This window comes from Hippopotamus amphibius, chromosome 12, assembly GCF_030028045.1.
Source record: "Hippopotamus amphibius kiboko isolate mHipAmp2 chromosome 12, mHipAmp2.hap2, whole genome shotgun sequence".
NCBI lineage: Eukaryota > Metazoa > Chordata > Mammalia > Artiodactyla > Hippopotamidae > Hippopotamus > Hippopotamus amphibius.
The window spans coordinates 69902299-69972547 of record NC_080197.1 but is presented as its reverse complement, the minus strand read 5'-3'; the positions used below and the strand labels follow the sequence as shown (position 1 = coordinate 69972547).

Below are 70249 nucleotides of genomic sequence, written 5' to 3'. Positions count from 1 at the left end.
CTGAGGATTACAGAAGCAATTCCTACTCAGTGGGGATTAGATTTGCAGACCTCTGAGATCCTTTCCAACACTGAGATCCAACGCTATTAAAAGACACAAACACACACACTCAAATCCCCTTCAGCCGGGCTGACACTGGACACAGGGGTGGGAGGGACATGGGGTGGCTCTGTTGCCATGGAGAAACTGCTCGCGGATGGGGTGGCAGGGTTGGGGGGACCTCAGGAAATATTTCTAGCTGGGCCTCATCAAAATAAACAGTTTGATTTAAAATATACTGCAGGGACTTCCCTGGTGGCGAAATGGTTAAGAATTCGCTTGCCAATGCAGGGAACACAGGTTCGAGCCCTGGTCTGGGAAGATCCCACATGCGGCGGAGCAACTAAGACTGTGCACCACAACTACTGAGTTTGTGCTCTAGAGCCCATGTGCCACAACTACTGAAGCCCGTGCGCCCGTGCTCCACAACAAGAGAAGCCACTGCAATGAGAAGCCCGCACACCACAACGAAGAGTAGCCCCCACTCACACAACTAGAGAAAGCCTGAGAGCAGCAACAAAGACTCAATGCAATTAAAAATAGATAAATAAATAAATTTATTTAAAAATATATATATATAGCAAAACTTGTGGGCATGTGGGTGAAGGCCACTTGGCCTGAATGGCCCCCGTGCTGGACGGGACTTAGAGCACTTCCATGAAGACACTTCAAAGCCTGAGGTGCCCTGAAGCACAAGGCCCCCAACAGAAGTCCCCTTTGCCCCTGTGTGAAGGCTGTATTGTCCTTCAGTCTGAAATTGCCATTCTGGATTTACACAGAAGACATGAAATTAAAGTTGGTCAATGAGCAGCATCTGAGACAAATACATTGAGTGTGATTAAGATTCAAGAAGATTTTTTGTTTATTTTTCCATTTTAAACTAAATTTTTTCCTTTAAATTAAAACTTAAGAACATGTAGTTTACCATGTACTGGAAACTGAAAGAGATGATGTATCATCGATCAGATCAATATTTTAAAACCTGTATAATGATGTAATAGAAGATAGATTGAAAATTAAATGGTTATTCCACTTGGAAAGAATTATATAATATAAAGCTGAAGGGTAATGAAATGAAATTCTTTAGCGTCTAATATTTCTAGCTCTAGTTTCAAGGTGAAAGAGAAAAGATGCACACAAATTTTCTCAGTAACAGAACTCAATCATTAGGTATTAAAGACTGAGGAAAAAAGAAATCTGTATTCTGAAAGAACAAGTTAACATTGTGTGAAATGTCCTGTATCAGAAATCTACTTGCCTTAAAAGATTTTACTGCTGAAGGAGAGAGTACTTACATGTAAATAAAAATATCTGCAATAAGACAACAGAGTTTCACAACTTTGAGGCCAAGGTATTAAAGAGAAACATAAAAAATAAGCATTTTTCACAGGAATGAGAAAGTGTACAAGAATGAAATCTTACCTCTGAGGGTGGCAGAATGAAAAGGAAGTCTGTTTGATGGTAATAAGAAAATAGCTTCGTGTAAATCTCCCTAAGAATCCTACTGATAGTCTTTAAAGCTATTGATAAGGCAAAAACAACAATGATAAACCCCGAGGTCTTTAACTCTAAGGAGAAAGAAAGAATGAAGAAGAAATATGTCTAATGTAATGGACGAGTAACCCCATGCCATGTCATCTCTCTAAAAAATCCTGCTCAGTTTTATTTTTAACCTCTTCCCAAATTAGGACAAATATCCTTTCTCAGCTCAACTGTACCTCGATGTTTTTGATCTTTTTTTTCTTTTTTTTTTGGCTGCATTTGATCTTTGTTGCTGCATGCGGTGCATGGGCTTAGTTGCTCCATAGCATGTGGGATCTTCCTGGCCCAGGGATCGAACCTGTGTCCCCTGCCTTGGCAGGTGGATTCTTAACCACTGCGCCACCGGGGAGGTCCCGATGCTGTTGATCTTGAGATGCAAATTTCCGACCCTAAGAGCCAGAGGCCGTCAGAAGATTTCCCATTATCTTTGTGACCTTTGTGGCTCCTGTCATCTGCCTGAGGATGTCTTCCTTAAAGTTCCCTGTAGTCCTTCACCCAGACTCAGTGTATCTCTGACCCTCAGGACATGGATGAGAAAGGGCAAATGAGTGTCTGCTGGCATGACCTCATGACATTTCCAAGGAGTTAAATTGTTTTTCACTCCATGTGTTACTCTGCTCAGAGCAGATTCTGTGGGTTCATGGAGATATCCCATCATATCCTCTACGTCATTTGGGTCACCTAGGGGCAAGTTTATTCCTGTCCTTCTAGAAACAAGAAAACACACAAACATGGTTTTTCCATATAGAGTGGCTTTTACTGGTGAAGTTGTAAAGAATCCTTATGCTTGTGTCAAATGTTCAGCCTGGGATGAGTTTTATGAACCTTGTGGTACCTTGTTTAAGAACAGTAATTAGGAATGGCCTGTGAATCCCATCTGCTTCCCATGAGAAGAAAGAATCACTATATGGCTGGATTAGGGTCCCTGGCTTCACACTGAGGCTTCACACCCTCCTACAGTGGGTGTTAAAAGCTGGACTAGAGAAGAAGAAAGTAGCTTGGGGGAGAATCTTTCTAAGACAGGGCAGGAGGAAGAGAAGATAATATCGAGGAAACCTACTACATGTAAGAGAACAAAACTTCACATCTATCAACCAGAGATACAAAAGAAGAATATTTGAGATTGTTGAAGGTTTTGGGGGCCATTAAGTTAATACCCATCTTCCCTGCATAGCTCCGATTGAATGGAGAGTAAACAAAAGAGACGGGCAGATGGAGATAAAAATATCAGCTTCGCTATCAAAAGAAAGCTAGACTGAATGACGGGGCTGAGATCTGTGGCCAAAAGGGCTTGCAGATTCTATCTTTGAATTAGAGAGGCTTACTCAATCTGGCATAGCAGGAAAACTGCAAGCTCCTTAAACCACAGAAGGGAGTAGACCAAAATACACGCTCTGAAAGCATGCAAATCACTCCTAGTCTTTCCTTCCTTGATCTCTCTGCCGCATTTAAACAATTGATTCAACACCACCCCCCACTGCCAAACACTTTTTTCTCTTGGTTTCCTGGACACCAAATTCCCCTGGTCATCCTTTGACCTCACTGGCTGCTCCTGCTGGTTTCCTCGCTGATTCTGCCTCTTCTCCACAAACTGTGAATGCTGAAATGCTGCAGGGCTCACTTTCCACTCACCTCTCCTCCCCTCCCCTCATCCACCCCTCCTCTCCTCTTTCACACTTACTCTTTCAGTGACCTCATTCAAATATGGGCTGTACGTCTCCCCTAGGACTTCTCCCTAAACTCCAGGTTCTTATACACAGCTGCCTAGTCCCCATTTCCACTTGCAAGTCCGACTGGATGTCCAGTTTAGCACATCCCAACCCAAACCCCTGACCTCTCCTTTCCAGCCTGCTTCTCCTCCGACTCCTCTTTTCCAGTTTTCCAGGTGCTCAGGCCAAAGCCTCAAAGCCTCCTTGGTTCTTCTTTCTCTCATACCTCATATTCAATTCATCAGCAACTCCTCTAGGGTCTACCTTCAAAATAAATTAAGAATCTTACTACTTCCCCCCACCTCCAGGGCCACCATCCTGGTCTGAGCCACCATCAGTTCTCGGTTGGGTTATTGCCGTGGCCAAAAGCTATTCATCACCCCTTACCATCTTCACAGTCTATTCTCAGAACAGTGAACTGATCCAAAGAGACCCCTTTAAAATCTAAATCTTTTAATATCAACACTTCTGTGCCCCCACACTTGTAAAGTCTTCCTATTCCACATAGACCCAAAGCCAAAGCTTTTACTTACACCTGCAAAGTCTACCTACCCTGTTTCTGCTCTGGCCGTATCTGAGCTCATCTTTTGCTAAGTTCCCCGTACAACCATCCTTTCCAGCCACATTCTTGCTGGTTCTCAAACAGTCCAGGCATGCTTCTGCCTGAGAGGCTTTTCACTTGCTATTCATGTTGCCTCCATGAATCTTTGTTCAAGGGTCACCCTCTTACTGAGGCCTTCTCTAGCCACCAGATTTAAAATTGAAACCCCTCCCCCACTGCCAGCAACTTTCACACTTGATTTCCCCTTCCCTATTCTATTTTTTTCCATGATATTTATCACCATCTCATACACTATATATTTTATTTATTTATCTGTCTTCTCCCCTACCTGGCTCGACTATTTTGTTTGATCTTATATCCCAGAATCTAGAACAGAGCCTAGAAAGTAGCAGTCACTCAAATATTTCTTGAATGGATAATTTAAAAAGTGAATGAATGAATGAATGGGTCCCAAAGAGAAAGCAGCTATGTTAACATGCCCTCCTCCTTCCTTTTTCTAATCTCACCAATCAGAAAATTCACTTCTTCCATGGTGCTCTAATAGAAATGCCTCTATGTGGAAATCTGGGACTGGGAAACAAGTGTTCCCCCAAGAAGTGATAGCGGAAAATGTAAAAACCTACTACAAAATATCTCCTCAAATAAGACCAGTGCTGGCTTTTAAGACTGGAGAAGTAGAGGAAAGATTAGCCTCATGCAAAATCTTCCAAGTGAAGAACAAAACTCAGGTTTTTAAGATTAACTCAGACAAAAAAATAAAACGAGACAGGGACTTCCCTGGTGGTCCAGTAGGACTTTGCCTTCCAATGCAGGAAGTGAGGGTTTGATTCCTGGTCGGGGAACTAAGATTCCCACATGCCGCGTGGCCAAAAAATCAAAACATAAAACAGAAGCAATATTGTAACAAATTCAATAAAGACTTTAAAAATGGTCCGCATCAAAAAAAAAATCTTAAAAAAAAAAAAAAAAAGGAAACAACATGAGACAGTGGTGTGGGGAAGGAGGAAATGCTTTACCACAAAATCTCATCTCTACCACAGTGCCCACCTGTGGTCTTTAAGATTGGGGTAAGGGAATAAAAAAGTAATTACTTAGACAAAGGAATAAAATTTACAGGTCTTGATGACTAAAATAAAAAAGAATATTTATGATAAGAAAGACGTAAAAGAAACGAATGAGATTTGAGGAACTGGATAAAAAGAAGGCAGCTTTATATACACAGTTGCTGGAAACTTTTCTCAGAGCCTTTAGTTCTTTAAGGACAAATGCTTGGAAGGAAAACAAAGTAAAAGAAGAAAGAATGAATGAAAATATTTGTGGTGACGAAGGTAGAGTAGATTTTACTTGTCTCACAACCTCTGCACAGTCTATGGCTACATACATCCTCTCAGCTCTGCCATTGCTCCTCTCAGAACCTCAGATAACATCCTGGTGAAGAGCTAAGCATCCCATCAAGTACTGTGTCATGCTAAACCCCAGGCTGATGAACCAAGCTTGCTGTCAGACCCAGAAGAATGGCCAGAAGTACATGGTGATCAGGTTTTATTAGATTATCTTAGGGGCAATATTATCATAAAAATATTTAAGAAATAATTATATGATGGAAAGTATTTATGCAATAATTTTTAGTTCAAATATTTGAGAAATAATTTGTAGGTTTAGTGTAACTCAAAAGTTCCATTATTATAATGTGCTTCAAATAAGGAAAGCTGAAAGTATTTATTGTATAGGAACGCAAATAATGGCTATTATTTAATATAAGCGTGTGTTAGGGAGAACTTACTTTTTATATAGTATATCTCATATGATGGCCATATACCTTCCCCTCGTGGTAGATTCATATAGAGGGAAAGAGTTTATTTCCATACGTTGTGTGTTGGGCTGCCATCTAAGGCGATAGTTCCACATAGCCCAGGGCATCACTCAGGGCAGAGCCATCCAGGGAGCCACGGTGTGTGTGTGTGTGTGATTTGGTCCAGTTCTCTGAGGGATAAGAGACTGTGACTGCAGGGGGCCTGGCAGCCAGAGCCGCAGGTAGGCGTCAGGCCGGGGGTAGGTAACTGTCCCATCTACAGCCAGGCTCCCAGGAGAAGGAATGTGAGTTCTGTGAGCTTCCATAGGTTGTATAATGAGAGGAAGATAAACAGCACCCATATTTTCTTTCTTGCCAGAGCAGGAAAGCAGGTGAAAAGTCAGAATTCGCCCAGAAACTGTGTGTGAGAGGCAAAGCATGAGTAACTTAATCCACTATGACCTCTTGTAGCTGGCCTCCCTGCCTCCACATTTGGTTTCCTCCAGTTTATTCTCCACAAAGCAGCCAACTAGATTGCATCACTTTTTGATTAAAGCCTTTCAAGGTCAAGGCCTTGAGGTCACTTGCAGGATCTGGCTTGCTGTTACCTCTTGCTTCTCACCACCAGCTCTGTGCACAGCTGTCCTCCAGGCCCACTGGCTTCCTCCACAGAAGCAAGCTCTTTTCTGACCTGGGCCTTCATACAGCCACATTCTGCCCATTCTCCAGGCCTCAGGTTCTCCAAGAGCCAGGTCCTCACCCCCACCCCCCACCTAAGCTATGTTCTCCTTGTAATTGACTCTTGTGGCACTGGCTTCCTCTCAGTCACAGTGCTTGTCAACATTCGTAATGATACACTATCTATAACTTGCTTAATGTCCGTCTCCCCCACTAGATTGCAAGGTCTTTGAAGGCAAGAATCTGGTTGGGTGTGTTCACTATTTTATACGCAGCTCTGTGGAAAGAATTGGCCAGGAACAGCCCTTGAGAAGGATATAACCAGTGGGCTCCAGGGCCCTCACTATCAAGTGTCAGTATTTCTTGTTCTGTATTATGATGCCTTATGGAGACACAGAGATGAGGTGGCCAGAGGTAATTATTTGAAGAGCTGAGTCCACCTAACCGGAGGGCCAAGTGGAAACCAGGAGGCGTGTGTGGAGTGCGTTAGCATTTCTGAGGGATAAACATGCAAAGGGACTGGCTTTCTTGAAGTCAGGCAGCCTGGGTTCTTGGACCGTGGCACTGGTATGAAGAGGCGCAGTGAAAGAACTTGAGAATGTTTGGATTACAGGAAGCTAGGAATGTGAACTTAGAAAAAAAGTTTTATTAAAAATGCCCCCCACTGTTTCAAAAACTCATTTTCTAAATTGATTTGATTCTTATCTCATAACGATAGTTATTCATGTATGAGTTCAAGTTTATCCAGCAAACATCTGGGGCAATGTGCTTTGCATTGTACAGGGCTAGAAAAAGATACGAATCTCTCTCTCTCTCTCTTTTTTTTGGCCAAGCCTTGTGGCTTGTGGGATCTTAGTTCCCGACCATGGCAGTGAAAGTGCCAAGTCCTAACCACTGGACCACCAGGGAACTCCCTCACTTCTGTTCTTAAAGAACTCAACATTTAGTGTGGGACTTTTAATATGGCACACATATATTCAAATCATTACAACACACAGGTGCCTATGATAAATCCTCTAAGAAAGGCAGAAAAATGAGGTGTTCTGGTATGTCTGTTATACAATCAGCTGTACTCTAATTTGTTGACTTTCAGGTCATTACTTAGGGCTTCCAGGGAACTAGGAGTGCAGAACTAAAAAGACTCAATCAGTGGTGTACTCTAAAAATTAACAAATCAGTACATATCCTGACCAATCAGAACATGTCTGACTAATCAGCTAGGACTCCCAACCAATTAGAACAAACGTTGCTCGACATTGAACACCTATCATGAATCAAGTACTGTCTTGAAGGGGTTTTTAGTCTGGTTAGTATGCTATAAGTGAAGCAGGGATTACAAATAGTTTTAAAAATTTTAGGCTGAATCAAATTGATAGGTAGTGGCTTCCTGGGAAGCTGGGTTAAGGATTCTAAAGTTGTGTGTAGGCTCACGTGCAGGAATGTGTGATTGACAGGTGCCATGTGTGAGGAAAGGATAAACTGTAGCACACGTGCCATGAATTTGATGCTCTTTCTTATGATTAAACACACAAAGCTGCGTTCAAATCCCCCTTCAAGTGCTTCGCAACTCTGTGCCTTTGAACAAGTGGCTTACTCTATCCATGCTTCCACATCCTCATTGTAAGTATCAGGTAGTAATACCTACCTCGGAGGACAGTTGTGAGAATGAACCAACATTGTGTGAGAATTCCCGTGTACAAAGTGACAGCTTCCACGAACAGATTCTGCCCGCTCTGGGATGGGGGTGAGATTCCAGCCTCCTAGGGAGGCTAAAGGCAGCAGGAGGCAGGAGAGGGAAGAGGGGAAAGCCGAAAAGTGGGACAGACCCAAGAGGGTCCTAGTGGAGGAAGACACAGTGATGGAGCCGGAACAGAGACCTGGGAGAAGACACATGCCTAACAGATTTTTTTTGGTGAAATGCTTTGTGACCTATGACCCCTTCTCTTCCCCCTTGAATCTTCAGAAAAACTACACAAGTCACAATATGCTTGGTCCACTGGATTGTTTTTTGGAAGCTGGTGAAGGGCTGGGTTTTGGATCAAAGGTGGCAAGGGTCCCAAACAGTGTCTTCTCCTGTAGGTGATAAGTGCTCAGTAAATGGAAGACATAGGAACAAGCTATGATGAGGGCCTAGAGGAAGGAGGGCTACAGTGGCCTGGGTGAGTCTGTCTTTAATTACACTGTCATTCATTCTTAAATATACGTTCCAGCCAGAGACTTGTTAAGACTTTGTTTCAATTTCAGGGCCCAGAAAGCATTTTATAGTCTAAGCTAGACTAGTCTAGAAAGTTCTATAGACTGGAAGTCTGTATGAGGCTAAGCTGAATGAGCCCTTGTGTTTTATTAGAGGATGCTCTGGGAACATAAACCTGTTTGTCTTTGTGACAAGCCATGCAACTCCTGGTCGTAGAGTCAGGTTCTCTGTGATGAGAAGTGAATATGCCCCTACTTGCCCTTTTTGAACTTCCCGATCCAAATGCAAGGCTCGAGTCATAGGATCCTTGACATTTGCATCTCACCCCCAAATCTTTGCTGAGCACCTCTTTTGCTTTTCTCCATCTTCCTGCTGTCATTGCTGTTTGCTACAGTATTTTCTTTTTGCTTTTTTGATCTCATAGCTGTTGCTCCCTGATTCTTTCTCCTTGGCACCCCTGTGGTAGAGGGTACACTACTCTGAGCCTGAGGTGGGTCTGCCAGTGAGTTCAGACTTGTCCAGGCCCTCCTGATGGATGTAGGAATGGCCACCTGTGGAGGGGCTGAGAGCCTCCCAGGGGAGATTAACCTTACATGCAGTGGCAAGTTCTAACTCAGAACAACAAGCTCAGCTCAGGAGCAAAGCTTTAGTTGCTAGAAGAGAAGGGCAGTTCTAAGCAGAGCAGAGCCTGAAGCCCCTCCCCGCCACAAAGAAATTAGGCCTGTATCCTATAAAGATGTGGGGTGACTAGGGTAGCAGAGTCTGGCTTGATGCCCACCAAACTGTTTCCTTTCCTTCCTGGGCCCATACCTCCTTGGCACACATATTTTGTGTCTAAGTTCTGGCTAAATAAATGTGGGCAGAAGTCACATATACCACCTCCAGGCCTGGCCCATAAAACTTCTGCAAGATCCGGCGATCCAGTGGGAAACTCCAATGCCCTAGGGATGAAGATGCACCAGGCAGAAGCAGCTGGGTCCCTAAACGACCTGTAGGAGTATCAGGGCTGTGTATCCCCACCCTCACCTTGACTGTGACATGAGCAGAAGTGAACCCTTATTCTTTAAAACCACTGAACTTTTTTTTTTTTTTTTTTGGGGGGGTACATCAGGTTCAATCATCTGTTTTTATACACATATCCCCGTATTTCCTCCCTTCCTTGAAAAACCACTGAACTTTTGAGGTTGTTGATAACAGCAATAACCTTGCCCCAACCGACTCGCTGAGTAAAAATAAATATCTCTGTTTAATGAAAATACTGCATCTGACCTTGAAGAACAGGCAGCAAAACATTTATTTTTCTAATCAAATGTAGCATAAAAGGAAGAGAGAGAGTCTTCCCCAGTTGCCACTGCACCGAACAGCTTTGACCTTTCAACAGCACTCAAATATGAAATGGCAGTGACCGATGGGAGATACTGGAAGAAGTAACAATTTTTGCAAGGAGGCAGAAATGCCCATGAGGCTTGTTTCAGGGGTGCCAAGAGGGAGGGGTGGCAGCTGCTGTGGGCACGGTGGTAGTCGTTCTAAGAGGAAGTGGTAAAAACGAGTGGGACGGTCAGGACCAGCAGAAGGGGCCATGGTGTCTAGGGAATGGGAAGTACCAGACGATCAGATTTGCTCATGAGCCCACGTAGGACACTTGCAGGTTTTTGAGCAATACTTGGGCAAAAACGCAAAGGTCACAAAACCCAGCGAATATGGGTCCCCACCACAAAGTGCTGGAAGCTTGGAAGGTCGGGGAAGAACAATTCCACTGCAGATCCTCGTAGGGAGGAGAGAAGAGGCTCTCCAGCTTCAGCTGTGATCTTCAGATACAGTTTCTTCTCTTCGTACAGGCACGGCAGTCAGGCAGGGTGGGCTGTCCACAGGCTTGCCCCCTTAGCCCCCTGATTTCACTTCTCTGGGAGGTAAGCCAGGTCGGGACGTCAGGAAGCCCCGGCGGCGCATGCACTTCCCAGGGTGCCCTCAGCGGGTGTCTGCGCAGCAAGGCACTCATTCCGTCAGATGACTAGCGGGGATCTCACAGATTTTCTTTAGGTAAAAGGCAGAGATCCCTATTCATCTGGTGGCTGCTTTGAATTTTTTCCTTTAATTGAAGAAAAGTACTTTGCAAGTGAGAATCGCTCTTCTAAGCTGTGGTTCCTGTATTAAAATGGAAAAAACAAAAAACAAAACAAAACTGTGGAGGGGATGGGAGAGATTTCCAGAGGGGGCAAGAGAGTCAAAGAGGAGGAAAGGTCAGGCAGCCAGGAGGGAAGGATTCCTCAGCATCTGTGTCCCCATCAACATCATTCGGGCAAAGCTGGGGCGATGATACAGGGGGAGCGGAAATGCCAAAAAGATTAGGCATGAAAAGGGGCTAGAGATACCCCATCTAGGGGATGCATATCCACCTACACACGTTTGCATGCACGTGTGTGTGTGTGTGTGTGTGTGTGTGTGTGTGTACCCACATGGATGCTTTGGGTGATGTTACAGCCTTAAGCAAAGTTTTAATCAAACTTTGTACAATTTTATTTAAAAATTAAAAAAAAATTTTTTTTTTTTGCCACATTGTGCAGCTTGTGAGATCTTAGTTCCCCGACCAGGGATCGAACATGGGTCCATGGCAGCTTAAGCCCGAGTCTTAACCACTGGACTGCCAGGGAATTCCCCTGTACAATTTTATTTTACTTTCATCACATAAGAAGGGACTTTCACTAAGAAAAGTGGGCAGATTTTCTCTTTCCTTCTCTCCTGTGTAATCTGGCTGTTTCAGTCCATTGGAACTGTCTCCTAGAAACCCAAGTTCCTGTCCTACAGCAAAAACTGATCTTACTCACCTTAAAGATTATTTTTCTCAGGCTTCACATCTCAAGAATGTGTTCCAGTTAGCTAATCTGATATCAAGCAAGCCTCTACTGGTTTATTGTAACCTGTAATGGTGTTTCTCTTAGGTGACCCACATAGATGTAAAATGAGGTTTTTAATCCTACCTCCAGAGAAGTGCCAAACAGTAGAAATTTCAGGTATTGTAGTATGCAGAAAGAATAAACAAATTACTAACCCATTAAAGTGTTATTAAATTCATCATTAAGTGATTAAATTGTCAAAAATAATAAATTATTAATAAAAAGAAGAGCTAACATTTATAAAACATGAGGTGCCACACACTGTTCTAAGTGCTCTGCATGTGTCTATTTAATTCTCAAGACTACTCTGTGGAATAGGAACTATTTCCATCCCCAATTTGCAGATGAGGAAATCGAGGCTGAGAGAGACTAAGTAACTAGCCCTAGATCTGGCAGCTAGGAAATCGTGGAGTCCGGATTTGAATTCATGATGCTTGGCTCCAGAATCTGCGCTCTGTCGGAGTGAGTGGCATTTTTGTGAGGGGAAAAGGATAGTGGGGATGGCTGTTAGAATCTCTGGGACTACATCCACAGGACAGTCCTAGGACAGTTTGTCACTGGAATGAAGGGGTCCAAGTGAGACGTATCTTAGAACTTTTGTTTGACACTAGAAGTCACATCACCTTTATAGATCTCAGTTTCCTCGTCAGTAAAACAAGGCGCCTCGAAGGTCTGTTTCAGTTCTAAGATAAATCACATCTTCAGCATTCCTGGACTAAAATGCCGATTTCCTGGGTGCCTGTGGGGAAGAAGCAGGTCTGTGCTTGCTTCCTTAGACCCTTCAGGCTAGAAGCTGCGGGGTAGGGTGCCGAGTGGATACCTGGAAAGAACTGGTAACCAGAGATGAGGCTTAGAGCTCCAGGAAACCTCGACTCTTACCTAAGACACACAGAGAAACACATTTGCTAGGTGCTTACTGTGTGCTGCGTGTTTTAAACAGATTATATAATGTCATCCTCAGCACAGGCTCATGAAATAGGTGGTACTGTCTTCATTTAAAATGTGAAGCTGAGGCTTAGTCATGCCAAGTGACTTGCCCAAGACGGCCCAGCGAGTGAGGGAGGCAGGCAGGCAGGCTTCAAATCCCGTCTGACTCCATCGCCCACAAGCATTTCACAACCCGCGCCTCCCTTACTATCTATGATCTCATTCCAGCCTATGGGGTGTATTATTTCCCCATTTCACGGAGGAGCAGAGCGAGGCTCCGAGTGGTTAAGGGACCTGCCCAGGAAGGGGTCTGCCCCCGAGGGGGCGGAGTGGAGCGGCAGGAGGGCTCACGTGGGCGCCGAGGCCGCAGCCCGGCACTTCCTCGGGCACCTCCTCGCGGCCCCGCCTTGCCGCCCGGCTCCCACCTTTCTAGGTCCCGGCCCCGCGCGCCCCGACTGCGAACTACGCTACCCGGCAGGACGCGAGCGCGCGCACGCGCACCCGGGCGTCCGCCATGGCGACCGTGCTGTCCAGGGCGCTCAAGCTCCCGGGTGAGAAACCGCAGCCCCGCGACCACCCCGCCCTCGCCGGGCCTGGGGAGCCAGGGAGGCGAGACTCCCGGGGCGAAGCGGATCGGGGCCCGGCTCTGACCCGAGCGGCGCTGCAGGCGCGCGGAGGCGAGGCGGTGCAGCCCCCGCGGGCTGGGGTCCGCGCGCCGCCAGGGGGCAGATGAAGCGCTCGGCGGGTTGGGGGTCGCGGGCGCGGGGCGAGCCTGGGAGACTCGGAGGCAGGGACGCTGGGGGCGCGCGGGGACGGTGACCCGGCAACGCGGCGGCGACGGCGGCGGCGAATGTCACGGCGCGCGTCGCCGCTGTCTCCAGGGCAGGGCGCTGAGGTTAGCATCCTTTCCCGAGCGCCGCGGAGGAGGAACCGCAGGGCAGGGTCTCCAACTCCTTCGTCTTGGGCTGGACGTGGGCGGGGGCGGGGGGGGGAGGGGGCGGCAGGATGGCGATTGACCCCTTGGAGAAGCCTCTCCGCTTAAGGACGACATTGATGCTGCCGTGAGGTAGGTGGGACAGGCATCTCCCCTCCTAAAAAAATGAGTTATTTGGCAGATTGACTTGTCCAGGCTCGCAAAAACAGCATTGGAAAAGCCCGGACTTGAACATGGGCGGGGGCGGGGGGGAGCTCCTCTGACTCTAGATCCTGGGCTTTTGGTTCCACTTGTTCAGCCTTTGGCTCTCGAGCCTGAGCATTTATGAGGGAAATTATCTGGCACCCGCAAGTTGCAGATAATAGATGGAATATTCTTTAAGGAGCCACTAGCGGTTATGTCAACTTCCAGAGCTAATTCAGTACTTTGGGCAGCAGCTCCAGGTTTTTTTGTTTTTGTTTTTGCTCTGAAACCTCCAGCATGGGTTTGTGCTGCCAAAAACTTGCTATTTTAATAAAAGCATATTTATTCTGCCCAAGTAAATTTTAGACTTTAAGGCTTTAGAACAATTTATGGTTTTACTTGAATGAGTTTTAAACATTAAGCTATAAGCATTTGTTTGATGATAACTTAAGGTGTTAGTGGGAAAAGCAGTTGCTTTCATAGTATAGGTAGAAAGGCCTAGTTGGATATCTGTTGAATATCCAGCAGAAGGCTGCAGGGAGATTACAGGGTCCTTGTTTTCAAGGAGTTTCCAGTCTGCTACATTGTGCCGGGGATAACACTGGATTGGATATTAATTTGATATGAATTTGCATTTCTGTCCCCAGATTTTATGACCTTACTTTTTTTTTTTTTAACATGGGCTCATCAGAACATCAGAAGGAACATTGCTAATATCTCTCTTGGAATCAGTATGTAACATTGGAATGGAATGGGGGACATGTCCCTTCACCTGCAGGATTAGCTTTGAAGAGAGTAGCCTTGTGTATCCTGAGTGTAGGCTGATATCTTCCCAAAGGATAAAGGGATGTCAGATGTATGTAGCTTCATTTCTTGTTTTCTTTTAGATTCCTTTTCTCCCTTCGCACCTCCAGCATAGGTAGTTATCATTCTCAAAGGCTGGGAATACAAAAAAAAAAAAAAAAAATCTTGCTTTGGAAACTCTTGAGCTCTTTTGCGTGCGAGGGCTTTGGCATCATGACTCCTGTAGTATTCAGTTGCAGTAATTTGGTCAGCCGACAGGGTAGGGGAAGCACAGTCTGGTCTTGGGCCTGTGTTTGGATGGCAGCAGGGCCCTGAGCATTCAGGTGTGTTTGATACTTTTAGGCCCAGGTACAAAGGCCATATGATCTTTAATGTGATGTGGGTTTTTTGTTTTTTTGCTTGTGCTTGTGCTTTTCTCCCTTTTGCCCTTTTATCCCCTTCACCCCAATTTTTAACTTTTACATTAGGTAGAAGTTGCTTTCTTATAGCTCTTTTTGGATACCCTTGTAGTTGGGTCTGTGAAGCTGCTTTCTTGTTTGGACTAGTGTATCATGTTACCTTAGTTAACGTGCTCACTATTTTTTCTTAATTGAAGTCTAATTGACATATAACATTATATTAGTTTCAGGTGTACAACTTCATGATTTGATATTTGTAGATATTGCAAAACGATCTGCACAACGACATCCTCACTATTTTCGTGTGGAGAGAAGCAGAGTAGAATGGTGGTGAAGAGCATGCGACAGACTTGGGCTGAATCCACTCTTCATCAGATTAGTTACTTATTCTCTTTAAGCTTTAGTTTCTTTATATGTAATGATAATATTACTATGGAACATTTACTATATGCCACATAGTAGGGTTATTTGGCACAGTAAGAGATGGATGTACTTAAGAAGTTTGTTGCCCTTTGACACGTGTTAATTATTCAGTAAGTGTTAGCCACTGTTATCTTCATCATTAGCACCGTGATCTTTACAAATGTGGTACCTGGAGGCAGGCCTGTTGAAATGTGCTCGTGACAGATGTCCACCCACCTGGTGAAGAAAGAACAGTTGCTGGGGATGTGTTTCAGTCTCATACCCTTCCACCAAGCTCAAGATGGAAAGATGTTTGGCCCACATACATACAATGAGGTTAATCGGTAACAGAAGGACAAGGTGACAGTCATAAAGTGGCCGGTCGGGCAACTTATCTCTTAAGAATATATATTTTTAGTGCATTTAAAAGTTTAAAGGTCAAACACTGAAGGGAATACAAGAGCATAATGTTATTGTAATGGTTTTTTTTTATTATGTGTAACTTGGAAAGTTTCTGTGCCCCTGGATAAATTAATTCATGATGGGAATGATTTACCTTTAGTTGCAGTAGAGTGTATAGGATAGTCTATGTAAAGTATAGTGCATGTCATAGAATAGTATATATTATAGTATGTTTTTCTGAGACCACTTGGGAATGGTGCAGTTGCGTGTCTTTCCTATTGATGTTTTCCTCTATCCCGTTTTGGGAATGCTGTTTACCCAGCATCCCCAGTATTCCTAAGAGGAAAAGTGACAGCCACGGAAAGCTCATTTATATTGATGTATTTGGAAATCAGTGTCCTCTCTTTGTTCTTTGAAAACCTTTCATTGACTAAAAATGTGAGTGGTGGCTGAAATCAGCAGAGAAGAGGGTAGTAAAGTTCCCTGAGCTTTGAAGCATGAATTTGGTGTCTACCCCTCAGCCTGAATATAACTTTAGGCAAGTCAGCGTACTGTACTCTTTCTCTGTGAATAAACAGAAAAAAAAAATTTACTTAGGACTTCTCTAATTAGAACTTGGCGGTCTGTAATACTTAAGCTGAGGTTTGTCTCTGTACTTTCTGGAAAAATATATATTAATAGTGTAAAAGTCAATATTTATCTTCCTGTATAATTTGGGCAAGAACTGGTCGTAATTTTCTGTGGTCCCTTAAACTTTAGGGCTTAAAGAAAGCCTCTGCATTCTTGCATGCTTGCCTGTGTACTTCAGAAATGTCAGTTCTTGGACTTTGCATCCCCTGTTCTTTCCCTGAGTATCTTTCCGGATTGCCGCATTGTCGTTTAGAAACGTTACTGTGGAGAAGGCAGCTTGATTTTTGTTTGCATTCTTTTTCCTGTGGCCTGGCTGATTCTTTCTTTGTCCTTGAAGTTCAGTGCCTTTACTGGGATATGTTTCAGCATTGATGGTTCTGTATCAGTTTTTCTTGGGACTCAGTGGACCCTTTATTCTGCACTTTTAGGTCTTGCTCTACTGCAGGAACTTTTTTGGTGTATCTTTTAAATGTCATTTTGGTTCCATTTTCTTTTCTGTTCTCTTCTTCAGTTACACATATATTGGGTCAGTTTTGTTTTCTACATTTATCCCTTTCTTTCTAGTCCTTTTAAAAGCCTTGATCTTTTCCATGGGAAGCACAGAGATAGTCAGTACAGGCTTCAAGCCAGACTGCCTGGCTTTGAATCCTTGTACTATCACTCACTTGTTATTTAACTGTGGCCCAGTTACTTAAACTTCCAAACATCAGTTTCTTCATCTTTAAAATGGAGATAGTATTGTGTCTACCTCTAAGAGTTGCTATGAAGATTTACTGAGCTAAGATAGTAAAAGGCTTGGAAGAGAGCATAGTAAGTGCTCAAAACTGCCAGCCATTGCTGTTATTTCCACTTCATCCTGTTTGAGTTTCACAGTCTATCCTTCTTTATTATTTATTTATTTATTTACTTACTTACTTACTGGCTGCACGCAGGCTTTCTCTCTAGTTGCAGCGAGTGGGGGCTACTCTTCATTGTGGTGCTTGGGCTTCTCATTGCAGTGGCCTCTCCCATTGGGGAGCACGGGCTCCAGGTGCACGGGCCTCAGTAGTTGTGGCATGCAGGCTCAGCATTTGTGGCTCTCGGGCTCCAGAGTGCAGGCTCAGTAATTGTGGCATACGGGCTTAGCTGCTCCATGGCATGTGGGATCTTGCCCAACCAGGACTCGAATCCGTGTCCGCGACCAGGGCTTGAACCCATGTCCACTTCATTGGCAGGTGGACTCCCAACCGCTGTGCCACTGGGGAAATCCTCACAGTCTATCCTTTACATCTGTGACACTGTTTTCAGCCATATGGGTTCTTTTTGCTGATCCCAATAAGGATATCCTTTCTAAAATTGTTTTATTATTTTCTTCCATTGTTTTCCTGAGCCCTCCTTGTTTACTTTTCATCTTCTCTGTTGGACTGTCATTTCTTCTTAGAAATATTACATTTTTCCCATGAGCCCGTATTTCAGAGAAGACTATTTCTTGAATTACTTGGATCCTAGGGGGAAGTATCTATTCATTATTTCTTCCGTTTCATGGTATAATTTGCCCAGCATTTGTTCTGTAGCTGGTTTTGTTTACTAGGTTTTTTTGTAACTTCTTTCATGAGTATCTGTAGAACTTTGCAGTAGCTTATGGACTGAGTACTAATGATGGCTCCTTTCTGATTTCTCTTCATATTTAAATGAGTGGCTGTTTTACAGCCAGCGATTGGCTGACCTGTGGGCAGAGGCTGAGTGAGCTGGGGCGGCTGGGAGGCTGGAATCTAATTTAGGCTGTCAACTCCAATCCCTTTCCCACCAGTGCTCTTCCTTTGTGGATGTCTCTCTCCTGGCTGGCGTTTGTCACAGGGCCTTAGAGTGCTGATTTAGCGTTTACTTCTCTTTGTTTTTCATGCTTGTTACCAATTTATTGCCCCTGAGCTCCACATCCACTTTTGTTGCCTGTTCTGTGAAAGTGGATCTGGACCCTTTAAATACCGGGTTTGTCCTTCCTGGGATACAGCCTCCCCATCCTAGGATGCCTTTTGGATTCCTCTTCCCAGATTTATATTTACTCTCCTGTCACTGTTTAATAATTCTTTATATTAAACTATCCTCTTTGAATTACTGTCTGGTTTCTCTCTCCTAATTGGACCCACGCGGTCCAAAAAAATCAGTCTCTGGAGAACTGACAGTGCTGCAGTATTTCTTCTAACCCGCTGTGCTGCCAGCCTGCTGCTTGTAAAGAGAGAAGCTTGTGCTTTTTCTCCTTCAGTCTTACCTTGCCTTTGACTCTGGTGTTGAATGGGGCTCCTTGGTGCTTCTGGGACCCCAAACTTTGTCTTTCCGAGCAAGAGATTATTTGGTTTGGCTTTATATCCATGGAACAAGGGAGGCAGCATAACCGATTGGTTAGGACTGTGGACTCTAATCAAGTTGCCTGAGGTTGAATCCTGGCTTTTCTTGTTAATTCTGTGATCTTAGGTAACTTAGCTCTCTAGATGTTCATCTTCTTGGTTATAAAATGGGAATAAGAATGGTACCTCCCTCCTAGGGTTGTTGTGGGGATTAAATGAGTTTATCCATGTAAGTGCTTGGACCAGCGCCTGGCAGAGCAGCCCTCGGTACATTTCCAGTTGTTATCCACGTCATCACCATTATTAATTCTGTGAACTCTGCTTATTGCTGGAGACCTGAGACGTGTGTCCCTATTCTTACTGTACTTCCTCTATTGGATACAAGTTTCACTGCCTTTGGCAACGGTTTCTCATAAATTCTCGTTTGGAAATGTGGCTGCGCCCACCCTACCCCCTGCCCTGCCCCACCCCGCCCCTGCTTTTTTCCCCTTATTTTTATTTCTTTTTCTCCCCCCACTGGTTTTAGGAAGAGACTGACAGAAAGGCCTTCCTTCGCCATCATTAACTAGAAGCTCATAACCTTATTAGAGGGACCAGTTCAACAGCGGCTTTGTTTTTCAAAGAATCCATCTTTATAGATTTATTAAAGAATTTACAAGTTTCTGCAGCATATGCAGTCAAGTTTTCTTCCTGCCTGTGATAGTATATCATATAATGAAAATGCATTTCCTTTAAACCGTTTTGTTCGCCAGTATTTCAGTCGTGATTTCACGTTGGCAAAGGTGATGTTTTAGGCTGTGTTTGTTGCAAGGTGGAAACTGACTAGCAAGATTGAATTCAGTAAGTGTCGATGCTAAATTTTTCACTTGTTGCTAAAAATTGTACTGTTATGAGACGGCTTGAGCGTGTGTAGAAGTGCTTGGGAGTTTTAGTTGAATCAGTCGTGTGATGGGGTTACCAAGAAAGCTGGCCTGATCCTAGGTTACAGGAACTGAATCGTCATGTCCTCTCTGCCCTCCCCTCCCCTGGTCAGACTGCACCCCTGGGACTGTATTCAGGCCTGGGAACCATCCTTTAAAGAGCGCGGACACATCACATTGTGTCCGGAGGAGAGGGACCAGGATGTTATGGACACCTGAAACAGTGGGTCTTCAAGTAATGGGTTGAAAGAGGTAGAGATATTCAACCTGGGGTTGAGGAGGTTGGGTGAGGGCAGTGGGGAGATAGAATGCCAGCAGTAATAACAAGCTGAAATTTATTGAGTGTGACTGAGAACCATGCATATGTTATCTTATTTAATCCTCATAACAGTCATATGAGGTAGGAACAATAATTATCCCACTTCACAAATAGGGAAATTGAGGTAACTGAAGTTAAGAAATTTAATTGAGGTCACACAGTTAATGAGACATGGAGTGAAGATTTGACTTTAGGTTGCTTATTGTAAAGATTTGAACTTGTAAATATTGTATCTTAGGTTTCTTATGATTGGTATCTTCAAGTATGTAAAGATGTGCATGGGGAAGTGGGGTCCCAGAAATTAAAACTAGGACAGATAGTTGGCAAATGCCCAGAAGTAGATTCTTGAATCAGTGTGAGGCACTGCTTTCTAGGTGGGAGGGTAGTGAGTTCCCTGATACAGCTTCCGGCAAGGTGTGTGCTGAGGGACTGCCTGCTGGGCATTGGTAAGGAGGTGCAGGTTTGGAATAGAGGTGGAGGTGGATTATGTGACCTTCAAAGTCACTTTCATCCCAGAGATTTGGGGCTGCCGTGTATGTTTTCCTCTTTGTCAGGTGTATTCTTTTTTCCTTAATTTAAATTTAAAAAGTTGTGCTAAAATACACACAATAAAATTTGGCATCTTAGCCATTTTTAGGTGTACAGATCAGTCTTATTAAGAATATGCACATTGTTGTACAAGCGAGCTCCAGAACTTTTTCATCTTGCACAGCTGAAATTCTATACCCATTAAACAGCATGGACCTCTCCCCTCAGGCACTGGAAGCCACCATTCTGCTTCCTGTTTCTGTGAATGTGACTGCATATAAGTAGAATCATACACTATTTGTGTTTCGGTGACTGGCTCGTTTCACATAGCATAATGGCCTCAAGACTCATCTCTGTTGTATGTAGCATGTTTCAGAATTTCCTTACTTTTTAAGGCTGAATAATACTCTACCATATGTAGGTAGCACATTTAAAACATTCTGTCAGGTGTATTTTTTTTTAGCTAAAAAAAAAAACTTTAAAAAGTATTAGAGTTAATATTACAACAACCTATGGTTCTGTTTGCAAACTATTATAAATAAAGTTATCTGGGATGCTTATTACTTAGGCCCTAAGTAATAAAACAATTTGGCTTATAGAGTAAATATAAAAATCATGGGAATTAATAGAGCTGGGCTGACTCTATGGCATATCCTGGAGGTACTTTTTTGCATTAAATTTCTAATAATTGGTTTATTTTCTTATAATTTAATACCTTAAAAAATCAAATTCAATATTTATTGGACAAAATGAAGTGACATCACCAAGATCACAGTGACCAGAGGCAGAGAAGAACATCAGAAATTCTTCCTTTCCCCTTTTTAATTATCTGGGTTGCATTTTCTTTTTTATATTCTTAGCAAAGGATTTAACCATAGAGTTTACATTGGCAGTAGCTTACTAGGTAATTTCCCAAACCAGAAACTTCTTGGTTTTTATCTGGCTACCACCTGACATAAAGGCATAAACTCATCCAGTCGCTGGTGGTGAGCACCAGGGGTGGCTCGGGAGGAGGTGGGCTTAAGCCCGCCTGCAATGTCCGCCTCTTGCCACCCCAGCAAAAATACGGTCCAGGTAAAACCAGGGTGCTTGTCATGTAAACCGGCCTCAAGACAAGTCCTCCACCTCCTCAGGTCTGCACCCTTCCCGGCATGCAGGCTCAGAATAGCAATTTTCAGGTAACCACTGTTTACTGAAACATGGACTGAAAGGGCGTTAGCCTCACTGGAAAGTTCTCAAAAGTAAGTTTTTGTTTTTGTTTTTGATTTTTAAGCTCTTTATTGGAGTATAATTGCTTTACACTGTTGTGCCAGTTTTTGCTGTACAACAAAGTAAATCAGCTGTATGTATGCATATATCCCCATATCCCCTCCCTCCCACGACTCCTTCCCACCCTCCCTATCCCACTCCTCTAAGCCATCACCAGTCATTGAGTTGATCTCCCTGTGCTATGCAGCAGCTTCCCATCAAGAGTAAGTTTTTGGTAAGATGTCTCCAGATGAAATTCACTGTTTGACTTTCTGCATGGCTTCCATAGAAACAATTGGGAAGCCACAAATATTGGCCCATGAGGAGCAGTGTGCAGATAACAGTTGTTCTAAAAGTTTAAAGGAGGGACTTCCCTGGCGGTCCAGTGGTTATGACTTTACCTTCCAATGCAGGGGTTGTGGGTTTGATCCCTTGTTGGGGAGTTAAGATCCCACATGCCTTGGGGCCAAAAAGCCAAAGCATAAAATGGAAGCAATATTTTAACAAATTCAACAGAGACTTTAAAAAAAAGGTCCACATCAAAAAAATGTTTAAAAAAAAAAGTTCAGCGGAGTCACAGGAAAGACGGGAACATCACTGATCTAAGATACTCAAAGGAAATATGCACATTAGGTGTGTGGAAGGTTCACGGAAAAACCATGGTCTTTTTCATTAGTGAGGTTCACACAAATTAAGAGAGGGCTTTTTTATTTCTAAACTAAAAAGTATTTGAAATTTGCCACTTTCTCTTTCTTTTCCAATGCTCTTAAATTCATGAAACCATAATTCTAGAACACTGTGATTTTCTTTTTTTCTTTCGTTCTTTCCCCATTTTCGTAGGCATCTATTTTATAGACGGCTACCAAGGTCCAGGCTTGTCGACTTACATTTGTTCTGTTTGTTCTGCTCTGTTCTGTGTGTTCTCCTAGGTGTTTACTGTTGCCGTGCGTTTGCTGAGGGTTCCTCCTTCCAAGTTCCCCTTGACCCTCTGGCTTTCTGTCTTTTCAGGGAAGAAGAGCCCGGACCTAGGGGAATATGACCCCCTCACACAGGCCGACAGCGACGAGAGTGAAGATGATCTGGTGCTTAACCTGCAGCAGAAGAACGGAGGGGTCAAGAATGGGAAGAGTCCGCTGGGAGAAGCACCGGAGCCCGACTCAGATGCCGAGGTCTCAGGGGCTGGGAAGCCGCATCTCTCAGATGTCACCACGGAGGGGTACCCCTTGGAGCCCCTGGGGGCCCTGGAGCAGAAGGCATCCTCCTCCATTGCATCTTACGTGCGCACGTCTGTCTTTCTGCTGATGCTGGTGATCTCCATGGTCCTGGTGCTCGTGTGTGCCTTCCTGATCCCCTGTCCCCCCCGAGACCTGCACAGCATGTGGAGCCGTCACTTGGGCCCCCAAGGAGGTGAGCTGCAGGATTTTCAGCTCTCCGTCTGTAAAACTTTGCGATTGCATGTCACTCCGGAAAGCTTCTGATTACATTGAAAATTTCCTCCAAGTCGTTACAAATTAATGTGTGTCTCTTAGCATTTCTCCCCATGTGTAGAGGTGGTTAGGAGGTTAGGATTTGAAATAAGACAAAAAGGTGGATCAGTACGGCTCCAAAAATTTGGGAGGATCGCTGCGCTGTGTGTCTACTGGGGAAGGTCTTAATTAGATGCAGAGAGGAGAGAACCCTGGTTTGCTGAGTCCTGCTGTGCACCGCAGGCTGCATCGTGGGGAGCAAAGCTGTTGGAAGGGCGGTTTAAGAGAAAAGTAAAGCTCCCATCCTGGTCAGGCCAGAGGCCACAACTCCTGTAGGGCCCTTAGGTTTTTGTTGATGGTAGAAGCCTGATCTAAACTGAATTTTCAAATAATTTCTTGTTTTTAAATTTCTTTTTTTCTTTTTCTTTTTTATTGAAGTAAGTATAGTTGATTTACAATGTTGTATTAGTTTCTGGTGTACGACAAAGTGATTCAGTTATATATATCTATATATCTATATCTATATATCTTTTTCATATTCTTCTCCACTATGGAAAAGATTTATTACAGGATATTGAATATAGGTCCCTGTGCTAGACAGTAGGACCGTGCTGTTTATCCAATAATTTCTTTTGAAGGCAAAGAAAGTTGCTTCCTTGCAGCAGCTTTTTTTTCTTGCTCCTAATGGTTGGGATGGTGCTACCCAAGTAATTCTGGCTATTTTGTCTCATTTTGGAGCAGGTTTCTTTATTTTATTTATTTATATTTATAAATTTATTTTATTTAATTGGCTGTGTTGGGTCTTTGTTGCTGTGTGCGGGTTTTGTCTCGTTGAGGCGAGCAGGGGCTCCTCTTGGTTGTGGTGCGCGGGCTTCTCATTGCAGTGGCTTCTCTTGTTGCTGAGCACGGGCTCTAGGTGAGCAGGCTTCAGTAGTTGTGGCTTGTGGGCTCTAACGCGCAGGCTCAGTAGTTGTGGCGCACGGTCTTAATTTCTCCACGGCATATGGGATCTTCCCGACCCAGGAATCCAACCCATGTTGCCTGCATTGGCAGGTGGATTCTTAACCACTGTGCCACCAAGGAAGTCCCTATTTTTTATTTTTATTATTTTTTTATTGAATGAAAGACTCTTTAAATTTTACAGTACTTTACAGTTTTCAAAAATTTCACACACGTGATTTCCTATAATCGCATAATAACCCCCTTTTTAAATCTCCTAGCCCTACATTGTCCCTCCCACTTCGCTCTCCCCACTGGTAACCACTAGTTTGTTCTCTGTATCTGTGAGTCTGCTTCTTTTTGTTATAGTCACTCGTTTGTTGTATTTTTGAGGTTCCACATATGAGTGATATTATACAGTATTTGTCTTTGTCTGACAGTTCACTTAGCATAACACCCTTCAAGTTCATCCATGTTGCTGCAAATGTCAAAATTTCATTCTTTTTTTATGGCTGAGTAATATTCCATTGTATGTGTGTAGCATATCTTCTTTATCCATTTGTCTGTCCGTGAACACTTAGGTTGTGGAGCAGGTTTCTTTAAAACAGCTTGCTCTGGGTCAAGAGTGGGGATCCCATCTAACTGTCAGTGCTGAGTGGTCCTGCTCCTCGTAAACTGCACCAGGCTGAAGGGGCTCAGAACACACCAGCCCAACGTGGCGCTTTGGCGTGTTGACTATTTTGAATTAAAGGCGTTTGACCAACAGCAGATGCGAGAGGGCCACTCGGACCTTCGATTCTTCATGAAAGCAGGGGATGAAACTCCCAGGTGAAAGATGCCTTCCCTATACCTGGAGGAAAGAACACTCTTATCACCAGAGACAGGGGGTTGAGGCGGAAAGAAATCTATACAAACAGACCTTGTTAGAATAACTCTTATCTTCCTATAGTTCCCTCATATATTTTAGTTACTTTTCCAGTTGCCACTCTTTGTGCAATGTGGGATATAAACACTGAGGCTAGCCACTTCTTTGGGTCTTTAACTGTGGGGACTCACACGTACATGCACAATTTTATTAAATAAAATTTGAGTGCTTTTCCCTTGTTCATCTGTCTTATGTTAGTCCCAGGTAAAAACCTTAAGAAGGCAGAGGACAAATTCCCCCCCCCCCACAGCATGCCCACACCCCTGCATCATCTGGATCTAGAAACATTTGCTCCCTGACCCTTCTCCGATCCCAGCTGAATTAGCTTCTGATCGCTACTTTCTCTTAAGGCAAAACTGGGTGGATCGACTTAGGATGTGTTCCTACACATAGAATGTTTCTCCCTCTCTTCCTTCCTTTTTTGCTTTTTCTAAGTTAGCTCTTGTAATATTATTTATGTGCAGCGTAAAGACTAGTAACAAATTCTTGGTGTATCCACCACCCAGTTTAAGAAATAGGACCTCGTAAAGATCTTTGAAATCCCCCGTGTGTCCCTCCCCTCCTCACTGTAACCCCCTCTGCCGCCCAAAGGGTTCTACTTGCCAGAGTTTTGTGTCATTATTCCTTTACTTGTGTTAAGAGTTTTACCCCATAGATATGCATCTCTAAACGATATATTCTTGAATTTTGCCTGTTTTTGAATTTCATATAAATATCGATATAATCATGTAATCTTCTGCGACTTGCTTTTTTGTTCAGCATATTTAAAGACTATGTTTGAGGTTTATTTGTATCAAGGCCCTGTCACTGGAGTTTGTTTATTTTCACCACTGATTTTCCAGGGTATGAATATCCTATAATTGATCAATCCATTTTACTGCTGATGAGCATTTAGGTGACTTCTATTTTTTAAAAAATAAGTGATGCTGATAAGAAGATCCTTGTCCGTGTTTCCTGTTGGAATGTGTAAAAATTTCTCTAGGGCGTAAACCCGGGAGTGAAATTCCTGGGTTACAGGCTGTGTGCCTGTCCAGCTCTAGGAGTTGATGTTAAGTTATGTTCCATGGTGGTTGTACCAGTTTGCGCGTCCACTAGCCACGTGTGCGTTCTCTCCTAATTCGGGAGGCATCCTCTGACTCCCCACTGTTCCGGGGTGTGTGTGTGTGGGTGGGGTGACACTGCCTGCCTGGTCGCTGCCCGGTGGAGAGGGGGGTCCAGGCTCCCATCAGGCCTCTGCTGACACCAGGGCTGGGGGACGGCCCCGTTAGTGCTTGGTGGGGGTAGAACTGTCGGCTTCCCCCGTGAATGGAGGCCGGAGTGCTGCTAGGCGGGGATGGCCATCCAGCCGCCCCCCCCGGCCCTCTCTGACAGGACCCTGGTGCGGTGAGGGGGGCCCTGTTACAGCCGGGCAAGGGTTTCCTCTTGGCCTTTGCTGTGGGGCTGGGTGGGGCCGCAGTTTCATCTGTGGCGTTCGGTTGGAGTGGAGCAGTTGTTGTCCAGACCTCTTCTGTCTTGCTAGGCTGTGCCTTTCCTGCCCTTTGGCTGGGGACCAGCTGTTCTGGGGCCTTCCGTGTGTCCCTCTTGGCATGTCTGGCTTGCTGGCTTCTGCGGCGCCCCCTCTGGGGTGTGAGGCCAAAGGGACACCTGGCCGGTCATCAGCTTGTCCTGCCTTGGCTCTCGCCGTCCCCAGCCCGCCTGCCTTCTCTCCACCTTCCAGAGTCTTCTCTAGTTTGTTTTATGTTTGACCCCCGGGGATTCAAGCTGTCCTCGGTGAGAGGCACAGGCAGAACTGGGTCCGTATATCTTATCGAGGACTCAGAAGTCCGCCTGGTCTTCATGGAACATTCCCTTTCCAGCCTGGAGCAGGGAGCTGGTCTGTGTCACTCGCTGAGGACTCTGTTTCTCATGTGTCCATCAGGCGGGGACCTGTCTCCACTGGACCTGGCGGATGTGAATGGAGACGGCCTGCGTGACGTACTCCTCTCCTTCGTGACATCAGGGAACGGGAGTGCAGCTGGTAAGAGGGTGTCTTTTGGAGGCCTCGGTGGGAGAAGCTGGTTGGTTGGAGGGTGTGAGCTGAGAGAACGCACTGGGGTTGTCTCCTGACGGGCCTGCAGCGAGGAAAAAGCTCTTGGGGATCCATCATACATGATGGACCTCGTCAGGAAGCTCCTGCATGTACATAGTGCCTGGTTCAAGGAACCATGGAGCACAGGAGCTGGAGGGCGCCCCGGTCCAGGGACCAACCTGAGATCCAGGAAGGAAGTGTCTTGCCTGCACGCCTGCCCTGAACAGCACTAGCACTTAGGTTGCTTGAGTTTTCTCTGTGTTAGTTCTCCCTGGCCTCTTAGATGGTAATAAATATAGACTCTATCTACCTTCCCATCCTCAGCAGAAAACTTTTGCTCGTGTTCTAACATATCTTTCCACACATACATCTTGGCCAGATGTTTTCCTTTGACCCTGTCTGTTTCCTCCTCCATCTCTGTTCTCCATCCTGCTCCCATCTGGACGGGAGGCTGACCCACATGCATTATGTCAGGCTCCGGCCTGCAGACTTCCACTGGGTTTGGCCAGTGGGGAGCACAGGCCAGAAGCTGGAGGAGAGGTAGAGAGTGACCAGAGGGTATTTATTCCCCTGGTCCCCACTTCCCCGGGCCACCTCAGGCTGGTTACATCCTTGATCAGAGGTCACAGCCTCTCTCTAGGTGGTCCTCTTAGAGGACTTTCTTTTTCTGGATTCCTGGAAACACTTCCTCCCCTGTCTCTTTGGGCCTGGGAGTCGTAACAGTTCTGAGGTCTCTCCACGCCCTGACCACATCTTTGTAAACAGTCTCTTTATTAAACCTCCACAACTTACCCTAATTGAATGGGCTGTTTTGGGGGGACCCCAGCGGATACGTGTCAACTGCAAAGAAAAAAAGAAAAATTGCATTTTCATTGTAGGTACATGGGGGCTTTTGGTTTGTCCTGCAGCCTCCATTAAAGTGGATTTGACCTGCAGTCTGTAAACTGATACAGGAACTCTGTTTTGAGGCTGAGGATGCCCTACCAACTACTTTTTAATTGTTCAGGCCAGGGGATAAACATTTAGGTATGTTACAGAGAATTCTAGGCTGCATGCCTCTCTGATGTTATTAGAAATACCTTTCTGAGGCTTTTATGAAATATGCAGAAGCAATCTGGGCATAGATTTGTTTATGGAAAGAACCTCCAACCTACAAATTGACTTTTGTATGAATTGAACCTTAATTATGTTTTTTTTCTGCCTATGACTCCTTAGCCTCTGAAGTAAAAATTTCCTCCATCCACTTTTAGAGATGTTTTTAGTCATTTAGTATTTTACACGGTTTGCTACATATCAGGACTCATCATGGCAAGGCCATGAGTTTGCACATAATATGGACCAGCCTGATTTGGTCATAGATTATAAAAATAACAATAGAGCTAACTAACACATGGTACTTTGTATGTGCTGTGCGCTGTTGTAAGTGTGTAACATATTATGAACGAATTTATCCCTCAGTGTACCTATAAGGTGGACTAATATTATTATCCCCATTTGCAGATGGGGAGACTGAGTCGTAGTGAGGTTAAGGAGCTTACTCAAAGCCTCACAGCTGGTAGTGGGGGCACTGGGATCCAAATGGGACAGTGGAGTTCACGCCCTTGACCCTTACTTCAAACTGCTGTACCTGTCACCACAGCCAGTGGATTCAAAGTTCTGTGCCACTGAACACGAGGAGGACTGCGTTTCTTATTTGTTTGTTCATTTGTTCATTCATCCAACAACCTGCTGCGCACCTTACGTAGAACTGCGCTGGTTCTGTGGCGCTAAACCCGAGGAGTGTGGTCTCTGCCTCAAGGAGTCGTGGTCTGATGGGGAAGGGATGACCCGTCACCACCGGGAAAAAGACGAGTCCCACAATTGATGTGGAGTCAGTAGGGTGGTGAAGGGGGAAGGACAGCACAGTCTGTTAATCAGAGCCTCCCTGGGAAGTCTGGGAGGTAACATACATCGCCGAGATCTGTCATGTCAATCGCTGCTTCTGGCAACAAGGTCTGGAAGGGCAAGCCAGTTTGTCACCTGTATATCTAATTAGCAGTTCTGAGGAATAGGTACAGTGAAGCTTGAAAACCTACGTCCTCATTCGTATTAGCTGTTGCTAGAAGTGAAAAGCGGGAGTGTGTGAGGTGGGTCGTATCCCTGTCCTGAAAGTGAATGTGGAACTGACAAGTGAGAAAGTTACTATTCTGATAGGTTAACTGAGCGACATGAAGGATTCTTTGTTATAGAGGCGAGCTGCTCGAATCCTTTACCAGTTCTCTTTGGATCTAAGTGTTAAATTTGCCCAAATATTCTTTCCTAACTGGGGCCAGATCCGCTGATTCCATGGAACTCTAGACCAGGAAGACCTCCTGATCATTGCTGAATGCAATCCTCAGGTTTATTTTTTTTTTTAAGATTTAAAAAATCTATTCTCAATAAAAAAAATAAAAATAAAATAAGATAAAATAAAATAAAATAAAATAAAAAATCTATTCTCAGGAAGCATGTGCTAGCGATGACTAGAATTCAGGTTCTTTGCTCCTTGGTCTACACATATTCTAGATCAGTCTCAATTTTCTGAGCATAACTTTGCCTCCTGGTTTTTTTGTTCTCAACCACTCCTTTTCCATAGTCTTGATTTTGCTCCTTTTATTCAGAAAGCACTTGGCTGCTAGATATGCTAGGCGCTTTGCAAAGCACTGAGGCTGCAGAAATGAATGTGACAGGCTTTAGCCTTAAGGATATCCCTGCTTGGCGGGGGCTAAGGTGACAGACACGTCAACACGTGTTGGGCGAGTGGAGGTGCACACAGGTTGCCTGGAGGAGGTTGTGGTGGCTCGTCTTACGTGACAGATGTGTTGAGCAGATGTGACAGGTACTCTGTTTGCAGGCCTTGCTGCCAGAAACATGGCAGGGAGCTGAGCGCACAGGTCTGAGTTGCTGTCTTACCTCTATTTCCTTTTAGTTTTCTGGCCCCCTGCTCATCTCTCCCTCTTATCTCCTCTGCTTCCTGCCCTTTCTTGTTTCTTGTGTGCTTTTAGGTGTATTGAGGCCACCTGCTGTCCTTGTGTGTCTTTCGGGGATGAACGGCAGCACCCTCTGGTCCAGTCCCCTCCCTGAGGAGGCCCGAGATATTACCTGTCTGGATCTGATGCCAGGGAGCATGGCCGGAACTGTCTGCCTTGTGACGGGGACACGCAAGATGCTCAGCGCATTCAACGCGACTTCAGGTAAAGATCACTGGCCACGAGGGGTCCCGGCTCCCAGGATCCCTAATCTCGGGTTAGAACAATCTGGTGGGAAGGGACCGTTCCACTCTCTTGTGGTGGGAGGTCTGATTTCCTGCTCTGAAAGGTGGATATTAAGGGAAATAAGAGAAAGGGTTTGAGTAGAGTGAGTAATAGATCCACGGTTCAGCCTGTTTAGTGATAGGATGGGGCTAAACTGAGTTATCCAAACAGAAACTACCCCAAGGCTTTCGGTTTCTAAATAATCTCCCTACTCTGTTCTTTATACAGAAGACAGTGGAGCTTTTTCTCTTCATATTTGACATACGAGGCTTCACATGTAAATGTGGGCATTAACCACTTAAAAATATGCCACTGAAGAAACTAAGGTTTGTGGAGGCTCGTTGATTTGGCCTTTTATCTTCTTATCGCATTCAGACATACGTGACAAAAAGAATGGAAAAGAATCAAATGGAATGAAGGCTTCTTGCAGGGTCTTATACTTCTAATATGCTCTTAACCTTGGACTCAAGTGAAGCTGGATAAATAGCCTCCTTCCTAGCTGTAAAGGTTGGAGTTTGGGAGTGGGGTTCTTCTGAGTGAAAAAATTTTGCCTGTGAGTTGACTCTAGCACTGAAGTCATCTTGAAAACCTTTTATGGTTTCCTGCTTATTTGAACACATGGTGGAAGGAGTGAGTTGGGCTTCTGTTTCGCTGCCCCTGGATGGTTCCTTAGGAGTTGGAATCATCTGTAGCAGTTCAGTTCCTCCATCCCAGACAAGTGGGATCTTCTTTCTTGGAGAGACTTTAGCACGTCCACGTGACCTAAAAACTCCAGGTGTGACGTTATTACATGGGCTTGTTAGCCAGGTACCAGAAGATTTCAATTCATACTCCCTCCTCCCTTTCTCCCCAGTAAGATAAAAATGAAAGGAAAAAGTATGTTGGACTTCTTGTCTCTCCTTCAGCCTGTTGAGTCTCTTTCCTGGCCTGGGAGCATCGCATCTGCCTTTTGCAGAGGCAGGAAGCCCTAATAGTGCTCACCCTATTTATCCTTCCCCAGGGAAGGCCATTTGGACTTTAGACCCAAACTACTTATCCAATGGGACCCTGGCTGCCCCAGGCGTGGTGCTGCCGGACCTGGATGAAGATGGCGTTAGAGATCTCGCGGTTCTGGCCATTGGGGAATTGCAGGTATGCTCCATGTAGGTGGTCCTTGTCTCTTACAGGGAAGGCATCAACTTTAATCAGTTCCTGGTGTCATTATTAGAAATGCTGCTTGAAACCTTCTCATTACAAGGGCTTAGGTTTGATTAAATTTTCTTTGTGAGATTAAGTGAATAAATTACCATTATGAACCCATTTTCCTGGTTCTGTTGACCAGCATGGTGGAGCTTTGGAGCCAGTGAGGTCTGTGTTTGAATTCCTGCTCTACTGCCCTGTGGCCTTGGGCAAACCGCAGAGCTTATCCCAGCCCTGGTTACTTTGCATGTAAAGTGGGGATGCTATTCTACTTGCGGGACTGTTAGGAAAATTAGAACTAACATATATGAAATGCCTAGAGTGGTGCCTGTTTTTCACCAGGTGTACATATTGTTGGTTTTGCTATGTATATTTAACTTTTATTGCAACTATAAAATGAGACAGACAGATAGAAAGTTCATAAAATATATATAGAAAAAATTGTAAATCAAACAAGTAATAACAACAGCAACCAAAGGAAGAGTTGTTGTCTCGGCTGTGCCTGCAGACTTTGGTTCTAGTACAGTGGTCCCTAAATGGTGCTTCTCAATTATGCTTTGCTGGAACTCCAGTGACCCAGAACTAGTTCTTCTCTGCACAGATAAAATAGTAGTAGTTTTTTCCCCTGTAAATCACAGAAAGACTATATTAATGGACAGACTTATCTCAATTTTAAGTTTTTATTCCTGAAGATTTTCTGTCAGTCTTTCTCTTAGACTTTTCCTCAGACTGTCCAGTGTGAGTCTGCTAGGAAAGGCTTGTGGACAGAAGAATTGAACGATTGGCCAAGAATATTTGTGGGAAGATGTGGCTTCGGATCATTGTGCCTCATTTGATAGCTGATTTTAATTTTACTGGACTCCATTGTGATTTTTGTGATGCATATGTGAAGCGGAATTACAAAATCTGCAGTAAACTTATTTAGAGGGGAATTCAATCTATCAGTATTTTATGGTTTTCTGTCAAGAGCACCATAAACTAACTCACAGCGCTCCACCAGTCACAAGTGTCAGGAGCTCTGCTCTAGTACTTCAGGCAATACTTTATGCTTGTGAGATGAGAGAGGAGAAGAGGGAAATTTTCGAAGGCTGGTGGCTTTTAGGGGTCCTTTCTGTTTTTCTTCCACTGGTCAGTTGGTCTCAAAGTAGACTGAACCAGAACGTCAGGAATTCTTCACATAACATTTTTTCATTCCAGTCACTGTGAATAAAGAGGGTCCGGGGGAATTTTACTGATTACATCCATCAGGGAGTGATTCTCAGAAGGTCCCTAAGTGGAAAGTATGGGGAGTTTCTTTTTAAAGGAATTATGGTTGTTAGCAGAAGCATAGCAAGACAGCGGGCAGGTTGACGTGTCCTGAACAAGTTTAAAAATCTTAGCCTAGACTTCCCATCTGCCTTCTAACCAGCGGTGGTGGACGAGATGACGGTTCAGGCCTGATTGAAGGACCCTGCCTAGCTATGGGGCTCTGTTACAGGAATGGCTTCTTACCTGCTCCTACTCTCTGCCTTTTTTTGGGGGGTGCAGGGGTTAGTTATGAACCAGTCTCCGTTCTGCCTGGAAACTGGTAGACAGGACTAGAAAAAATCTTGGAGAAGTGGTAGGTTCAGAGTGGTAGCTTCATCTTCATACTGACCTTTCTGACCTCTACACCAGCAGCAAAGAACCCGAGGAACATGGTTGCTCCGAGCTGCAGATGTGGAAGGAGGAATGAGATGTGTTAGGTCTATGATGTAGAGAGGTGACTTTCTTAGATCTGGGCTTGGAGTGAGGCGGGCTCGGAACACCTGGACCTGGTGTGGGTTAGAGAACCGAGCTGAGCTAGCACGTCGGTGGGAAGGAACCTTAGAAGCTGTGAGGTTAACCCTCTCACACTGTGCTACAGTTGGTGATACACTGTTCCAGATACTGGCACCCATTCCCTCTGAGTCCTCAGGCTGATGGGAAAGCACTCATTTGTGAGACAGTCCTTTTTGTTTTTGGTCCACTCTAGAAAGTTCTGTTTTATTGGTGAGAAATCTGCTTTCTCATAGCTTCCATTTATGGTGCCAGCTTTAGCCTCATAGAATACTCTGAGTGAATCTAATCCTTTTTCCACATGAAAGCCCTTTAGCCGGAAGCCCGGTCCCTCTAAAGCCAGCTACTCTCAAGGCGAAGCAGCCCCGCTCTCTCATACTGTTCCTCATGCAACGTGATCCAGATCCCTCTCTTTCTTGATTTCTTTCTTTTTTCACTGCACTTTGTCCCTATCTCTTTTATAATGTGGTACCCATAAATGAAAACAGTTTTCTATTTGTAATATAACTAGTTATATCAACATAAGGAAATTTTTACTTCTTTTGATATAGACTCTGTACTTCTGTAAATGCAGACAAATATTGTGATAGCCTTTCTAGAAATCAGTTTTTGTTTATAACCAGTTAAAATACTCACATTCCCCCCTACTTCTTTCTTTCTTTTTTCCTTCTAGTTTCATTAAGATGCAGTTGACACACGCACTGTGTGAGTTTAAGGTGTACAGCAAAATGATGTGACTTACAGACATCATGAAATGACCACAATAAGTTTAGTGAACATCCATGATCTCGTATTGATACACAATTAAAGAAATAGAAAAATTGTTTCCTTGTGATGAGGACTCTTAGGATTTACTCTCTTAACTTTCATTTATACTCTACAGCAGTGTTAATTATGTTTATCATGTTGTACATTACTTCCCGAGCACTTATTTACCTTATAATGTGAAGTTTGTACCTTTTGACCACCTTCCTCCAATGCCCCCTCCCCCCACCCCTACCTCTAGTAACCACAAATCTGATCTCTTTTTCTATGAGTTTGTTTTTGATTTATAATTAAGCTACAACAGTGTTAGTTCCTGGTATACAACATACTGATTTGATATTTCTATACATTTCAAAATGACCACCATGATAAGTCTTGTTACGATAAAACACCCATGTCTTTTAACTGATGGCCCAATCTTTTCTTCCAGGTTTTGACCCATCTTCCAGGCTAAGACATTTTGGAATTTTGAGTTTGCCATATAGCATGTTAGCTATCTCTCTCAGTCAGCTTTGTGATAAACCTGAATTCTTTTCATTCAGGTCTTTGATAAGAATGATTAATAGGAATGAGACAACAGCTGGGCGCTGTGACATTCCACTAAAACCTCCCTCTGGGTTGGCATTGCCCCCTTCTCGGGGTACACTGAGAACCACATCTCTTTATCTTGTGCATAAGAATTCATGAGGATCAACTCTGTCACAAGCTTTACTGAAGTCAAGATATCAATATAGTCCTTATGTTTCCCAATCAGTGACTCTATTCCCAAAAGAAAATCCTCTAGCACAAACTATAGCCCACAGTTTGTTTTTATAAATAAAGTTTTATTGGGACACAGTCACGCCTGCTCATTCACGTATTATCTATGGCTGCTTTCATGCCAGAGTGGCAGAGTAGAGTAGTTGCTACGGAAACCATCTGGCTGGCAAGATGTAAAATATTTACCATCTGGCCCTTCACAGGAAGGGTTTGCTGATCTCTGCTTGAGAGTGAGGTTGATGGTGGCCAGGCCAGACGGGTGTGTCGTGATGGGAGCACGCTGCCTGCACTGATTCTCCTGGGACCAAATATTACTGGGGGTTTCTGGGTATGGGGGTGGTGACCGGGGTCAGCTGTCATCTGTGTCGCTCTGGGCTGGAGTTCTGTGCCTCAGGAGATGGCTCGTCAGCACCAGCTGTGCTTCGGGGAAGCTGCCCGAGCTACCATCTGACAAGGGGTGGGGCATTTACCACACTTTCTAATAACTTCCAAGGAGGATAGAGCAAAGCGGGCTTGGCTTTGGGCTTTCCAACTTTGGGAGGTGTTTCTGACCCCTTAGCTAACGAGGAAGCAATGACTGTGTAGAGAAATGATTTGATTCAGAAAAGATAGGGCTTTTATGGACTCAACCCCCGTCTTTCACTTTGTCAGCCAGATCTGTGCTTTCTGCTGGTGTCTGGCCGGACAGGGAGTCCCGTGGGCCGACCCGTGAAGTACACCATCGTGGGCGTGGGGAACCTGATCGGCCCTCAGGTTTACGTCACCACCAGCGGGGCTGCCTACATCCTGTTTGGCTTTGGTAAGAAGCAAGGCTCATTTTTTCTGCTGTCCCCGTGGGTGTGTGGTGAGGCCTCCCTGTATGGTAGGGAGACCAGCCCTCTGTCACCTCCTCTGCCGGGGGCCCCTGCTGCAGGGCATTCACTCTTCTCCAACGAGAAGACCCTGTCCAGTGTCCTCTTAACCACTTCCCCACTCGCTCCCTGCTGGGCTGGGCAGACGCCCAGGCTCTGGGTCTCTCCCTCCCGTCCTCACCCTGGGAAAGCGCTGTAAAGTTCACCTTCTTTGTGTTGGGTCTTCTGTGCCCCTAGGAAATATCCAGGCTGTCGCCCTGCGGGACATTTTCGTTCAGGCCCAAAATCGAGACAGCTTACCACCTTCCCTGCAGATAGAGGAGCCCGAGTGGGAGAAGCGAAGACCCATCAACCTGTCTGAGCTCATTGACATTTACAGGTGGGCAGTCATCCAGCCCTGGCACAGTGAGACCCGGAGCCAGTGTCTGGTGGGGTTGGTGAACATGTGGGCAGAGGTTTGGGGGGGAAGACGGTGCTGGCCTTCATTTACCTCCTATCTGGTTAAGGGGAGTTAGAGGTGCTCTTCTCTTGGTGACAGAATGTGTTGACATCTGTGTGTGGGTGACCATGACCTGTCATCACTTTGCACTTAGGTGGCAAAGAAGGATATTTGTTTGGCAGGGTGGGAGTCAGAGCAGGGCAGGGCGAGACTGGGGAACCTCGGGTAGGGAGATGAATTTATTTAACAGAACTGCTTGTCAGACTGTGCTGAAGAATCTGCCCTATTCTTCTCCTGTATTTTTCTCTTAGTTGAAGAATCATTTAGGCAAAAGCAAGGGCAGCATCCCTGAAATCTTATTCTTTTTTCTTATTTCTTAACTAAAAGCATGTCGTTTGTCACATGCCGTGGATTTTACTCATTTCACCTCAGGCCTGGGTGTTAATTGTCTTTGTTCTTTTTCTGCCAGAAGCTTCATATCATTTTCTAGTATTTTCGTAGGCAGTGTCACGTTGTGTCAGTGCATTTGACAGATGTTAAATAGAGTGGTCCCACTTGTACAGAGGGAGAAGAAATTGGATAAAGTGTGTAGTGTGAGCTGCTGTCCAAACTTAACGACAGCTTCAAGCATCCTGTCCCGAACTCTGTCTGCTTCTCTGCCATTGTCCTCAGCTCTGTTACCTTTCCCAGAGCATCCGGTGTGAGAGGCACTTCTGTCAGTTCCTTCTGAACTCGCGTGAATTTTCTACAGCTCCTTGGTTTCTAAAGAAACCAAGAAAAGGAGATTCAACTGAAACGGCAGAGTGCCCCGCTTGACAAGACACTGGTGGGAGATGAACGCAAGGGTCTATATAAACACATACGTGAAGAGGAAAAGCCAAAATAAGTGGGGCAGGAACCTCCCCCAAGCCTGAGACTCACCGTCGGGGTCTTGTTTAACGCAGCGATGGGGTGGAGCTCCTGCAGATGGTGAAGGCGCCGGACTCCAACAGCACGAACCTCCTGATCACAACCAGACAAGGCCTCGTGCTGCTTCGGGGGCAGAATCTCACACCGTCCTGGACCCTGAGCCTCCAGGGCCTGCGCAGGTTGGCAGCGCGCTCCTCTGCACGTTTGCTTTCTGTCCCACCTGCCCATGTTTCAGCATCGCCCAGAGCGATGGCCTGCTCTCTGGGGCCAATGCCAGGGAAGGGCGGGAGGGAATTGCTGTTCTCCTCTTTTTCTCGTTTACTTCCGATCACTCACGTTGTTGTCACTTACAGCCAGCCTACTCCTGGGTATTTCACGGATGATGAGACGTTAGACTTCCTTCTGCAGATACCAAATGGAGTTGGGATGAAAAAGGTAAAGCCTGGGGACTCAAAATCAGTCAAAACATATATCCAGTATGCATGTGATGTCCAGCCCTGAGCTAGGCATCGTGAGAAATAAAAAGAGTCTAAAACACAGAGCCTTCCTTCAAAGAGCTCCAAGTCTAGCTGAACGGATAAAATGAAAAGTCACAATGCGGTGCTAAAATCTACAGCATCGGAAGCTTTTCTAGCTGCCCTCCTTCCTGTGCAGGAGTTCCTTCTCAATGTACAGGAGCCTTCTGAAGTCTCTTGGTGGGGAAAGGCAGGTATAAATAAATGTACTACTTCAGTACACATACTCCTGAGAGTTCAGAGAAGGTGGGCCAGCTGGGGTGGCTGGGTTGTTACGGAGGACTTCATAAAGGCGGGAAGGGTGAGCAGAGCCTTGCAGTGGAATTGCATTTCTAGAGGAGGGGCAGGTAGGCCTGGACAGGAGCTCCAGAGGCCCCGAGAGGGATGGTAGGGTGTGTTCCAAGGACACAGAGAGGTCTTTCTGATTTTATGTCAGATTGTATATTGTGAGGATTTAATGACTGGATAGATAGTTTTCATTCCTTTAACACTACAGGCAGAATTTGAGTTTTTAAAATTTCTTTTTTTTATAATCCACTGAGCATTTTGGTTTATCTTCATAGTGAAATATGTCTTTATATATGGTTGCATACTGTTCCCTGAGAGTGACGTCCAGCAAACACTTAATCATTGCCTCTCACGTATGCCAAGTTCTGTGCCAGGTGCACAGATGATGTCTGTGGAGACACAGCATCAGTGAGGACAAGGCAGTCGCTGGGGTGCCTGCACATTGTGCTTCGCGGTGCGTGCTAGAACGCGGGTTCACACGCTGCCACGGGGACGCGCGGAGCAGATGGAGTGAAGGGCGTCGAGATGCTTCACGTCGTGTGGGGGTTGGATGTGCAGAATCACGAGAGCAGAGAAGAGGCTTGCTGGATGGACACAGGAGGCTGGGCGGAGGGGCACCCCTGCCCGAGCGGCCAGGACGTGCTCAGCTGGGGAAGGGCCTGAAAGCCAGGCTGCGGAGTTAGGATGCGGTGTTGAGGCAGTGGGGCTGTTTAGTCATTTATAGGGGGCAGATCTGAGGAGACAGGCGCTACTTTGGGGAGAGCCTCCCAGCAGTGCTAGACAGAAAAGAAGTGGCGTCTAATTGTACTTCAAAGATATTTCAGGTAGAGACGGAAATATTCGTTGGCCTTCCCAGCAGGATGAAGGAAGAAGGATACATGTGAGTTGGTTAAGAGCTGAGATGCTGAGGGTTCAGGCTTGGGTTTTAATCCCTGACTCCACTGCTTATTGGTGACCTTGGGCAGACGACACAGTCTCACCCAGCTGCAGTTTCTGCATCCATGAAGTGGGAGTCATGAGACCACTTACCTGCACAGGGTTGTCATGACAGTTAAATGGAATAATATGTATGACTGGATAAAATGTTTTAGTACAGTGTCTCTGGACTCCTTTTCTCCCCGAGACTAACGAAGGGGACCTTGGACTGCCAGCTTCGCCCCCTGCTTGCTCCCGGTGAGGCAGAGTCTGACCCTGGGCAGAGGGGGGCAGGCTTTAGGACCTCGGAGGGGCAGGGCAGGGATTGTCGAAGGAGGTGCAGGGCGGAGACACTGAGAGAGAGGCCATGAAGATGATGGGGCTGGAGGTGATGGGGGAGTTTCTTGGGGATTTTGGCAAATGAGAGGCTGTTTTGTTCTGGAACCTTGCCGTGTGAGGGATTTGGGGTGACAAGGAAATATGGGTGTTGCCAGGGATTATCAATTCAGTCCCCTTAATTAACCTTTGAGAGATGTAACTAAGGAGCGAATTTTCTCTTAATTTATGTTTTTCGCGTGTGCGGACGATGCTCTTTTAAATTTGAGACTCCCCTTGGGCTGAGCTGCACCCGTCAGGATGCACATGACAGAATCAAACTCTAAAGCTTTTAGCGCAGGGGACAGAACAGAGCTGTCACCTAACTGTGTTCCCCCTAATCACGGTGGCTGCGGTCGCTGGAGGGAAGGGACGAGGCTCGGGTTTCAGCTCCTCCGTGGTGGGAGGGCTGCTCCGTCCAGGACTGTCCCAAACAGGGAAGAATCGGCATCACTTCCTGTCGCGGAGCCTCCATTCCCTCATGTGAGGACGAGAGGAGGCCTAGATGATTTGTCACGTCCCCTCTTCCCACTTGGGAATTCTGCAGTCCTCTAGACTCTGTCTAGGGTCCTGGACCCAGTTGTTGTTTAATGCTCTCGGAACACCCCATTGTTTGCATCTGATAAGCTGCTCCTGTTAATGTATGTGTTATTTGTTATCTGCGTGTGTGTGTGTGTGTGTGTGTGTGTGTGTGTGTGTGTGTGTGTCTTCTGCTGTCTCTCTGAGGGTGGGCTGTACTCACCGTCTTCGCTTCTGCAGATCATGGTGGTGGATGGGGACTCTGGCCTGGTCACTTGGAGTTACAGCGTTCCATGTCACATGGAAGACACCCCAGCCACCTCAGCAGCCACTGTGGACCAGAAGTCTGTCTTCCTCTTCTGGGCTGAAGGGCTGTCAGCTGCACCTCCCAATCCCGTGAGTGAGCCTGGGAGGGTCCCTCTGTCACTTCGTCAGCTGGCAGCTGCTCTCGGGGCTGACTGGGTCCGGAAGTGTTATTAGACCAGCCGAGCTTCCGAGTGGTTATGGGCCCAGATAAAACAGCCCGCAGGTGGGCAGGGCAGGAACCTGCTTCCCCCCGGAGCTCTGCTTCCCCAGCTTCGCCTTTCAGCTGAGCAGCGAAAGCTGACGACAGCCCCCGGCTCCTGGCTCCCGGCAGTGGCAGGCGTAGATACAGGATAAAAAGTCTAGATTCGAATCTGCAGATGATTCCTGTGTGCTGCAGGTGTTGAAGAGAAATGACCGTGCCTGGTCTACAGTGGGCAGGGAGGCTTTCCTGGGGGCTGGGGCTGGCCTTTGAGGTGAGTAAGCTGAGATTTTGGAAATGGGCCTGGGTGTGGGGTGGTAAAGCAGTCGTGGGGATGCTGGGCTGAAGAAGAGGGCTCACCTGGGGGTTCCTGGGAGAGGAGGGCTGCTACGTGGAAGGCAGATTTGAGAACGTCTTAAATGCTGTCCTGTGGCACTTTAACAAGGTTGAGGAGGCAGGAGGCCACGTATACGAGGTGCCTGGGGATGTTGAATAACACTCACCTTGATTTAGTTCAGTTAAGCACAAGTTGACCAGCACCTACTGTGTGCCAGGGGCCTCAGGGGAAAATGGGAACAGTGCTACCCCCTGGAGGAGAAGACAGATGGTCCTGGGTGATGGGGGAGCCTGATGGAGGGAGAGTCCTGGGTTCATCAGCCCTGCGCTCTAGGACTTGACTTTTCTGAGCCTCGGCTCTTTCTCTGTTAGTGAAGATGCTAATACAGTCCCTCGCCTTCGGGTCAGATTTCCATAAATGGTTGTCCTAACTCTGCCGTTCCCTGCCAGGTGACTGTGCGCAGTGTACCCAACATTTGACTTTCCTCCTTTACTAAAACGAGGGGCTCGGACCAGATGCCTCTCAAATGTAAGCGTCTGTAAATGACCACAAAACAAAGGCATGCTACCAGTGCTGTAATAGAGGTGCACATACGAAGTTTAGATGGAAGCACAAAAGGAGGGGGGCAGTCATTTTGTTGGGGGTGATTAGGGAGATTTTCACGAAAGAGGAGGCATCGAGTCAGGGACCTGCAGACAAGAAGTGTTTTACTGTGCGGAAATGGGCTCGTGAGGAAGACGTCTAAGGGGGAATAAGATTGGCCACGGTCAGGGAAAGCCAGGTGAAGCATGTGCTCGTTTCACAGAGGTTCTTGGAGCGTGGGGTGCGCGGGTGTATACTTGGAGGAGGCTGAGGGAGGCAGATTGGGGTTCGAAGGCATAAGACCTTGGTTTTCACGTGGAGGAGTTTGGGCTCCATTCCGTAGGCAGTGAGGAGCGAGGTGGGCTATTTTCTTGCCACGTTAGCTGGGCCAGAGATCTGCCCGTGGTGCTGGGATCCTGAGATGTGTGGGAGCGCCCTCCTCTGCCCTGTGGCATGGCGGGAGCCAGGCGGGAGCTTCCTGCCCGCGTGTCCCCTCCCCTGCTGACGGTGTGGAAGCAGGGCTGACACCTCCACACGGGGGGGGGGGGGGGGGGATGCTCCCAGGGGAGGGGAGGCACTGGGGGGCTGAGCCAGGCCTGTGCCTGAGCCTCCAGTGCTGTAACGCCGTCGTGTGTGCAGGATATTCCCGCGCGGGAGTTGTATATGGTAAAGAAAGTTCCGATGTGCATTTTTCCTGCCGTCAGGAGACTGACACTCAGGCCTTGGAATTATTGTTTTATAATTAACGAGCTCTGTCTGGTCCATGTCCTGTTTATTTCAGAAACAGATTTTTGTGATCTTTTAGCTCGACACTTGCGATTGGCTTCAACATCCAGTGAAGGCAAATGTCTTTGGCTCATTATTTCTTTTATAGGCAAATTTTGCCTCCGCAAAGCCCCACCTGCTGTCAGGGAAGAAGCGTTCCTAATACCCCGGTAGGCACCAGACTGCAGGGGCTCCATCAGTTTCTTTTCCGGGGCTGCCCAGTTCCTCTCTTCCTTTCCTTTTCTTGTAAGGGAGAAAGCATTTTCTAGCTCTAGTGGTTTGAAGAAGTTAGTGTTTAGTCAGCTCTTTGAAATGACATGTCTCTCGTATGTGGGAGTTTCTCTCAAACACATCCTCGCAGTTGGGATCTGGTCTTCACATCGCAGGGGATGAGTAATCACCACCGTCTCCGCCGTCCTTTCATCCAGGCGCCGTCGTACGTGGGCGTGTGGACTAACCTTTGCTTTCACTGTTGTTCGTTGTCAGGATGTGGTCCTAGGAACCGAGCCATCCAGCCTTCACCACCTGTACCTCCTGCATCCAGCCTTCCCCTCCATCCTTCTGGACCTGGCCAACGCCACGGGCACCGTGACGGCTTCAGAGGGTGAGTCCCAGGGATGGGGAGGGGTCTGTGCACACAGAGAAGGGGAGGGGACGTGCCAGCTGTGGTGAGGATGATACCATCGTCCCACCAAGGGGAGGGGGTGTGCTTGTGGGTGACAGCAGGACGCATGTGCGCTTCCCCTGGTGGCCCTGGCGCCCCAGGCCATCGCCCGAGAGCGCCCTCTGGAGGGAGCACCCGGCTCACATGGTGAGGACCATGGACCGTGCTAGAAGCCGCGGGGCAGTGCTGTCCAATCCCCAAGGGACAGCAGATGTTTACTGAGCACCAGCCACACGCCAGGTGCTGCGCCTGGTGCTGGGAATGCAAATCAGACTAGCTTCTCGACCCTGTAGGAGCTTAGGACCCGGGATTCACCGCGAGGGATAAAGCAGATCAGGGCATTTGTTCAGGCTCACAGAGACGTCCTTTGGACTAAAGTGCCCGTGCCCATTGCGAAGAAACTGGAGCCGGGAGGAAAAGGGAAAAAGAAAAATCACCTGTCATCGGACCACTCATAACTGCTGTTAACATTTACATATGCGTCTAGTGGACATCACGGAACAAAACCGAGCTCATGAATTAGAGACCTGTAAGGCAAAGCCCTAGGATGCCGGCCGCCGCAGCCGGGCTGGGGTTGTCCGAAGGTCTCCTCCTTGGAGCTGGCCTCCCAGGGCCTGCCGTCCCGTCAGGCAAGGCCAGGCCGGCCACGGTTCCTTTCTTTACTTCTTGTCCGCAGTCCTTTGCCATTCAGACGTGCTCTCGTTCGCCTTGGAGTTGAAGCCGGTGCTCGTGACTCTGGGTCCCCTGGGCTGCACTGGAGCTTGCAGGTGCTCCTGCCCACTGGCTCTGTGTGTGGCGGCGGCTGGGGTGGGGAGCTGTGAGTTTGCAGAATCCTGTGATTGGATCTAAATGAGCTCTTTTTCAATAGTAGCGTACGTTATTATTCAGTGAACATTACGTAATGGTAATTAAGAGTTGAGACCATTTTTATTACAACACCTGGTTTATAGATGAGGCAATATAAACACTGGCTAGGTACATAGCTTATGCCACCAGGTTCTGACAATCTAGGAATCCTCAGAATTTCTAGTTTGCTGTGCTCACTTTTCCACGGAATTGTCGCCAGCGTTGGCCTGTCCTCTCCTTCCTGTTCTGGGCTTTCTCAGAAGTAGCTTCGGAGAAGCACGGGTACAGAGACCGAGAACTTGCTGCGTTTCCAGCCTGCAGCCACTCACCCCGTGCACCCATTGTGTAGTCGGTGCCTTGCGTTGAGTAGGTGCTCAATAAACTTGTGTGAATTAGTGAAGGAGGAAATAAGTGGATGAATCCAGTGGTTTGGCTAAGCCAAACCACTCTCTCGTTAGTGGAAGGTATCTGTCCCCATTAACTGCTCTCCTTTTTATCCTTCCTCAGTTGGGATCAACGACCTCTGGAAAGATGCCTTTTATGTTACCAGGACAACAGGGCCAAGCTCCGAAGGGCATCCGGCACCCCTGGTGGTCAGCAAGCTTAGTCTGCGGTGGGCACTGATGGAGAGCCAAGTGGTCCAGCTAAACGAGGCCACCCCCAAAATTGGGCGTGGGGAGCTGCGAAGATTCCTCTCTAGGATGAAGTTCATTGACTCTCCCTACCAGGTGAAGAGCTTGTAAAAGAAATGTTTGGTTACTATTGAGGGTGTAGGACAAATACTACCAACTCCAAGTCTGCTCTTTAGATGGTTGGTGGAGTAGGCGCCTTCTCAAGTAGCTGGGTATCAGGAAGCAGTTATTTTCAACCAGTATTATTTTGTAAGGGTGCGTCATGACCATGAACTACTACTATTCAGTTGTTTTGAGCTGGAAATGGTACCATCTCTCTTAGGAGACGTTTGGAAGTGTGGGGTCATGGCTTTTGCTGTCGCTACTGGTCTTTTTTTGGTAAGGGCCGGTAATGCCAGCATTGTGCAGGGCTTGTGGCAGTTACATCCTACGAAGAATTATCCTGTTCAAAATACATCCCTCCCCCCAAATACTGTGGTCTAGTCCAGTGTTCAGAAACTTATCACGGAGAAGGGTAAAGGGCCTTTCTGGAGGGACACTTACGAACTATTGGAGTTAGACAAAAGGACAGGAAAATAGAGGGATATTCTGACCTTTAGGGTCCCTCTGTGTCTCTACCATGAAAAAAATTAAAGTCGCTGACGTTTGCACTCTTACCCCTAGTTCTAGGCTGCTGAACTCTTCAGTTTCAGAAGAAGTGAATGGAATGGTACTGTCTCTCTCCAGCTGGTGTAAACTCAGTTCTTCTGAGAGGACTTCTGTCACCCAACTCCACCACCTCTGCGTGACTGTCACCAAGCACTTTGGAAGGCACTTGGAGGTCTTGGACAACAGCACGATCCGTTTGGCTGGGGTATCTTACTGCCCTTCTAACCCCCCGAATTAATCCCCTCTAGGCGTTCTGTGTGCACAGTTTGGAAATGTGAATCTTATGAAGTGTGTGATTTCTTGTGTGTCTAATTTATGAAGCCTTGCTGGGACATTCCAGTGACGTTCTTCCCTGGAACATTTTGTTGTACGTCAGGCCCTGAGTGTGTATCTGTTGGTGTGGTGAAGAAATCTTCTCTAGATGAGTATGTCCTAAGCCCCAGGGGCCCAGCTTCTCATCCGTCTGAAACACATCTGGTTAGTTTGGGCCTCTTGAGACTCCCAGATAGCCTACCTCTGACTTGGAGGGCCCCCCACTATTTCTCCCCTGTTCTCCCCACACCTGTACCTCAGCTGCCTCCCGACCTTGGCGGCAGCTAGAAAGACTGACAGCGGGGATGGCGCAAGCCACCCAGCACCCACATCTCTTCCTTGTCTTGCGGCTCCTGTCTCCTCTCTCCTCACATGTTCCTTTGCTGTATCTTCAGTGACCATAAGAATAGCCCTGTTCCTATGAGAAGGGGAGCAGGAGAAGTTTAAACGCCCCACCTCTGACAAGGCCCATAGGTTATGATGTGGTTCGGATCATCCTGCCAGTCATGACCCTTTTTCCTGTGGTCATTTCAGATGTGCTTAGGTGTGCGCCGTCCTCAGCTTAGAGGAAAACTCAAGTCAGAACAGCCGAGGCGGGCAGCCTCATCCGCCTGCATCTCCACTCTGCTCTCTAGCATCTTCTCCTAGTGGGTGTCCTCCTTTCTGCCTCTCACTTTGCTCTCTTTTATTCAGGGATGTTTTGCTTTGCTTGCATGAGAGCAAAGCTGTTTCTGAACTTTGACTCTGGCTCCTTGAGTCCAGCATGCAACTGTTCGGCCCCGTAACCTTCTTCCTTGCTGAGCCTTTGAAGCAGAGTATTTTGAGACAATGTCTATAGCTTTTATAAGTGGTGAAGTTATTTAGAATTATCTCTAATTAGAGCTTACTTCTTCCTTCTTCCGTATGAATATGTTACTTTATCAGGTTCTCTCCTAAATGTCTAGGTGTTGTTTATATAGCAGAGAAACCCACGTTAGCCGGGGGAGAACCGCTTTTGTTCTTGAATAATTTTCATAGGTCATCCCTGCGTTCACTCAGGTTCTGTCTTCACTTGAGCCTGTGTCTTTATAGCTTGTGTTAATAAAGAGATTCCAGAAAATGTAGAGATTCCAGAAAGTTGGGATGCCATGTTTAAAGGGATGTGTCTGAATTCCCCACTGGTAGGCATTGTGACATAGCAGAAGCTTCATGGCCAGAGCTCTAAGCAGGATGTTGCCTGGCCTGTAGACTGGCCTTGCCAGGTTTCTGCCCCCTCCCCCGCCCTTAAGCCCCTGAAAGCAAATCTGGTTTTAACACTTGAAGGCATGTGTGGTCCTGCTTATTGTGGACTTGGGGGAACAATTAGGAGACACCCAAGAGTATGGGACTGATTCCAGACTTACTTCCTAGGGTTTGAATCTACCTGGTAGAAGGGTGTGAGGTCTAGTTTGCTCTAACAGAGAAGTCTAAGGACTAATTCACAGTCGACTGAATACCTACAACTTGAGTGGTGACCTGGTGGCCTGGGCTGAACCCCTTTAGGCAGGAGTCAAATGCAAAGTTGTTTACTGAGGATCTGGTTTGGGGTTACTGTTTGGGGCAAGAGACTATTTATGCTTGGTGAGTCCCAGAAATACCTCAGGAGCAGCTAGGAAAACCCACATCCCTAAATTCCTGTGGTGTGTTTGCAGACTGACTTTACATAGTTTTGACTCTGATCAGTTTGAATTTCTCTTGCTAAACACAGGACACAAGCTCTAGGTTTCCTCTTCCTCTTGCAACCAGTACGGGGGCATAAGTGGTGGCTGGAGATCTAGGAAGCGTCACCTGATCGGTGTGGGTGCTGGTCTCTTGTGAAATGTGTCCCTAAGCTTCCTTCTCTTCGCAGGCAACCCCTCACCCAGATGGCTTAGATAGGAAGTGATCCTCTCTTCCCCGTGCCCCACACGGGGTTGCCCGCAGAGCCAGCCCAGAACTACTTAGAAAGAGGATTGACTTCTGCGAATGCCAGAGTGTTCCTTCTCCAAATCCCTCCCCTTTCCTTCCCTTACAAACCCTCCACATTGGACAACATCCTCCCTACCCCTAGAGGGTCTCTGCTCCCCTTTCTTGTGTGGTCTGGTGGTCCCCCCATGCCCTGAATGTGAATGGCCGTCCTTATTGCCCGTGTTAAAGAAGAGTCAGCTGGTACGTTGTCAGGAAGCACTGTTTAAAATGTGAATCGTTGCAGAACAAATAAACACTGTGTACAGGAGCACACGTGTGTGCCGTGCGCATTCTTCTCAGCCATCGGGGATGGTGTGATTTCCCTGATGGAAAAGAGAAAGGTGGAGTGGGTGGGTGCGAGGTGGGGTTCAGAGGGGCGTGTAGGCTGCAGCCTGGTTGCTGGGGAACTGCCATCCTGTCTGCACGGCCTCAGTGGGCCGCTCTGGGGGTGGCCTGTCCCTGCAGGCTGCAGGAGCCTTCTCACGTCCTAGCCTCCTGATGGCTCCAAGGATAATGTGTAATTAACGTGACGTGATATGGTCCCTACCACGTGGATGCAGGACACTGTGATAGGTAGTGCAGAGGACAGCTGCTCTACATGTCCGAGCTCCTAGGAGAGCCTTCATCTTCCAGTGTATGGCTTCCAGGAGAAGTCAAGTGCAGTCACGGAAAGCTGAGCCAACACCAGCTACCCACCTCCATTCTTCCCAATCCCAGACAGGTGACCAGACTGATTGCCCCTACAGGGCAGGAACTGTGTTTTACTCCTCTTTTTATCTCTCAGAACCTGGCACATAATGAACAAAGGCCAGAAGGAACTTCTGAATGAGTGGGTGGGGGGCAGAGAGCGGGGGTGAGACCGAGCTGTGACAGAAAAGGGACTGAAGGAGCTGGGTTCCTGGGCACATGCCTCTTGGACTTGGACTTTAAACATCCTTGTTCTTAACCTCTGAAAATCACGCTCGAGAAACAGACTTTGGCTTAAGCATGTGTTGATGACAAAGCGACATGTAAGGTCGGGCTCAGCCTGCTCTCCAAACCCACTAACTCCTAACACCGTTCTTCTTCTACAGACGACTGGGCCGCCTCTTCCTTAGGCTCCCGGCTGGTCCCGTGTTGAAATTCCTTGTTGTGTAGCTCCGAGTAGAAGTCCACGCCTTCGGAGACAGAGCGGATGGGCTGGTGGTGGTACTGGGGGTAGCTGGTCAGAGGCCCCCCCGGTTGGGCTGTGCACACCAGCTGCTGGAGGAAACATTGGTGGTGATGTGGTAGGCAGCTCGGTGGGGTTCCTCTGAAGCTCTTACTGTGCTTGCACTTGAACTCCAGCACCAGCCTAGTGTATGTGTTGAAGGTGGTGACAGCCGATGCCATGCAGCAGGTGAAGGAGACCCAGGCCGTGCTAGGGACAAACATACAAAAGCTGGAAAGTGAGACTCTTTCTTACAGGTTTGAAAGAAAAATACCAGGATCCCTTCCTACTAGTCAGCTAGGCTGATGCCTTTTAGGGATTTAGGGACCTGAGGGTGTTGCCTTCCACCACGTTGTAGATAAAGAGCTGTGGGCAGGAGGATTGAATTTAGTCTGTCTTAGGGTAAGTTCTGAATGTTTGTAGTAAAAGACAATGATCTATATATAGTGTTAGAGTCAGGCTAGGAGTTTAATGGACTTGTTTTCACTGCACTGATTAGTTTTCAGTGCTGTGTTCTTTTATACCTGGTGGCTTATTTTATGCACACACATATGCACACACATATGCACACACACACTCTTACCCCCACCCCACCACACACAATTTTAGACTGTTGTTTCCCAAGCTGTATAATTTCCAAGATTCCATAGACCTGTAGCTTAGCTGGACACAGTAGACACAGCCCAAAGCACTACCTCCCTCCTTTCCCAGACACACACATTCTTCCTGCCAAAGATTTTCTTTCAGTCCAATACTTCTTCTGTCCTCCTTGAGCCTAGCCCTTTTAGGGTCCACAACGTTGAGCTTCTGAGAGTGATTCAGGAAACACTGACTACACATCCAGGGGTATTATTATAGGTTGCTCTAGTGGAATTTGCCTACTATGGAAACAATGTGGTTCTTGGCTTAAGGGAGTTTGTAAAGGGTGGAAGATGAAGAGAAGCTGGATGGATGGATTCAACAAAGAAAAAAGACACCAGGAAACTACCAAACACATTCATAAAACTGGGGAAGTCAAACCGCTAAGTCTTCCACGATCACAGGAGGCCCAGGACACCAGGAGTGGTGGAGGTTTGGGGCGGGGGGTGGGGGGCGGTGGTGGTTTTAGGAGGCCAAGTGATGCTCAGAGGCTACGCGCTACTACTGTGTGTTCCCCTTTGGCTGCCTCTGATGGACTAAACTCAGGCTAAGGATGCTTCTGATGGGAGTTTTGAAGTCTGAGCTCTGCAGTTGAAATGCCCAGAATGGCTCAAAAACGGACAAAAGGTGAGAAACAATGAGTCTGGAAAATGAGCTAAACAGATAGGGTGGCTGGTGGAGAGACCAAAGACCCCTGAATCCAATAGCACATGTTATACCATGAGAAATGGGGATGGGATCCTGTGACAGACATTATAGGCTTCCATATGCCTCTTCTGCACAGAAACTCGAGCCCGGCACTGTCTTTCCAGGACTGGTAAGTGCTCAGCACTCAGCCCAGATGGCTCGTGTAGGTCCAGGTGAGCACCCATGCAGTGAGTGGAGAGTTCCGCAAGGGAGGAGGGGAGGAACCCAAGCAAAGGGGGTGTTTCCCTTGAATGTGTGTGTTTCATCATGGTTGCTGCTTCCCTCTTTTTAAGAGAAATCGGAACTAACTGAGCCCTTAGTTCTTTAAGGGTTAGAGAGAGACTGGTGGGGGAAGTTTCATTTCTAACACAGCTTGGGGGAGATAAGAATGGAGGCAGGATGAAGTTACTCTTCGTCACAGGAGAAGAGTGAGCCGCCATCTCTAGGAATGGAACCCAATCCAGGTTTCAAGGCTCATTCTTCATTTCTCTGCCTCCCAATACCTTGAGTCATGACATATAAAATATAGAGCATCATTTCCATAAGCCATGCAAAATCAGTCGCATTTTCCAAGGGTGTGATACATGGCAGGTGAAGAAGCACTTGCTACAGCTTTATCAGCAGAAACGACGAGGCAGAGGAATCCACTCTGCACCTCCTCAGAAGGTGGGGAGAGAATGGGTGCGGCCTGCCGGTCCCGCCCTCTGGGTGACTGACGGACGTCTTGGATGAGGGTTGAAGAGAAGGCAGAAAGACACAGAGCGAGCATCTAACAGAGGTGGACCAGTAGGAGGAGAAAGGCCAAGGTGGTAAGCACTTACTAGAAGGCCCAGCCATAATTCCAAGCATGGGGCCTCCAGTCTTCTGGACCCAGGTTGGCCGTTGCCTGGAAGACTTGTGAATACATCATATGGCCCACCATCCCCAGGAGGCCTACAGAGAAAACAGGAAGGCAGCGCCCTTAGAGACAGGCTGGCATTGCCATCTCAGGGGATATGCTTTGGGAGCAGCCTCCTCATCTGGCATCAGGTACAACCTATGTGAAGACGTTCCATTACCCAGATGCCACCACATTCCAGGGGGCTACTCTACAATGGGGCCTTCTCCTTGAAGGTGTATTTGCAATCGGTTCCCCAGACGTCAGGTTTCGAGCTGTGGGAACATTTCTGAGTCAATTGCTGCACACAGGGCAGCTGCTCCCTTTCCTTCTTTCCCACCCGTATCTCCAGTATGAGCCTGATCCTTCATATCTGCACGCATGTCTTACTTTATCCAACAGAGTCTGGAAAAGGTGTGTGTATGTCACGACTCAAAGGTAAACCAGGGACTTCCCTGATGGCGTAGAGGTTAAGAATCCACCTGCCAACGCAGGGGACATGGGTTCCATCCCTAGTCTGGGAAGATCCCACATGCCTTGGAGCAACTAAGCCTGTGAGCCATAACTACTGAGCCTGCGTGCCACAACTACTGAAGCCCAAGTGCCTAGAGCCCATGCTCTGCAACAAGAGAAGCCACCACAATGAGAAATCTGTACACCTCAACAAAGAATAGTTCCTGCTCGCTGCAGCTAGAGAAAGCCTGTGCGCAGCAACAAAGACCCAATGCAGCCAATAAATAAATAAATAAATAAATAATAAACCAAACTATATTGTACATAATGAGTAAACCTGCAAATAAAAAGAACCTAGAGAAAAATCATTTTGCAAAGTACGTAATGATCTAATATAACATTTGCATGTTATTTCAATTTAAAATTAAAGACGCCTGTGTTGTATCTCCTGGCTCCATTTTTTAGACTGACTTTGGGCTCCTTCTTCCCTTTAGGACAGAGACAGCAGCCTTCCAGCTAGTGTTTCAGAAGCAGCAGAGGACACGCCCCCTCCTCTCTAGCCCTGGAGATGCTCACCTGACAAGACGGAGGAGATGGCGGCGAAGGCGCTCAGCTTGAGGCTGTAGCCCGGGTTCCCCGTGAATAGCAAGTCCGTCAGTAGCAGGAGGAAGCTGATGAGTTCAAGTCCGATGCAGGCGAATTGGGCTCCCAGGGATAAGCATAGGATCTCTGTCAGAAACCAGAGGAAGAAGAACCCTCACCCTGACAGTTAAATAACGGAACCAGCAGTGAACAAATGCTGCCTACGAGAAGTGGAGAGCCTCAGAGCACCAGAGGCAGAGACAGAGCTGAAAGCAGCTGGGACAGTCCTTAACCTGCGGCTCTTTGCGCTCACCCCTCAGCTCTCACTCTGCTCAGTACCCAATATGTAGTCAAGTACACTTGATTGACTGTAAATACTCTTAGGGAGGTTTGAGACGAAATCATCCCATTTTCACCAAATCTTGCAGGGATATGACTTGCTACTTGTCATTTTTGTCTCTCTCTCTCTCTCCTTAAATTTAATTTTGGAATCATCCATTTTGTTTCTCTTCTTCCTCCCCTCCCTGTCCCCCCACTGTCCTTGATTCCTTTTCTTTCTACGTCACAAAAAGATTATTGGAAGGAAAAAAAAAAAAGGAAAAACCCAAGCTTTCTACATGGTTACTTGGCAACAGGAGTAGGTTGGAGCGGTTGGCGGATTTCTATTTGTGGGCTTTATTTGTCCCTGCTGTTCCTTTTTTGCATTCCTGCATAGGAATGAGAGTCAGCCTAGCGGGAGTTTGTGTCACCCTGTGGGGCTCAGGAGAAGAGAAAAGCAGGAGATCACCGTACAGTTTAGATCCCCAGAGGCCCAATTCAATGGCAACTAAATTTATCAAACCCACATACTTGCCACAAGCCCCAAGGAAGAGTGGGGGAGGAAAGCCTTCTCCATCAACCGCTTCCCTCCAAATCGGAGAGTGGGGTGACGTGGGCCTTGCAACGTGGCAAATTCCAGTAGTCCTTTCTCACCTCTCTCGGTTGGTGGTGTGAGTTCAAGGAAACTTCGGCACCTCTCCCCTGAAACAGACAAGGTACCAGGTGTTGAGGTGCTGCCTTGGATGAAGGATGCAGACTTTGCCTCATCCCATCCCAGGTGCTGCTCCGTTTGGTCCAACACAGGCCTACCCAGCAGGTGGTAGGCAGGCAATAAATGCCTCTTTGGGAGCAGGGGAGGATGCATGGATGGAGGAACAAAATAGGCCAGAGTCATCCAAGATTAATTTCTCACTCAAGTCCTGATAATGAAAAGGAGACTCCTTCAGTCACCCGGGGGAATGTTTCCAGCATTCCTTCACCAGCACCTTTTGCTCTTGCTGTACCACTGGCCTGAGTGGCTGTAAACTGTTTCTGGGACTGGAGTTGGAGCAGTGCCAAGTGGCACAATAATAACTCAAATATGAATGTAAATACACACGGATTTCTAATCCTCTCCCATCTCCTTTCCCCTCAGCCCAAATCGGGAGAAGGAGCAGATTGCAAATTGTGCACAGTTCTGGGCTTTAGAAACACGTCATGACCAGGGGAATCTTTGCCTGCTTTGAACAGGAAGGAGGGGGTGTCCTCAACCCCCACGGCTCCCCGCCTGAGGGTGACCCCTACCTAACAGGCTGGCACAGCACCCGCTTTGCGACTGTGTGCCCAGCGGTGTGAGACCTGGGAGGGTCTGTCTGGGTCAGATGTCCATGATCTCGTTCTCCTCTCTGGGCATCAGTTCCCCCACCTTTTCAATTGTAACAATAACAGAATGAGAACACCCTTGGGGGGGGGGTGCTTATTTAAAAGCCATCTACTCTGATCTCATACGTGAGAAAATCAAAGCCTGTAGGAAAAATGCAGTTCTTCCTATAACGTTACAGCTGGGCAGAGCCCAGGTTTTTTTCTAGGATAATCTCCTTGTTTTGTCTAAATAGCAACTCTAGCTCGCTGGGATGGAAATTCCGCTCATGTTGAAAGTCTACATGAAACTGTTTAAGGGTAATGCTATTTGAACCAGTGAGTCTGGAGGTAAAATGCCAGATGGATGGACTTTGGGCCCTATCATGAGGAAGTCTGATGGGGAAGGGACACAGCGCAGGTGGGGAGACCCCAGGGAGGGGGTGAGGCCCGGCGGGTGTGAGCAAGAGCTATACACTTCCCACTGGTTCTCTGCCTGCATGAGATCCCTGGGTGGGGCGGGGGCGGGGGGGGGGGGGGGGGGGGGTGGAGCGAAAAGAAACCAGGCGGCTGGGGTGAGGAGGCTACCTGGTTCTTCCACAATTTCCTCGCAGGATAGCCACATGCCACTCCGGAAGGCATGGAAGGTGAAGCGGTCATCCCCAGTCTCCCAGCGATATTGCACCACCTCCTGGGATGATGCGTTGGTGCTACCCCCATCCAAGGGCACTGGCATGTCAGAGCACTGGGCTGGCAGGCCTTTCCCGCACAGGGGCTTGGGCACCTTCTGTGTGCCCACAAACCAGTAGTTGCTGAGCAGGGATGCTGTGGAGAGGCTGAGTGATAGCATGTTGAGGACGGCAGATAGGCGTATCCGTTGGCCAGAGAAGCCCTTCGGGAGTTCCATCTGCAACAGACAAACACACGTGCGGAGCCTGATTTCGGAGCCTCCTAGCAGATCGGCCCCCTCCCCTGCGGCTCCCGAAGCTCGAGCCGCTTTCCTCCAACACGATGGGCACAACCAGCCACTGGGAGTTTCTCCAAGTAGCCGTGAGGAAGCTTGGGCTCCAGGAGTGGCCGGGAGGAGGCACCGTAGCGATGATGTGTATGTAAGCTGGACCTTATTGTATTAAAATGCTTATTGGGGATAATCTGAATACGCATCAGATAATAATGTGATTAAGCCACTGAGCTAGTTGAGAAAAAGAATTGGGAGCTCTCCAAGGGTTCCTGCTGGTAATCTTTGCTTTTGTCTTCGTTGAAAGTTAGCAGCACGGACTTGCAGAGGTATTTGTTATTGTGACAATGTAAGGTATTTGTTGGTTAATTAATTAATTTATGTATTTACTTATTATTTTTTATTGGAGTATAATTGCTTTCCAATGTTGTGTTAGTTTCTGCTGTACAGTGAAGTGAATTGGCTATATGTACACCTATATCTCCTCCCTCTTGGACCTCCCACCCATTCACCCTCATCCCACCCATCTAGGTCATCACAGAGCACACAGCTGAGCTTCCTGTGCTTTACAGAGTGTTCCCACCAGCTATCTATTTTACATACGGTACGGTATATACGTCAATCCTAATCTCCCAGTTCATCCCACCCTCCCCTCCCCTTCCCTGTGTCCACATATCCATTCTCTACATCTATGTCACTATTCCTACCCTGCAAATACGTTCATCTGTACCATTTTTCTAGATTCCACATATATGCGTTAATATACGGTATTTGTTTTTCTCTTTCTGGCTTACTTCACTCTGTATGACAGTCTCTAGGTCCATCCACATCTCTACAAATGACCCAGTTTTGCCTTCCTCCCTGTGTTAGATTCCTCTGAGAGGAGTAAAGGGGCATATCTCCTATCAACCAATGTTAAAGTGAATCAACCCTGCAGGAGCAGATAGAGGCATTGGGGCCTTGAGATTAAGAGGGCAGTGGACCAACTGGGATGTGAGGATGCTACAACCCTTGGGGAGGAGATGGAGCTCTGGGTTCTGAGAGAGGCGGTGATCTGGGTCCAGCTTCCATCCACTGCCCCTGAGATGAAATCTCACGTGCGAGGTGGCTGCGTGGTACCCACGGAGGCTGGACACTGAGTGCTGTGGACTTGGAAGCACAGGGAGGGTGCCCTTGGCGGGTGGACGAGGAGCCTGCAGGGGCGGCCCCACAGCCTGATGCAGCTGCAATGCCTGACTCCTGGGGGCCACGCAGTGTGTGGCTGCAGAACAAAGGTGGCCCGAGGAGCTCTGGCTGGAGCCCCTGACCTTGTCATTCTTAGCCTAAGAGAAGAGAAGGGCGAGCTGAAAAAGTCCAATATTAGATGCTTCGGAGTTGGGGAGTGGTGGCTTGGAGCCAGATTTAATTTGATTTAGAAAAATAAAGAAAGCTGACAGGTCTCACACTTTGCATTAGGAAGCAGTTTGTACTGTTATATTAATACATACCGAACGGAGAGGAAGTCATACTCAGCTGCTGACAGACACTTAAAGTAAACTGTCTTGAGCTTTCTAGGCGATCGCTCATGTCGGAATTAATCAGACCCCAATCTGCTTAGCTTAAGAGATGTAAATAAAGCCATAGCTAAATGAGACAGGCCCATAAATCTGCCTCTCTCATCATCTCCAGTTTAACATTTCCTACATTAAACAGGGAACTTTATCTTAGAAACATAACAGTTTGTTCTTCAGAATTTCCAGGGACTAAAACAGTACATACTACAGACAAAGTGCAGTTTTTTTTAATGGCAATAAGAAATATACCAGTTCACATGTATATAAAAGCCAGTAAGCAAAACGTATGATGAAACAGCTTCTGAAAAGCGATTTGTTAATATGATTTTTTTTTTTTAAGCACTCAACAAATTAATTCCACCGAGAGTTGTCAGTTCAAGACTCTGGGTGACCTTGGTGAGGACTCAAATGCCACGGCATCTGGAAGAGGGATGATCGGATATTGCCAGATATGGGAGTCACTACGGTGGCCGCTTCTTCCCCCAAAAGAATGTTTTCATCTTGTTTTTAGTTATGAAAATCCTATTGGTCTCTGTCATTGTTCTGTTACTATAAGTTAGTTATCCTTTCTATTTTTATATCTGTTGCTTGACTAGGAAATAGACTTCAAGGTAAATCATCTTCATCAATCATTCTGTATAAAGGTGAAACTAAGGATTTAGGCAATTCTACATTTCCGACAACTTTATTTTCAATCACTTATGGCTTGGAGATTTATCTACTATCACACCACATCAGATTTTAATTCTACCCTCACTCCATTTCAAATCATACATATTGGTAAGTTATTCTTCAGGTTATTCCAGAATAAGAACAGTGAACCCTCACCATGATACAACCACTAAGGTGACAACCAATTTAAGGAGTTGAGAAAAAAAGAATGAGAAAGAGCTTGGAATGAAACCCAAAGAGGCTGTTTCCAGAAGGTGTGTCTGCCAAGGACAGGCTCAAGGAGCCTCGTTCAAGACATCTTCTGGGACTTCCCTGGTGGTGCAGTGGTTAAGAAACCACCTGCTAATGCAGGGCACACGGGTTCGATCCTTGGTCCGGGAAGATCCCACATGCCGCAGAGCAACAAAGCCTGTGAGACCTAGCTACTGAGCCTGCACTCTAGAGCCCCCAAGCCACAACTACTGAGCCTGTGTCCCACAACTACTGAAGCCCATGCGCCTAGACCCTGTGCTCTGCAACAAGAGAAGCCACCACAATGAGAAGCCTGTGCACGGCAACGAAGAGTAGCCCCACTCACCACAACTAAAGAAAGCCCACGTGCAGCAATGAAGACCCAACATAGCCAATAAATAATAAATTAATTAAAAAAAAGAAAAGGGACAGAGTGTGGCTTCCCTGATACAGGCTCAGATCACTAGGAAGTATCACTACATAGATGCAAAAATTCAGGAAATCTTCCATCAACATAAGTTAACAGGAAAACCTCAGAATTAACATAGGCTAGTAAGGACAGCAAATTGACAAGACTGGCACATCTCTTAAAAGAATCAGGTGCAAAATAGCTACGGAATGTATGTTCTGAACAAGAAGAGAGGGAAGCTGATTACCTTGACCATGGTCAGCGTCTCACGGCTTGTCCAGAAGGACTGCAGATGCCATCTGTGCTCCAAATCCCTTTGGTTTAGTGTTGAAAGAAGAAAAACTCCCCTTCCATCCTCCTCTCTCCCCCTCCCACTCCTCCCCTTTATCTCATATTTTTTGGAGTGCCTCATGATTAAATGCTGCCATGTAGGGGACTTGGGCGTCTAATAATGGACAAAGCAGTCATGGCCCAGCTGTTCTGGGAGATTACACAGGAGAGCTTGGCAGTGGGGATCTGAGATTCAGCACAAAGAAGCAAGGACCTCTGTGTATGCAGAGGGAAATTTCTTTAAAAAGTACATGATGATTGATTTTCCATCTTACTACCGTTCCCTAGATAACTGGTGTGAATGGATTGGGCTTGATTTTACGGCGGACAAAATATTCCAGTCAACATTGCTTTGTAGTAACTTTTGTAAGTTCCCGTTCCCTTGTGTCAGGTTTTCCATCCCTTTAATAAGCTCTATGATCTGCAATGTCAGGGCTTCATGGAGCCATGGATATGAAAAGGCTCCCTGGTGTCATGGGTGGTCTCTACCCTCTAGTTAGTATGATTAATAAGGATTACTACAACATCCTGAGACCGTCAGAGAGTGTTAGGTAAGGATGGGGGTGAGGATACAGATGGAGGAGGATTGGAGAGAAATAAATCCCAGGGTCAGCAATGCTATGGCTATCTATTTTAAAAGGCATTTCTAAAACTTAAAAAAAAATAAATCTGGCAAATCAATAAGCGTTTGATTGCATCTCTTCTTGCCATCAGTCCCCTAGAAGTACAAATTGTGCTTTCTGTCCTCAAAAATTGTACCAGTCAGTTGGGATGAGAAGGTGGGGAGACTGCTGTGATTCCCTGAATGCCCGTGGACTTCATCCTCCTCGCCTTGGCAGATACTCTTTCTTCCTGGAACGTCTTCTCTTTTTACCTGATGATCTAGCTGCTTCTCATCAAGATTAATAAAAGTCACTCATTCTTTAAAAATGTTGCTTTCTAAGAACAGTTCCCTCTTTTCTGTCTTTGTCACACTGCACCCCTCCCACAACGCTTTCTACATTGCATTCTAATTGTTTGCCTTGATTGCACAGTTCTCAAAGGCTGCTGCTTATTCGAGAGCAGTAGTTCTCAATTCTGATTGAGCATCAGAACAAGCTTTGTAACTTTGGAAGCTACGCAGATTCCTGGGCTCTATCCTGAGCTGCCATTGTGGTTCTGGGGCGAGGCTCACGAATATGTATTTTTGGAAAGCTTTAGTACACACCTAGGGGTGGACTTCTGGTTTCTGGTTCCGCAGGTGAGGAGCCTGGGAGTCGCCACGCTGACCAAACAACAAGTAAAAAGCTGAACAGACTGAAAACTATATAGCCAGGGAATGAATGTACCATAAAATCACAACTGTTTGACTCACTTTGGGCTGACACTTAATGCAAGACTCTCTACCCTGCCCTGCCCTTCCACCACCTCGTCCAAATTTGCCACCAACCAAGTCATGATTTTCCCATCCTATGCTTGTGCAGTTGGTTTAGGGAATCAAAGGTAAGCTTCCCTCGGAGCATTTGAATTAGTCACACTGCAGCCAAATGAGTCTCTTTTGATCTTGCTCTGTCACCTGATAAGTTCTCTACTCTTAACAGCACGTTTGACATACGTGTGCTTCGGTCCAGGCGTGATGTCTGTATCACCCAAATGACAGAACTCCCTCTCCTTTGGGAGAAGAGAGCAGGGATTTTGTGGTCACTTTTCACCATTGCATTGACTGCTGGTTTCTAGGCTGCAGTTTTCATCCAAGCGCTGGGTGGCACTGTCTCCCCATATTTTCCCTCTTCAGTCACACGCTTCCCCCACTAGTCGCCAAAGGTGGGTGGAGGTGGCTGCCCCGCCCGACAGGCTGGCGCTCTTTTTTCTTCCCTTGGCCTCCTCCCCACACACTAATCTATAGAAGCCGTGCGTCAGCCTTCTGGAATTCAGGGCTCAGAATGTACTCTGGGGCTATCTAGCTGCTCCCTCGAGGACATCTTGTAAGATTGTTTCCTGTGGCGCATTTTTTTTGTGGCTAGTTTTAGTTTTCGGTGACTCAATAGGTCCTCAAATACTTCCCATGGGAAATACAACTCTGCAGTATCAGAAAATACTGCTAGCCAATGCTTCCTGATGAGTTTTGCGCACATTTTTCTTTACTTAATCGTATCCTCCTTCCCTTTCCACCCCAGAACAGTGAACAATTCTTTTCCCTTCTCTCTGCTTCCACCCTTCAAATACTTGGAGACACTTCTCATATCCCGCTTGAGTCACCTTTTGGCATAGTCCTCTGTCTTTGGTTTTTATTGTCTCTGCTCATTAACCGCACCCCCTGTGCCTTAATAGCCCGAAATGTGCCTTCTCCAGGGAAAAAGGGATGCGAGTGGTAGAGTCTCAGGTGGGTTACACGAGGAGGTGGATTTAAGAGACTGCAGCTGATGAAACTAGCTTTGCGGTCCTCCACTTACTCGGGCCCCTTCCAAGAGGCTGTTACCTAATTTGTGCTTGTTATTTTTCAAAGAAGGACCTCTCAAATTACATTATTTTAGGGCCTCCCAAAGCCTGACTCTACCCCTTAGGAGGCTGTGCATTTAGTGTGTGTGCTTGGCTGGCTGGCTTCTAGCTGCCATCAATCTTGAGACACTCCCCCTGCCCCCTGCCCCCCCACCAAGGACCCTGGGCCACAATGTCTAATTTCCTCTTTTTGACAAAACATGAGTTTCTCTGCCTGGCCACAAAAATCGGAGCCCAGCATCATACTCACTTCCTTTCATTGTAATTTGAGCGTGTAAATATATTTTTTTTTCTTCTCTTTCCTCTCTTAGAACAGAAAAAGTAATTGCTAGTCAATGCCACAGAAATATAATTTGGTTAGGCTCAGAGGCTCATGATTCAACACAGATGAGAAGATTCCACATCTCAAAACAATACTGAACGTTGGTGTTGGGCTGTTGCCATCTCAGGATGACCCCTCAGGGAAGTATGCGCAACTGAACACGTTGTGATGTCACAAAGCCAAGGATTGGGACTAACCTATTCTTGCTAAGGTCCTCAGTCACCGCACCCTGCACTGTCCAAACCACATTTACTAGGTATGAGTAAAGAGAAACTGGTCTTGGGACACCCACACATACTTTGTAAACAGGAATTCAATTTGGTTTGTGACCACGCTGGAGATTAGAAGTGATTAAAACAGTGGGTAAGAACGCTGAGATGCTAAGCAAGGGAAGATTGTATAGTACACCCCTTCCCTCGGGTCCAAGCCTGGGGCTACAGGATATCCAGAATTTAGGTTTTTTTTTTAATTTTTATTTTTTTAAATATTTGTTTATTTGGTTGGGCCAGGGCTTAGTTGCGGCAGACAGGCTCCTTAGTTGCAGCTCACCAGCTCCTTAGTTGCGGCATACGTGTGGGATCTAGTTCCCTGAACAGGGATCGAACCCAGGTCTCCTGCATTGGGAGTGTGGAGTCTTAACCACTGGGCCACCAGGGAAGTCCCCAGAGTTTTTTTTTGGTGTTTGTTTTTTTCACGTATCCATTCTGGCATCTTGTCCCAAGAAAGGTTTGTTTGGGGCAGAGATAGTAGTATCTCTGTCCTTCTCCCAGAAGTCAAATTTCTGACCCAGGCCCCATTCACTCCTTTCTGTTACTCAGTAGACAAAAGGCTGAAATGGAGAGTGTAAATGTTTTGGTTGTCATTGGCTCTGATCTACACCTCCCTGTTCTCTGTTGCCGCATGTTCTACTGTGTGCCTCTCTCTTGTAAACCAATCACGTGGTTTACTTGGCTGTTCTGCCCCCTTGACTAAGTTTCTACATACAGTAGCAACTATGTTTTATTCATTGATAATCCTCAGAGCCAAGCCCCTAACATACACAAATGAATGAAAGGAATGAATGAAGTGTGCAGTGGAAACCAGGCTCACGAATACAATTAGGAAGACTATGGTGAAGATAGATAAAGAAGAAAAGTGTCCAAACAGCCTTTTATAGTGAAGGAAATACGAATCCTCCCAGTTCACATACAGAAGAGAGAGAGAGCGCCGAATCCTAACCACTAGACCACCAGGGATCACATAGAGAAGAGCAGTGAGAAGCTAAAAAGAGGGTCCACAGGTCCACACCCTATGCCTTTCTACACAGATCCTCTGCCAACACATTTCCTCCCACCTGTGGAAACATTGCTACTGTTTGACAAGCCCAGCCCAGAAAACAGCAGTGATCTCATGAACAAGTATTATCTTCAGTTCATAGAGACCAGGGTACACTCAGATTGCTCACAAGCCAGTGACAGATTGGAAATGTTCTGTCCTTTCCCAAGCTCCATGATTCCCTACTGATTGGAGCCCTTTCTGGTGACCTATCTGAACCCTCGGAGGTTTTGCAGCTCTAATTACAATTTTTACTTCAATACCTCGCACATGACTCATTTACGAACGGAGATAAGGAAGGTTGACACAGGACATTTTGATATCTGCCACCCAGCCCTAAACGGAAGACTAATGCCACCAAAATGCCCATGCCAATGTCCAAAATACTAACACCACTATAGGACACTAAGCTCTGGGATTTCCCAGCTTCAGGTTAATTTCAAATGCAACCATTTGACCCCAGACGCTCACAGAATAAGAAACGACTCCTGTTTTACTAACATGGGTCCCGAGTTCTGAAACAGCTACTTATGTGCAGTGGGAAGGCCCAGAGAAAAGTATTTGGGGGCCTCTCCTCTCTGCGGCTTTTCCCTTTCCGCTTTTTAATGGAATTGTTCGAGGGCTTTTGCTAATGCAGTCATTTCCAGGAGAGGAAGCCGCCTTTCTTCCATGCCGCAAGCAGCTGGAGTGAATCAGAGGGGCAGCCCATCTGCACATCCTGTGGGGCAATCGCTCACGTGGGGGTGGCGGAGCCCTCGGGGCCCGCTGGGGCGGGGGGTGGGGTGGGAGGGGCGGGGGATGGTGGTGGTGGTGGTGGGGTCTCGGGGACCGACGGGCGCGGCGGGGGCCTAACGGGAGTGGCCTCTCTAGGGGTGCTTAGAACGCGGCCCCCGGCCGGCAGAACTGGGCCGCCCCGTTTCCATCACGCGTGCGCCCCCTCTTGTCCCTTCCTTTCCTGCCCTCTCCTCCTCCCCACGGCAGTCGCAAGGCCCAAGCGCAGGCGAGTCCCCGCCGCCAGCCCGCAGTCGCCTCCCTCCTGGAGTAGCACCCTGGCCCAAGGTTTACTACGGCGCCCGGTCGCCTAGCAGCGGGCGCGCGTTGCCATGGCGACGCGCCGGAGCATGTTTTGAATTGTTTGGGGAGGCCCCGCCCAGCGGCCGAGCGGGTGGGGCGTCCGGTCAGGGCCCATCAGCCTTTGCATCTTCCTGCGGGCATGGGGACGGCGTCCCGGGGGCCCTCCCAGGCGGGGCGGGCCGGGCCGAGGGAGTGCTGAGACCTCGTCCATCCCCTGAATTTCGAACACAGGCGGATGGGCCGAGGATCCGGAGGGGCCGGGTGCCTCGGGACCCCTAGTCAAGGCTTTCCCCGCCCCCTACCCCTCCCCTAGAGCTATGGCCCCGGCTCCTGTTCTGCAGGAAGGCCATGCCTTTGTCTCATTTCGTGGGTCTAAGAGGCTAAACTTCGGGCCACGAACTCTCAGGAGATCTGAGTTCTAGTCACTGCTCCACCCACTACCCCAAGACGGGACTAAAGATTTTGGCCAAGTTCCCTAACCACCCCGAGCGACTAGTCTCCCAGAGGCTAATTGGAAAGAGTTTGACCTTCGCGGTTCTGCTGTGAAGATCAAAAGCGGTGGAGTGAACGTGGAAAGGAAGGGGAAGGACCCGAAGGGCTTGCCAGTCCCTCCACAGACTTTTAATCCACACAACCAGACCGAAGGAGTGGTGGCCGCTCCGTTTTGGACTCAGGAGTCAGATTCCCAGAGTCTGACTCGCTCAAGGGCACAACGCTCGTAAATGGAGAGTCAATATTGGAAACCTCCCGAGTCATGGCCAGGCTGACCCTCAGCAAAGGGGAGGCTCAGTCACCTTAGCCATCGCACAGATTGAGGCGCAATTATGAGCGCGCCCACAGAATGAGGCGATGGATTGCGTTAAGTTCACGGATTTATACGGATAAACAGACTCGCCCATTTTTACTCTCTCTCCTCATAAACCAATACAATTTTTTTTTCACTATGGCTGGTTTTCCTGTCCTATCCCTATCCACTTCTGAGGGTTCTCCTGTTTATGATCTATTCACTTAAGGAGCCTTCTGAACCGGGGAAGCAGGCTGAGCCCATAAGCTGGCGGCTCTTCGGAGCCACTCTTCTCTGCGGCCCCAACGTGTCTCTTTTTTACAACCCGTTTTATCCTTTCTTCTGAGATCCCTAACTTCCTGCCGATGAATAGAACACCACATTGCTCTGTGTGTGTGTTTGTGTGTGTGTTTGTGTGTCTGTGTGATTTCTCTGGCTAATTGTAAGCTTCATTTTTCTCTCCTGAGTAAGGCAAGATATAGGAGAATGAACATTGGCTTTTTTTTAGTAACCCTGAGAGCTGCAATTTGGTAGTTTCCAACTTATTCAAAATGGGAGGCAAGTCACTTCCAGATGTGGATTCTACCTTAAACAAGCCAGGACATCTTTGTTGGCTGTGAGTGTCTTTCTGGGTCTGGAAGCATCTCTGCAGATTCTTTGAGACCAGAAAGAACCTAAGGTCGTGCTGTCCTCCTTAGTTCCAGCAGATTTCCAACTGGAGCTGGCTTTCAGTGGGACCTTGGGGATGCCTCACCATCTCTTTCGGTTCAGTAGAGTGATACACGTTTATCACTGCCATGGTCAGTGGGCCTTCTATCAGGGATCAGATTCTGTAACAGGAATCATACAGATGGAGAGGAAAAAAAGAAGAGCTAGAAGACACTAAGCTGCCCTGGCAGCAGAGATAAAAGTATGGTAAGAGTCAAAGGAGGAAGAAATGGAAGTTTTAATGGAAGATGATGGTTAAACAAGAGGCCAAGTTAGGGACATCACCAGGTTTATCAATAAAATCTGGGCTTGCGTAACAAATTTTTACTCCATTTCAGATAATCCTACCGTGTGTTCTCAAGCTCCTTACCTTGAATGTGTGAAATAAATTGATGAATTTGCATAATCCATATTACCAACCCAACATTAAGGGTACTATGCATGAGATGGTCGTGAGGTATCAAAATTCAGGGCACCTACCTTCTGGGTGAGACAAACATTTTGAGTCAGCTGAGAGGAATTGCTCATTCAGTTTTGAAGTTCTGAGGCAAAGGGATTTCAGTGTTTCTTCTGCTCTGTCTTAATTGGTTGTGTGGGATGAGTATTGAGTTGAAGATGAATCAGGGCCCCTCTTGCCAGCAGAGGGATCAGGTGGTATGAGGTGGGCTGGAGAGGAGGAAGAGGATATCTTGCAGCCAGGACACCCGTGTAGGTGGGGCTGGCTGACACAGGAGGCTGCCTCTGTGACATCACAGTGGCAGGCAGGGGTCTTCCTGCTGCTCCCTCTGCCACCTCCCCCAAGCCCTCAGAAGGACTGGGGCCACTCCGGGGGTAACTACCAGAGGCCTGATGTCTTCCGTGTCATCCAGATCAGTGCTCTGATTACTGTGCATAAGAATCACCCGGGCATCTCAGTAAACGATCAGATTCTGAAGGTCGGGGATGGCTCCCACATGATAGTGACCAGACCACATGGGGTTGTAAGACCCTAGACCATTGCTGGCAAAGAGAAATGCAGTATGGTGTAATTTAAAATTTTCCAGTAGCCACATTAAAAAAAGTAAAATGGACACATGCCCTGCAGTACAACAGTGATATCTCATGCAGTGCTGTCGTTAAAGTCAAATGCAGCTCTCCCCCAAATGATAAAGTTGGGTTCAATGGAAAAATAATTTACATTGCTTCCATTTTATTTTTTTTAATTTGTAAAATTTTATGTATGTATGTATGTATGTATTTATTGGCCACACCTTGCAGCATGCAGGATCTTAGTTCCCCGACCAAGGATGGAACCCATGCCCCCTGCATTGGAAGCTCAGAGTCTTAACCACTGGATTGTCAGGGGAGTCCTGCTTCCATTTTTAAAATTTAAATTAAAATGAAATAAAATTAGAAATGCAGTGCCTTGGTTGCACTCTGCTGAGGACTTAGAGAGCTGGGTAGCTGCATGTAGTTATTGGGCTGCTGGACAGCTCTGCTCTAAACCACTCCCAGAAAAAATAGTGATGTACAGAAATTAGCACTCTAAAGGACTAGTGTCTGGAAACTAGTAGATGTTAACTAATATTATGTTAATAAGTATGTAATGAGGATTTGGGGGCTGTTAACACTGAGACATAACTCTGAGGCTTGAAGAGAGTTTTCCAGCCAAAGGTCTGGCTGGGGACTTTCTGCCCTGTGAAGTGTCACACTCTAGTCCACCTCTGAGCTTTTCCCTGGGTGCACCTCACTGGGACACCTTCCTCTTCTTTGTCACCCCACCTAAATCCTACAAGATCTTCAGGGCACACAATTCCAGCCTCTATTCAGCTAAAAGGCTTCCCTTGTTAATCTAGCCCTCATTTCTCTCCCTTCCCTTTGAGCTTGCATAGCATGGATGATCCAGCTTCACTATGGGGAGCTTCTTTCCTTGGGCTCTTGCACTGCTTGCTTCAGGTCTGTTAGCCTGTCTCTCTCACAAGATTCTAAGCTGCTGGATGACAGAACCTACTTCTTTACTTTTATTGTGCTTAATATAGTGCTAAGGGCATAATAGTTGCTCAAGAAATATTATTTGCTTTAATGAGCTATGATACCTAAGTAAATGTCTGAGAGAGAACATCAGATCTAAAAGTATCAATAACTTGAATGACAGGAATAACATGCCTTGTTCTTGGCTCATCTCAATTTGATCAAGATGTCAGTTTTCCCTAAGTTAACTTATAAATTTAATGGAAACTTAATAGAAATACCAATGAGCATTTAAAAGGAGCAAAAACAGGTTGATATTAAAGTTCCTATGGAAAAACAATTGCACAAGACTAGCTAGGAAAACACTGGAAAGAAAGAGCTCTGAGGGGGGATTAGCCCTAACATATTAAAGTATGCTACAAAGCCCCTATAATTAAAACAATATGGCACTGACTGGTATATGGTTAGTGGAATAGAAGAGAAAGTCCAAAAATAAGAACAGCTACAAGTAGACATCCAGTATCTGACAAAAGTCATATCTATAATCATTGGGGCAAAGATGATCTTTTAACAAATGGTGTTGGCACAAACTGATAGCCATTTAGAGAAATATAAATTGTATCCATTTTTATACCATATATAAGAACAAACTCCAAATGAACTAGAGATCTGAATGCAAAAATGAAATTATACAAGTACTAGAAGAAAGCATGGGTAAATTTCTCTACAACTTGGGTGTAAATAAAGGCTTTCTAACTATGACTAAAAATCCAAATACTAGATAAGAAAAGATTGACGTTTGACTACACTAAAAAACAAAACAAATAAAACAAACTTTGTGGCAAAAATCACCATACACAAAGTAAAAAAAAAAAAACTGGGAGCAAATATTTGTAATGCATATGACAGATAAAAGACTAATATCCCTAATATAGAGAGAAATTTTAAAAATTAAGGGGGGAGAAGGGCCAAAATTCCTATAGAAAAACAGGCAAAATTCAGAAAAAGGTGATTCACAAAAAGAGACATATAAATGGCCCTAAATATATGAAAAGATGTTCAACTTCATTTGTAGTTAGAGCCATGCAATTAAAACTACAAGGAAGTCATTTCTTATCTGTCAGATTGGCAAAGCTAAAAAGCTTGACAATATACTTTGTTGATGAGGCTGTGGGGAGACAGGTCCTTTCATTCACTGCTGGTGTGAATCCAAAATGGTACCACACCTGTGGACGAGAATTTGGTAATGTTTAACAAAATTACATGTACTTTATCCCTTGACCACAGAAATCCAACTTTTAGGAGTTTGCCCCGAAGATGTACCTCCAACAGTATGAAAATACATATTCACACAGTTCTTTACAGCATTATGCACCATTATTTGTAATTGTAAAATATTGGAAAGTACCTAAATCTCCAAGCATAGGAGATGAGTTGAATAAAATATGGTATATACACACAATAGAGTACTGTGGAGCTGTATGTAAAAAAGCCTAAAAACAAAATAAGGGAGATTTCTCTGAACTAGTATCAAGTGATTTCCAGGAAATACTAACTGAAAAAATGGAAAGTACAAAAGCAGATATATAGTATGCCATCTTTTGTGTAAAAAGGGAAAGGAAATAAAACATACATATATCTTATTGTTACCAAAAGAAACAAGAAAGATAAATCAGGAAACAATAAACTTGATTATTTACTGGAGGGAGGGGATGGGGGATGGAAGTGATTCAGGAGGGAGTGACACTTCTCTGTGAATAATACTTTTTGTATAGTTTGACTTCTGGAAGCATATTAATGTTCTACATCTTCAAAATAAAATTAAAACAAGATGGAAAGAGAAAGGAAAACCTAAAACTAAAGACGAACTGAAACGAATGAATCCAATTGTATTTCAACTACACTGAAGGGGAAAAAACAAAAGAAAGAACAAATCTAAGTAACTCATAAACATGTTGTTTGAGTATTTACCTTCTGTCTTGGCTGAGGTTGAGTGGGGGAGAATTGTAACCAACTTCCAAACTCTTTCCAGTATATATTCTTATTCATCTCATGGTAAGATGTGTCAAGCAATTTTGAAACTATTTTAGATGTACGGTGGCATTGGACCAATGAAGAAATGTGTTAATACTGTTGGGAGTGAGAAGTTCCACGTGGGAAACGGACATCAAAATGTGGAATGGGGAAGGCAAGAGGGAACCCTGTGGAGGTAGACTGGAAATAGAAGTATCAATGTGAACTTATCATTTCATGTATATATAGATACACACATCTGCATACATGCACATATATACACACAAGTGCACAGAAATATGTACACATGTATATGTAGTGTGTGTATGCATGTACATACAACACTATGTTTGTATGTATGTATATAAATACATGTATATTTTTTCTAGTTTTGTCTACTGACAGGGCCTAGAAGCAAAGGCACCCCTGTAGCAATGAGCACCTACCGTTCAAATCTTGGCCTCTAATTCCAAGAGCTCCTCAAAGAAATGGCCAGTTTCAGAGCTGGGACTAGATAAGTACATGATAGACTTGGAGCATTTTGCCAGAAAGTAAAGAAATGCATGAAAAAAAATGATGAGGGGCATTCATTCACAAGGACACAGGAACCACTTTGAAGGGATTTCTACTGGTTAAATCTGGTACAGTTTGAGCACCAAAATAATTCAGTATAGCATTGAATAATAAACCATGGGAAAAACAGGAATTAATAAGTCCCTACTGATAAATACATAGGCAGATAGATAAAGAAATAAATATATAACATTTTATTTTTAAAAAGTTGGACTGTGTTCCTAAAAAATGTCAATGTCACAAAAATCAAAGAAAAGCTAGGGAAATATTTCAGATTAAGAGAATCAAAGAGACATGACAACTAAATGTGATACCTGATCCTAGGCTGGATTCTGTATTGAAGGAGAAAAAGAAACTAAAGATAAAGGACTTTATTGAGCCAACTGGTATAATTGGAAATCTGATAATTAATTAAATAAAAGTACTAAATGTACTAAAGTTGATAACTGCCTTATGGTTGTGTGAGAAAATATCCCTATTCTTACAAAATAAACAACACAGTATTTAGGAGCAACAGGGCCTGATGAGGGCAATTTATCATCAGAAGGTTCAGAAAAATTTATTTATCTATGAGAGAGAGAATGGGAGAGGGCACAACTAATAAAGCAAATGAGGTAAAGTTGTAATGATAGATAAATTTGGGGAAGGATAACTGTTCATATTATTTGTATTGCAATTTTCCCATGAATTTTAAATTATTTCCGTCCCCCACTTCATCCTTCCAAAAAATACTAAATGTGTCTAGAGACTCCTAAACAATTCTCAGCTATGCTTAGAGAATAGATGTGAATACATCCAGAGCTGGCCTTAGATCCTTTTGGGACCAGGGCTTCTGTCCCAGTGTGGCTTCTGGTCTTCATTCTTATTGATATATTGTTTATTGCATTATTTGTTCATAAGGGAAAGTGGAACCATGGTTTCCTCTAGTTCACCTGGTTCATTCCTAGGGGCAAAGAACAAACCTTACTCATCTCTGAAATCCTCACAGTGTACTTGCTCAGTTATCACTTGCTGACTTGGAATGGATTGAATGAGCCCAGCTTGCTTTAGTATCTGAGACTTTTGTGTGGTGGTCTGGAGAAAAACCTCTTCAATGTCAGGGAGAGTAGTCTAGTCAGCAGTATCTCTGAGATCTCCCCTTTTGGATCTGGTGAAAGTGGTGTAAACAGTGCTGGGTGCAGTGTTTAGCAGATAAAGTGGTTGTGGTAGCCTCAAAATACACCCCTTCCCCCAAAAGAGGATATTTACATCCTAATCTCTGGAACCCGTGGATGTTACCTACTATGCTAAAAAAGGACTTTGCAGATATGATGAAGCTGAGGACCCGGACATAGGGAGATGACCTTGGATCATCAGGTGGGCCCTAAATGTAATCACATGTATCCTTATAAGAGGGAGTAGAGGGAGATTAGAGACACAGAGAAGAGGAGACAATGTGACAATGGATGCAGAGACTGGAATGATGTCCCACAAGCCAAGGAGTGCTGGCAGCCACCCCAGGAGCTAGAAGAGGCAGGGAAGGATGCTCCCCTGAGCCTCCAGAAGAAGCGTGGCCCCCTGACATTCCTGATTTGGGCCCAGTGAAACAACCTTCAGATTTGTGGCCTTCAGAAGTCTGAGAAAGTAAATTTCTGCTGCTTTAGGCTCTCAAGTTTTGTGTTATTTGTTAGATGAGCCTTAGGAAACTAACACAGTGGTAGAAACTGAAATTACTTCAACTTCTGATCCCCACACCCCCAGCTCATACACATTCTTTCAGGAAGGTGTGTCTTCTCTAAGCCTTATTGCTTTAAACTTATAACATAGAAAAATAGAATACGTAGGGATACTGAGAGTAGAGGAGCAAAGGTCTTCAAAATACAACCTCATCGTGCAAGTATTTCCTCCCTCCAATAAGGAAAAATAGGTGGTTTCTAACCTTGCCTTCTCTCTCTGATCCATCCAGATACCACAGGCACAACATGATCTAAACTGACTCTATGAATAATTCTACCTCTTGTCTTTTTCTTTCTTAAATCATTATTCGGCTGAGAAAGGACTTAATTCAGAATTTAAAAAAATCCAATTGCATGTACGTATTAGTCACACTCTCTTTAATAAAATTTAATACACTTAAGCTCCTCATCATTAA

General features: G+C 46.1%; 2 protein-coding genes across 8 annotated transcripts; one reads left to right on the top strand and one right to left on the bottom strand.

Annotated features, from left to right (window-relative positions):
- The first annotated feature begins 12600 nt into the window (after positions 1 to 12600).
- Positions 12601 to 46957, top strand: FAM234B (family with sequence similarity 234 member B). 5 transcript variants are annotated; one of them, XR_009048450.1, is made up of 13 exons: positions 12601 to 12888; positions 22438 to 22836; positions 26678 to 26776; positions 29851 to 30039; positions 31100 to 31230; positions 35251 to 35398; positions 35688 to 35829; positions 36834 to 36977; positions 37152 to 37233; positions 39651 to 39806; positions 42086 to 42203; positions 43660 to 43837; positions 44405 to 46957. XR_009048450.1 is itself a non-coding variant. In XM_057702796.1 (13 exons), exons 1-13 carry the CDS (start codon positions 12852 to 12854, stop codon positions 44408 to 44410), a joined length of 1851 nt encoding a protein of 616 aa, XP_057558779.1. In that variant the 5' UTR covers positions 12601 to 12851; the 3' UTR covers positions 44411 to 46957. The 5 variants fall into 5 exon arrangements, 2 of the variants coding, with proteins under 2 accessions (XP_057558779.1, XP_057558778.1); XR_009048452.1 differs by lacking the exon at positions 44405 to 46957 and adding an exon at positions 38417 to 38481 and having other exon boundaries at positions 43660 to 43779; XR_009048451.1 differs by lacking the exon at positions 44405 to 46957 and adding an exon at positions 38417 to 38481 and having other exon boundaries at positions 43617 to 43754.
- A 686-nt stretch (positions 46958 to 47643) lies between these two features.
- GSG1 (germ cell associated 1) lies at positions 47644 to 64323 on the bottom strand. 3 transcript variants are annotated; one of them, XM_057702606.1, is made up of 6 exons: positions 64063 to 64323; positions 53338 to 53656; positions 51943 to 52113; positions 51088 to 51240; positions 50003 to 50114; positions 47644 to 48065 (listed from the first exon to the last, which is right to left on the bottom strand). In XM_057702606.1, exons 1-6 carry the CDS (start codon positions 64108 to 64110, stop codon positions 47717 to 47719), a joined length of 1152 nt encoding a protein of 383 aa, XP_057558589.1. In that variant the 5' UTR covers positions 64111 to 64323; the 3' UTR covers positions 47644 to 47716. The 3 variants fall into 3 exon arrangements, with proteins under 3 accessions (XP_057558589.1, XP_057558591.1, XP_057558590.1); XM_057702608.1 differs by lacking the exon at positions 64063 to 64323 and having other exon boundaries at positions 52066 to 52113; positions 53338 to 53665; XM_057702607.1 differs by lacking the exons at positions 51088 to 51240; positions 64063 to 64323 and adding an exon at positions 52398 to 52449 and having other exon boundaries at positions 48000 to 48065; positions 51939 to 52113; positions 53318 to 53656.
- Positions 64324 to 70249: the final 5926 nt, after the last annotated feature.

Bases quoted from the DNA above. Each gene is read 5' to 3' on its own strand.
- FAM234B (XM_057702795.1), top strand. From the start codon at position 12,852: ATGGCGACCGTGCTGTCCAGGGCGCTCAAGCTCCCGG. The intron at 22,837-26,677 runs GTGAGCTGCAGG...TGTGTCCATCAG, and splicing joins TCACTTGGGCCCCCAAGGAG to GCGGGGACCTGTCTCCACTG. The intron at 37,234-39,650 runs GTAAAGCCTGGG...TCGCTTCTGCAG, and splicing joins ATGGAGTTGGGATGAAAAAG to ATCATGGTGGTGGATGGGGA.
- GSG1 (XM_057702606.1), bottom strand. From the start codon at position 64,110: ATGAGCAATTCCTCTCAGCTGACTCAAAATGTTTGTCTCACCCAGAAG. The intron at 52,114-53,337 runs GTAGCCTCCTCA...TGTCTGTTTCAG, and splicing joins GGAAATTGTGGAAGAACCAG to GGGAGAGGTGCCGAAGTTTC. The intron at 48,066-50,002 runs GTAAGTGCTTAC...GTTTGTCCCTAG, and splicing joins AATTATGGCTGGGCCTTCTA to CACGGCCTGGGTCTCCTTCA.